The sequence below is a fragment of the Eleutherodactylus coqui genome, chromosome 2 (assembly GCF_035609145.1).
Source record: "Eleutherodactylus coqui strain aEleCoq1 chromosome 2, aEleCoq1.hap1, whole genome shotgun sequence".
Classification (NCBI taxonomy): Eukaryota; Metazoa; Chordata; class Amphibia; order Anura; family Eleutherodactylidae; genus Eleutherodactylus; species Eleutherodactylus coqui.
Genome location: NC_089838.1, coordinates 134,870,111 through 134,942,199, shown reverse-complemented (window position 1 = coordinate 134,942,199; position 72,089 = coordinate 134,870,111). Strand labels below are relative to the sequence as shown.

The 72,089-nt window shown below is 44.4% G+C and overlaps 1 protein-coding gene across 1 annotated transcript; it reads left to right on the top strand.

Annotated features, from left to right (window-relative positions):
• Positions 1–49,178: 49,178 nt before the first annotated feature.
• IFNG (interferon gamma) lies at positions 49,179–54,152 on the top strand. The gene is made up of 4 exons (XM_066589870.1): positions 49,179–49,341; positions 51,104–51,172; positions 52,176–52,364; positions 53,877–54,152. Exons 1-4 carry the CDS (start codon positions 49,219–49,221, stop codon positions 54,009–54,011), a joined length of 516 nt encoding a protein of 171 aa, XP_066445967.1. The 5' UTR covers positions 49,179–49,218; the 3' UTR covers positions 54,012–54,152.
• Positions 54,153–72,089: the final 17,937 nt, after the last annotated feature.

The window sequence follows — 72,089 nt, the reverse complement described above, 5'->3', positions numbered from 1 at the left end:
AAGCGGCACATTTAATTACAGCGTTCTGTTTCTGCTCTACTCGTAATACACCATGCTGAGGGGCCTAGAGGACGTGGACGGGGGCGAGGACGCGGAGGCCCAAGTCAGGGTGTGGGCACAGGCCGAGCTCCTGGTCGAGCTGTATCGCAGCCGACTGCTGCGGGATTAGGAGAGGGGCAAGTTTCTGGGGTCCCCAGATTCATCTCACAATTAATGGGTCCACGCGGTAGACCTTTATTAGAAACTGAGCAGTGTGAGCAGGTCCTGTCGTGGATGGCAGAAAGTGCATCCAGCAATCCATCGACCACACAGTCTTCTACGCCGTCCACAGCTGCAACTCTGAATCCTCTGGCTGCTGCTCCTCCTTCCTCTCAGCCTCCTCACTCCATAAAAATGACACATTCTGAGGAGCAGGCAGACTCCCAGGAACTATTCTCGGGCCCCTGCCGAGATTGGGCAGCAATGGTTCCTCTCCCACCGGAGGAGTTTGTCATGACTGATGCCCAACCTTTGGAAAGTTCCCGGGGTCCGGGGGATGAGGCTGGGGACTTTCGGCAACTGTCTCAAGAGCTTTCAGTGGGTGAGGAGGACGATGACGATGAGACACAGTTGTCTATCAGTGAGGTAGTAGTAATTTCAGTAAGTCCGAGGGAGGAGCGCACAGAGGATTTGGAGGAAGAGCAGCTGGACAATGAGGTGACTGACCCCACCTGGTTTGCTAAGCCTACTGAGGACAGGTCTTCAGAGGGGGAGGCAAGTGCAGCATCAGGGCAGGTTGGAAGAGGCAGTGCGGTGGCCAGGGGTAGAGGCTGGGCCAGACCGAATAATCCACCAACTGTTTCCCAAAGCGCCCCCTCGCGCCATGCCACCCTGCAGAGGCCGCGGTGCTCAAAGGTGTGGCAGTTTTTCACTGAGAGTGCAGACGACCGACGAACTGTGGTGTGCAAGGTTTGTCGCACCAAGATCAGCCGGGGAGCCACCACCACCAGCCTCACCACCACCAGCATGCGCAGACATATGATGGCCAAGCACCCCAGAAGGTGGGACGAAGGCTGTTCACCGCCTCCGGTTTGCACCATTGCCTCTCCCCCTGTGCCCCAACCTGCCACTGAGATCCAACCCCCCTCTGAGGACACAGGCACAACCGTCTCCCGGCCTGCACCCACACCCTCACCTCCGCTGTCCTCGGTCCCAACCAGCAATGTCTCTCAGCGCAGCGTCCAGCCGTCGCTAGCGCAACTGTTTGAGGGCAAGCGCAAGTACGCCGCCACGCACCCGCACACTCAAGTGTTAAACGTGCACATAACCAAATTGATCACCCTGGAGATGCTGCCGTATAGGCATGTGGAAACGGAGGCTTTCAAAAACATGATGGCGGCGGCCCCGCGCTACTCGGTTCCCAGTTGCCACTACTTTTCCTGATGTGCCGTCCCAGCCCTGCACGACCACGTCTCCCGCAACATTGTACGCGCACTCACCAACGCGGTTACTGCCAAGGTCCACTTAACAACGGACACGTGGACAAGCACAGGCGGGCAGGGCCACTATATCTCCCTGACGGCACATTGGGTGAATTTAGTGGAGGCTGGGACCGAGTCAGAGCCTGAGACCGCTCACGTCCTACCCACCCCCAGAATTGCGGGCCCCAGCTCGGTGCTGGTATCTGCGGCGGTGTATGCTTCCTCCACTAAACCACCCTCCTCCTCCTACGCAACCTCTGTCTCGCAATCAAGATGTGTCCGCAGCAGCACGTCGCCAGCAGTCGGTGTCGCGCGGCGTGGCAGCACAGCGGTGGGCAAGCGTCAGCAGGCCGTGCTGAAACTACTCAGCTTAGGAGAGAAGAGGCACACGGCCCACGAACTGCTGCAGGGTCTGACAGAGCAGACCGACCACTGGCTTTCGCCGCTGAGCCTCCAACCGGGCATGGTCGTGTGTGACAACGGCCGTAACCTGGTGGCGGCTCTGCAGCTTGGCAGCCTCACGCACGTGCCATGCCTGGCCCACGTCTTTAATTTGGTGGTTCAGCGCTTTCTGAAAAGCTACCCACGCTTGTCAGACCTGCTCGGAAAGGTGCGCCGGCTCAGCGCACATTTCTGCAAGTCCAAGACGGACGCTGCCACCCTGCGGACCCTGCAACATCGGTTTAATCTGCCAGTGCACCGACTGCTGTGCGACCTGCCCACACGGTGGAACTCTACGCTCCACATGTTGGCCAGGCTCTATGAGCAGCGTAGAGCTATAGTGGAATACCAACTCCAACATGGGTGGCGTAGTGGGAGTCAGCCTCCTCAATTCTTTACAGAAGAGTAGGCCTGGTTGGCAGACATCTGCCAGGTCCGTGGAAACTTTGAGGAGTCTACCCAGATGGTGAGCGGCGATGCTGCAATCATTAGCGTCACCATTCCTCTGCTATGCCTCTTGAGAAGTTCCCTGCAAAGCATAGAGGCAGACGCTTTGCGCTCGGAAACGGAGGCGGGGGAAGACAGTATGTCGCTGGATAGTCAGAGCACCCTCATGTCTATATCTCAGCGCGTTGAGGAGGAGGAGGAGGAGGGGGAGGAGCATGAGGAGGAGGGGGAAGAGACAGCTTGGCCCACTGCTAAGGGTACCCATGCTGCTTGCCTGTCATCCTTTCAGCGTGTATGGCCTGAGGAGGAGGAGGAGGAGAAGGAGGATCCTGAAAATGATCTTCCTAGTGAGGACAGCCATGTGTTGCGTACAGGTACCCTGGCACACATGGCTGACTTCATGTTAGGATGTCTTTCTCGTGACCCTCGCGTTACACGCATTCTGGCCACTACGGATTACTGGGTGTACACACTGCTCGACCCACGGTATAAGGAGAACCTTTCCACTCTCATATCCGAAGACGAAAGGGGTTCGAGAGTTATGCTATACCACTGGACCCTGGCGGACAAACTGATGGTAAAATTCCCATCCGACAGCGCTAGTGGCAGAAGGCGCAGTTCCGAGGGCCAGGTAGCAGGGGAGGTGCGGAGATCAGGCAGCATGTACAGCGCAGGCAGGGGAACACTCTCCAAGGCCTTTGACAGCTTTATGGCTCCCCAGCCAGATTGTGTCACCGCTCCCCAGTCAAGGCTGAGTCAGCGGGAGCACTGTAAAAGGATGGTGAGGGAGTACGCCTCTGCTCCCTACAACTACTGGGTGTCGAAGCTGGACACGTGGCCTGAACTCGCGCTGTATGCCCTGGAGGTGCTTGCTTGTCCTGCGGCTAGCGTCTTGTCAGAGAGGGTGTTTAGTGCGGCTGGGGGAATCATCACGGATAAGCATACCCGCCTGTCAACTGACAGTGCCGACAGGCTTACACTCATAAAGATGAACAAAGCCTGGATTTCCCCAGACTTCTCTTCTCCACCAGTGGACAGCAGCGGTACCTAAACAATACGTAGGCTGCACCCGCGGATGGAAGCATCGTTCTCTATCACCATAAAAAACGGGGACCTTTTAGCTTCATCAATCTGTGTATTATATTCATCCTCCTCCTCCTGCTCCTCCTACTGAAACCTCACGTAATCACGCCGAACGGGCAATTTTTCTTAGGCCCACAAGGCTCAGTCATATTATTTTTGTAAACAATGTTTATACGTTTCAATTCTCATTAAAGCGTTGAAACTTGCACCTGAACCAATTTTTATTTTAACTGGGCTGCCTCCAGGCCTAGTTACAAATTAAGCCACAGTAACCAAAGCGATTAATGGGTTTCACCTGCCCTCTTGGTTGGGCATGGGCAATTTTTCTGAGGTACATTAGTACTGTTGGTACACCAATTTTTTTGGGCCCTCACCTACAGTGTAATCCTAGTAATTTTTATGGGCTGCACTCATGCTAGAGCAAGGTGTATGGGGTTGGCCTACACTTTTGCTACATAAATGTAACTGGGGCCTTGTCTATACTGCAACTACTGAAATGTGAAAGAGACTGTTATCTCCCTAAACTGCTGCAACGGGAATGTTACTGTGGCCTGTCTTGACTGCTACTACTACTGAAATGGAACTAAGACTGTGCTCCCCCTATACTGCTGCTAGTGATATGTTACTGGGGCCTGTCCCTAATGCTACCGCTGAAATGTTACTAATTCTGGGCTCTGACTATACCGCTGCTAATGCTATGTCACTGTGGTGTGGAAACGGAGGCTTCCCAAAGACATGATGGTGGCGAGGCCATTTCCCACCAACGCGGTTACTGTTAACGTACATATTACCAGTCTGACTGGGGCATGCACTGTGGGCCGAAGGGCTCTGCAATGGGATACATTTATGTACCGCCGATGGGTTCCAGGGAGCCACCCATGCTGTGGGTCCACAGGGACTTTACATTAGGGATTTGTACCTGCCAGTGTCTATGTATTAAAAACCCCGGTCAGACTGGGGCATGCAGTGTGGGCCGAAGCCCACCTGCATTTAATCTGACGTTACCTCAGCTGTGCTGGGCAATGCAATGGGATTTATTTATGTACCGCCGGTGGCTTCCTGGGACCCACCTATGCTGTCGGTCCACACGGAGTTGTAACTGCATGTGTCTACTTATAAAGAACCCCAGTCTGACTGGGGCATGCAGTGTGGGCCGAAGCCCACCTGCATTTAATCTGATGTTACCTCAGCTGTGCTGGGCACTGCAATGGGATTTGTTTATGTACCGCCGGTGGGTGCCAGGGAGCCACCCATGCTGTGGGTGCACACGGAATTCCCATTGCGGATTTGTACCTGCCTGTGACTATTTATAAAAAACCCCGGTCTGACTGGGGCATGCAGTGTGGGCCGAAGCCCACCTGTATTTAATCTGACGTTAGCTCTACTATCCGGGGCACTGCATTGGGACAAACTACAGGAGCAATACAGCGCTAATGAGGCGTGCACAGCTACGCTAGCATTGGAGTCCGCTGTAGGCCCGCGATTGCTGAGGGTTTGTGCAGAGGCCTATGTCCTGGGTGCAGTGAAAGTCCGCTTCCTGCCTAGGATTGCTGAAGCTGTGGGCCGAGGCCTATGTCGTGGGCGCGGTGCAAGTCTGCCATGTTTGGCCAGTCAGATCAATTTTTGGTTCATGTCTTGGGTTTCCTAGGACCCACCTATGCTGTTGGCGCAAACTTAGCTCCCATCGCGGTGTTTGACCTGTCTGGCACAAAGACACTGACTGACTTGGGTAGGGGGCAGAGCGCAGACGGCTTTCCCCTTGCAGTGTGGATTGAGCTATGCGACTGCTTGACAGAATGAATAGTGTGTGGCACATGGATTCCCCATTGCTATGCCCATGTTTGCAGCTCCTGACGGAGGTGGCACAGGATTGGAGTTCTCATTGCTTCTGTACAGCATTGTGGGCTATCGCCCCCCCCCCCTTTTAAAGAGGGTCGCTGCCTGGCCCTGCCAACCCTCTGCAGTGTGTGCCTCCAGTTCCTCCTCATGGCAGACGCACTTATAAATAGACATGAGGGTGGTGTGGTTATGAGGCCAGCGTGTGGCATGAGGGCAGCTGAAGGCTGCGCAAGGACACTTTGGTGTGCGCTGTGGACACTGGGTCGTGCGGGGGGGGGGGGGGGTTGGGCAGCATGTAACCCAGGAGAAGTGGCAGGAGGTAGTGTGGTGCTTAGCTAAGGTATGCCTTGCTAATGAGGGTTCTTCAGAAGTAAAAATTGTTGGGGGGGAGGGGGCACTCTTGCCGCTATTGTGGCTTAATAGTGGGACCTGGGAACTTGAGATGCAGCCCAACATGTAGCCCCTCGCCTGCCCTATCCGTTTCTGTGTCGTTCCCATCACTTTCTTGAATTTCCCAGATTTTCACAAATGAAAACCTTAGCGAGCATCGGCGATATACAAAAATGCTCGAGTCGCCCATTGACTTCAATGGGGTTCGTTACTCGAAACGAACCCTCGAGCATTGCGGAAAGTTTGACTCGAGTAACGAGCACCCGAGCATTTTGGTGCTCGCTCATCTCTAGTGCTGACATAGGGAGCACTGTCAGGCATCACCCATCTGACACACAAGACATAAGGCGTCTGGGGGCTGAACATGTCCAAGGATAGGGAGAAACATATGGGCCATCTGCACCTGTGTGGTCACCGTAACACACACTACACAATGCACACTCACACCCAGCCAGCTCAATTAACCCCTACCTGTGAGGGTGTGCACAAGGAAACCTGTAGGACCACAGGTACCAGATGCACAACCTTAACCTATATCGAAGGAAAGCTTTAGAAAATTGAATCAAAGCATTAAATAAAAGTTCAAACTTCAAATCTTAGTGAAAACGAGTGAGAGATGTGAAAGCCAATAATGGCCAACAAAACTTAAATATTTAGTGTACCTATCAAACTGGGAGAATGTGAATAGGAGGAGAACAAAAAAAAGGTGAGCAGAACTAACAAAATAAAGTGAAATTAAGTTTAAAAAAAACAGCCTCTCCTCATCAGAAATAAGAGGTAGGCATATTGGATCCATGGAAGGCATATATCTCCAATTTGGTATTAGAGTCAAGTAAGATTTTAGTTTACATTAAAATTTACTAGTCAAGATTTAACTTTATGGAAGGAAACGACTCTTCTTTCAGGAGTGTGCACTTCTCTGTTTGATGGCTAAAACACATACGTGAGTAATTTAAATTGCATGTAGGTAAGAGATGGGGGCTTAATGTTTAACAGAGACACTTTAAAGTTTGTATGCATAATAAAGCCAAAAAGGAGACTGAACACATGGCTACAGAACCTGGTCAACTTAAGGTACGACCTCTGAATATGCAGGACATACCAAACAACAGGCAACCTTGAAAGCATGTGGCAGGATTATTTGGTATTGTTTTTGCTATGTTATGGGGACTATAGCTGTGGCCAAAAGTTTTCAAACTGACACTAATGTTGGTTTTCACAAAGTTTGCAGCTTTAGATCTTTTAGGTCTCCTGTCCACGGGCGATATTTCATTGCGTTATCCGCAGCAATAATTCGCGCACGGGTAACGCAGTAAACGCTTTCCACAGGATAACTATGGAAAGTGCAGCCCGATGCACATGAGCTAAAAATCACTTGCGATTTTCCGCTCATGCCTAAGAATTGCGGCATGCAGCGATTTGCAATGATGAATCTATTATTAAAGATAGTTGGTTCATCATGGAAAAAATTGCGATGGCATAGTGCTCCCCGCCTGCGGCTCTCGCAGCGGTATATCACAGCACCTATTGACAGGCGGCCTTAGTGAGATGTTGTTTACTGAAGTTCTATTATAAGCATTTCACAACTTTTAAAACTTTTAATGACAAATACATCATGTTGCAATGATGACACTTTTTATTTCAAGAGTTCTGCAATTCCCTTGGCATGCTGGATATCAGCTTTTGGGCGAAATTCTGATTGATAGCAACCCACTCTTGCTTAATCAGTGCTTGGAGTTTATTACACTTCCTGTGTTTTGTTTGTCCATGCACTTTTTGAGGACTGACCACAGGTTCTCAATGGGATTGAGATCTGTGGAGTTCCCTGGATATGAACCCAAAATTTCCATCTTTTGTTCTCCGAGCCACTTAGCTATCACTTTTGTCTTGCGACATGGTGCTTCATGCTGGAAAAAAACATTGTTCATCACCAAATTGAGCAATTCAGCATTTAGCTTTGAACTTGGAGTTGCAGGTCCTCTCAAAGGTGGAGAATGCTCTAGGATCGAACCTAGTATGATCTTATTGTGATTTCTAATGCAGCATTCATGTACTAGTAACAATTTGGTATAATTGTATTAGCTTTTTAATATATTTATTAACAACATCCTGGAGGGATTGTATGGTTTGTTGTTGTTTATTCGTTCAGTCGCTTCTGAATCTTTGTGACCTCGTGGACCAGCCCACGCCAGAGCTTCCTGTCGGCTGTCGCCACCCCCAACTCCACCAAGGTCCATCCCGTCGCCTGGAGGATATCATTCATCCATCTTGCCCTTGGTCGGCCCCTCTTCTTTTTGCCTTCCACTTTCCCCATCAGCATCTTCTCCAAGGAACTTCTCATTACATGGCCAAAGTACTTCAGTTTTGCCTTTAATATCAGTCCCTCCAGTGAGCAGTCTGGCTTTATTTCCTGCAGTATGGACTGATTTGATCTTCTTGCGGTCCAAGGCACTCTCAGAATTTTCCTCCAGCACCACAGTTCAAAAGCATCTATTTTCCTTCGCTCAGCCTTCCTTATGGTCCAGCTCTCACATCCATAGGTTACTATGGGGAATACCATTGCTTTACCTATGCAGGCCTTCGTTGTCAATGCAATGTCTCTGCTCTTAACTATTTTATTGAGATTGGTCATTGCTTTCCTTCCAGGAAGTAAACGTCTTCTGATTTCCTGGCTGCAGTAATCGTTGCGTCTAGAAATTTGAAGTCTGTCACTGCCTCCATGTTTTCTCCCTCTACTTGCCAGTTGTCAATCAATCTGGTTGCCATAATCTTGTTTTTTTTTAATGCTTAACTGCAACCCAGCTTTTTCACTTACTTCTTTCACCTTGGTAATAAGGCTCCTCAGCTCCTCCTCGCTTTCAGCCATCAAAGTTGTATCATCTGCATATCTATGATTGTTAATGATTCTTCCAGTGATTTCAACTCCAGCCTTGGATTCATCAAGCCCCGCTCATTGCATGATGTGTTCTGCATACAAGTTGAATTCCATACTCCTTTCCCAATCTTAAACCAATCTGTTGTTCCATGGTCTGTTTTTACCGTTGCTACTTGGCCATTATACAGATTCCTCAGGAGGCATACAAGGTGACTTGGTATCCCCATACCACTAAGAACTTGCCACAATGTATTATGATCCACACAGTCAAAGGCTTTAGAATAATCAATAAAACAGAAATAGATGATTTTCTGAAATTGTACAGTAACATATCAATATTTACAGATGATACAAAACTGTGTAAAGTAATTGACACAAGAGAAGATGGTACAGAGTTGCAAATGGATCTGGATAAGTTGGGGGCTTAAGGCACATTTACACGGAGTGATGATCGCTCAAAAATCGCTGAAAAGTGATCATTTGAGCGATAATCGTTGCGTCTAAACGTGCGGTCATCATGCACTTTTCATGCACTGCTAGCTGATAGTTAAATTCAGTCCAACCTAAAAATTGTCCTTCAGCCTTATCAGCAGTTCTCCACAGAGAGTGCTGATAGCATTGTTTCCCGAGAACAAAGGATCTGAACGTAGATAAGAGCCCTGGAGCTATTAACTGATTTCCGCTAAAGGCTTGATTTGCACACTTCATTGCTCTTAAGTAGCTGAGTAACTAATTAATAGTTTATGCAAAATGATTGCTCAAAGCTGTAACTCAAACTGTCATTTGAGCGATCTTCGAGCGATCATCGTTCCGTGTAAATGGGCCTTTAGGCAGAAAAGTGGCAGGTGAGATTTAACACTCATAAATGTGACGTTATGCACATGGGCAGGGAAATACATGTCACCATTACACACTAAATGGGAAACCACTGGGTAACGCTGACATGGAAAAGGACTTGGGGATTTTAGTTAACTGTAAGCCTAACTGGAGCAACCAGTGTCAGACAGCTACTGCCAAGGCAAATAGAGTGCATCAAAAGAGGTCTAGGAGCACATGACGAGAGCATTGTTCGTCCTCTTTACAAGTCACTGGTCAGACAACACATGGAATATTGTGTACTCAAGAAGGACATTTCAGAGCTTAAGTGGATACAAAGGAGGGCAACTAAAGTAATAAATGGAATACCCAGAGAGGTGATCAAAATATTTTTTTTTAGTTTAGAAAAAAAAGACAACAAAAGGGCAACCTAATAACTATGTATAAATATATGATGCCTCAAGAGTGTGAAAACACCCATATAAAACGAATACAATGTAGCAGACAGTGAACCAATATTGTATACAAGTTGCAGGGGGAAGGAGGAAACCAATAAGATGATATAATCAACATGATGGCCAATGATGCAGGAAGGGGGTGACAGAGGGGTGACAAAAAAAATTTCTGCATCGGGTACCACCTGACCTTGCTACGTCACTGGTCACAGGTGACCTGCACCACACTTGCCACAAAAAAGGCGCTGCTCAATTTTAGCACTCTTGACTATTGTGGTGACTTGTAGAATGAGAGATGTACAGCCCACCCCTGGTGTTACTGGGGGCTCCCGTGCTGATGGGGAACTTTCCTCACCCTTTTGGTCACACTTATGCAGATTCTGCTGGAGGCTCCTCAGCAGGAAGTAGAGAGAAAACCTCCCGAAAGAAGAGAGAAGTTACCTTACAGCGAGTGGTGGCGACATAATGTCCTCTCCTCCTGGAGCTCCAGGTCACCTCACAAACAGCTCCTTACTACACTGGCGGCTATAGGGGACCCTCCACCACCCGAGCAGGACAGTTAGGGTGAGTGAGCCCCTCCACTGACCTGTTCATGAAGCTCACTGCACCCTGAGGAGACTGCTGCTCCACTGGGTGTCACATTAGCACAGATCATTAGCCCCAGTGCTGTGTGGAGAGCCACAGCTGTGATGGTTGCAGAGTACAGCTAGCTGCTGCTCTGTGTAGTCCCCTATAGAAATAGATCCATCCATGATATTATTTAGTGTGTTTGCACAGGTAATGCCAAATATATCCATATATGTGTAGGAGTCAATGTCGGTATGTTATGGCATAGCGCTGCAGCTATGATGACCTGTATACAGGATATATGTTGTAAGGACACATATTGTGGACACAATGTGAACAAAGCCTTAAACCAGCTTAACATGACCGTATTTGTGCATGTTTTTGAGGAATGAATGTTGCGTATTTGCGTGTGCATTTTACTGTATTTTGTGCGCATGCACAAAAAAAAACCAAGGCTCTCAGCCATTGTCATGGCCAAATTCTTTAATAAGTGCCAGATGTGTTTTTTTCCTGTGCAAATGTATGGGAAAATGGAGCATGCTGCATTTTTATTATTGCACACGCAAAATACGCGCTTGTGAGGGAACCCATTGAAATCATTGGGTTCTGTTTTCTACATATTGCGCAGACCAAAGTGTCATGCGCAGATGTGGACTCAAATATGACCGTGTGAATGTGGCCTTAGGTTGCTCCTACATGGCCATAAGCGTAAGATTGTATATAGCTGTGGAGCTTCCTATGATGCTGTGTACAGCCATGTATGGTAGTGAAATGGTACTGCGCATGACTGTGTACTCACGTTGTTGTCATGTTCAGTACACCTGCTTTTTTTGTTTGTTTACATTTACCGCACTGTTGCTTAGCGATGACACGTGTACCTGCCGCCCATATGCAATGTAATTACGTGGTAGACATATGGTCATGTGAGCCCATTTGTAGCGTAATTACCGTACTATAGTTCCTAGTAAAGTTGGACACATATTAGTATTCTTCACTATACATGGGTTTCATTTCCTGTTTTTGGATTTCCAGTTTGTCAGTGAAAATATTTAGTTCTGTGTGATTTTTGACAAAGTCTTCCAGAAATAGTGCACAGCTGCCGGTGATCCTGCTGCCCTCTTTGTGTTTTTGTGTCGAAGCAGAGGCAGCTGTATTTTGGATTGGCACAACTGGTTTGTAGGATGGCCGTGTACATGAGCCCTTATTAAAAAGGCATTGTATGGCCTGTAGATACCATTAAAAGTGGTTTGGCGGAAAAATCTACTGGTGATAGGTCATCAACAGCTAATCACTGGGGACCGTCTGTCCGGAGCTGAAGCCAGCTATTACGACTCGTACACTTCAGTACTTCCACCACCAAGTTGGATGCAGAAATGTAATAGCTGCTTCAGATTGATTTGATGCTTAATTATTGATGACCTATCCTGAAGAAAATCCCTTTAATTTAAAGCATATAATCTGCATTGGAAGCATATTCTCATCTCAACTCTCAGAGAATGACCCGGTCCCACATTGCCATGTCCCATTGGGGGTGACACATCAAGGGTTCAAGAGGAGACCAGGATTACAGCAACAGTCAAGCACTCTATGATACAGTGTTTCTGTAGTTACCCTAGAAGTGAATGAGAGTTGTGTAAACTGTGTAGCACAGTGATCTGCGCTATTTCAGTAACTTGTGCGGTTGGGCATGTGTTTAACAAATGCGTCATAAGCTTTTCATAAGGGAACCATTAAAATGATACTCTTATAACCCATGGGTAACAAATGTTTCTCTTTAGGGCCCTTTACACTGGCTGATAAATCATTTGTATACTGTCCCATATATGGATGCACCACACATTGACATGAATTTGTCTGTCTGACAATTCCGGTATTTTCATTGTTTGGCTCCTATAATGTATAGAGAGTTATATAGACCTGCATATTTACTGTGAGGGTGTGCGGCAGGTGCGCGCCTTCCCGGGTGCTATCACTGAAGGGGGTGACTAAAAAATTTTTGAAACTGGGTACCGCCTGACCTTACTACGCCACTGATGATGGCCATGTTAAATGCCACAATCTTAGGTTCAACTCAAATGTTTCCAATGAGAAGGTAAATGTGTAATATATCAAACTGGCAGAGAATCGGGAACACCCAAAGATAGAACATGTTGTGTTTTTTTCCTCTCAGCAGTAAGAATATCACTCATGTGAATAAGCTCTTACTCTTCTGAATTGTCCATCTGCGACAGTCTCAGGGATCTTTCACACTGGATAGAATAGGCTGCACTACGCACTGCAAGCCTGCGGATTTTGCTGCAGAATTGAAAGTGGCTTAAAATCTGCCTACAATTCTGCATCAAAATCTGTAGATAGACCTGTGGAATTCCGCAGCTTTGGATTTGGCTGTATCCTGTGGCACGTGTGAAAGGTCCCTTAGACACATCCTTTTCCTCAATAAACCACTCCTTCTCATCGAGCAAGGTGCTGAAAATGCCTAAAACACATAATAAATGTAATACAAGGCATTTAGTCCCTCTTGTGAAAATTAAGCCAAAATTCTATTGCATTCAGCTTAGTAAATCCTCCCCAATGTGTTCAAGGTTTACACCTTATTAAAAAAAAAAACAGTTGCAAAAGTGTTAATGACACATACTTCATATGCAAGGAAACTACTCAAGAAATGAAACCACATTGTTATAGCATGCAGTGGAAAGTGGAAAGATGCATCACCTCAGCCGAAGCATCACAGGAAATACAAGTATTTCATTTATCAATTGTCCACCATGTTCTCAGCCAGAGGCCAACTAGAAATGTAGGAAGAAATGCAACACTGAAGCAAAATACACGTTATGAATGGTAACGGTAAAAACGGATGTGGTTTCATAGACATAAAAAGCATAAATAAGAGTAATTTTATAAGGGCTACGATTTATTGGATTTAGAATAGAAATAATTATGCAGACAACATAACCTACTGAACATCTAAAGACATTAGTGACTAAACTTTAGCTCAGTGTTTCCATAGAGCAAGGATTCCTGACTTTTTTCGTCCTGACTTTTCTTACGTTTCTTCATTTCTGAGCTGCAATGGTTAAACATTGTATGATAAAACGTTATTGTGTCCAATGTTTTTTTAAACCCTTATCTATTCCTCATGATTTTCAAGATTCCGCCTCAGTTTTGGGGATTCTGACTGCACTGATACCTCGGAAATTCTACAAATGTGACATGGCGCCCAAAAACCTTTATCAGCAAAGCTGTACTCCAAAAGCATTAAAGGGTTATTCCCGAATACATAAAGTCCTGAAGTCTGAAACAGGCTGCATCCTTAAGGGGTCCTGTTTTTCAGGACTATAATTTTGATTGCCTATCCTCCGAACTTTGTTGGTAATGCTGCTCACCACGGCTCGGTCCCATTTTGAGCTGCAACCCAAGGAAAAGCCACTACCAAAAATATGGAGTTGTGCCTGACAAACAAACAACGGAAGGTGGTGCTTGTTTCAGCATAGCGGCCCCTGCAGTCAGCTGAGGTGGAGTAAGATCCTCACCAATCTGATATTGATGAATATTCTAGGTTCAGAACCCCTTTTTTGGCTGGGGTTTCACAGTTTCTGGTACTTGTAATTCTTGCCCCCCCCCCCTTTTTTTTTTGCAGCAAAAATGCCACATCTATATATTAGCTGTAGGTCAATAGTAAAATATAAACAGCCTTGCATTCTTTTTATAGTGTTGTTTTACCTTACTTCTGCTGTGGGTTTTTTTTTTTGGAAAATGGTTTCTCAAAATTACTGCATGCTCTTTGTATGGTGTTTTTTTCTGGCATTTTCTCATAAGGCTCACTATAAAGCCTCATGTCCACGGCACGCGCGGATTCCGTGCAGGGAATCCCGCATGGAATCCAGCACTGCCAGCAGCCAGTAAGCCCTGCTTACCTGCACTCCATTTCCAGGTTCGCTGTACTGCGCATGGTCCTCATAGCTCGCCATCAGACATGCGCAGTGTAGGGGTTTTTTTTAATCTCCTGCTTTCCCGCTGATCGTACGGCTTCCACTGACTTTAGTGGAAGTAGTCAGTGTGGTAACCACGCAAAAATGGAGCATGCTGCGATTTTTTTTCCTGGCCCAAAAGGTCCCCAAATCAAATCCACATGTTTTAATTTATTTGCAGGTCCAAAAAGAAGCAGGGTCAGGCAGCAGGTTAGGTGCTTAAATATTTTAATGCATAAGCATCAGTTATAAACACCTCATAGCCATAAAATAGCTGCAGACACCCATGCATCTCTATGGGCAGCTTGATTGAGAAACCAGGTTGAGCAGCCGAACACAGATTTGCCCTATTAACTCTAAGGCTCATCCTTGCAGTTCATCCCTAGCTAACATTCATGTCAGTAAAATCCATTGCTGCTCTGAGGCCTCAGTCAGACGGGCGTTTTTTCGCCCGATTTGCGCATGCGCATGTGTCGGCAATTTTTAAAAACCATTGCTTTGCAATGGTATCGGACACATAAGCGCTTTTTATGCGCTTGTCCAATAAATTATAGAACAGAAATCGCAGATCGCACCTATCTGCGATCTGCGATTCCTGTTCTCTTCTCTATATGCGCTCAATGGGGCCGGCGGCAGCAGCGCCGACCCCATTGAGAACATATAGAAGACAAATCATTCTTCTCTGCCACAGCTGTTACAGCTGTGGCAGAGAAGAACGATGTTTGCCTATTGAATTCAATGGAGCCGGCAATACAGCCGGCTCCATTGAAAGCAATGGGCTGCCGGCATGCGTGGGATGAATTGTCGGGAAGGGCTTAAATATATAAGCCCTTCCCTGCAATTCATCCAGAAATGTGTTAAAATAAAAAAAATATATATATACTCACCTTGTCCCGGCAGCTGGAGTTCAGCACGGCCGGCCTGCAGTGGGGGTGTGAAGGGGGTGTGAGTCAGACCTGCCCCCTGATTGGCTCAGCGCTGAGCCAATCAGAGGCAGGTCTCACTCACACCCAGCCAATCAGAGGCAGGTCTCACTCACACCCATTCATGAATGGGTGTGAGTGAGACCTGCCTCTGATTGGCTCAGCACTGAGCCAATCAGGGGGCAGGTCTGACTCACACCCCCTTCACACCCACTGCAGGCCGGCCACGCTGAACTCCGGCTGCCAGGACAAGGTGAGTATATATATATTTTTTTTATTTTAACACATTTCTAGATGAATTGCAGGGAAGGGCTTATATATTTAAGCCCTTCCCGACAATCCATCCCACACTCGCCCGCAGCGCATTGCTTTCAATGGAGCCGGCTGTATTGCCGGCTCCATTGAATGCAATGCGCTGGACAGCTCCGGCCCGTTTCTAATGAAACACGGCTAGGAGCAGATTTTCGGGCAATTTTCGGGCACTAGTCACGCGATTTGCGGATGCGCATCCGTCACGACTAAGGCCTGACAGATATAAACTCATAAACCAGTGTTCCCCAACTCCAGTCCTCAAGGGAGCCCAACAGGTCATGTCTTCAGGATTTCCTTAGTGTTGCACAGATGATGTAATTATTGTCCATGTCGCAGACATTGCCACAGGTGGCCTTACTATAGGATATACTGAAAACATGCATAAGTCCTTGTGAGCATGCCTTTATACTTCTTCTTCTTGCTGGATTCACTTCTGCCTTTTGCTTAAAAAAACTGCATTGAAAGCTACAGTGGCATTTTTGTTTTACAGAAAAGCTATGTATATATAAGGGGGTAGCAGCTTTCTTACTCTGTGTTGTCTAAATCCACTAAGCAGTATTAGTAGAGTAAGTCTGCCACCTAGTGGCTAATGTTATTTGTGTTAGCAACTCTTTGTTCAAAGTATGTGCCTACTTATTGGTGGGATGGAGTCATGTGTAGTCATGCTTTGTACACTCCTGCTACAGGAGAGAACAGTTCAGAAAGTCCTGGTGGTGAGGTATATTGCAGAAGCATTGCTTGAAGAAGTTCCTTCTGAAGGCCCTAAGGGTAGATGAAGAATAGAGCTGCAAGAAAAAGGAGTATGCATCATATTTCCTATCTGCTGAGGAAGTGAGCCACCAATACAGTTATTGCAGCTGCAAAGACCTGCACCATCACACGACTTCAGCCCAGCATTACCAGAACGGAACACTAAGCCTGTATATTGTGTTTGTAAAGGGGTTACAGTTTATTACTTTTTAATGATAATATGATGTTGTTTTCTGTGTAATAGAACTGTGGCTTCAAAAGGGCGTAGGAACTAAGGATGAGCGAGTATACTCGCTAAGGCACTACTCGTTCGAGTAATGTGCCTTAGACGAGTATCTCCCTGCTCGTCCATAAAGATTCGGGGACTGCTGCGGCTGACAGGTGAGTCGCGGCGGGGAGCAGGGGAGAGCGGGTGGGAGAGAGGGAGAGAGAGAGATCTCCCCTCCGTTCCTCCCCACTCTCCCCCGCAGCTCCCCGCCCCGCGGCGGCCCCCGAATCTTTAACGACGAGCAGGGAGATACTCGTCTAAGGCACATTACTCGAACGAGTAGTGCCTTAGCGAGTATACTCGCTCATCCTTAGTAGGAACATAGGAACTGAGCTGAGCAGAAATAAGAGACAGGAAGTAACTGAGAGGGGTGCTTGCTACAGGATGGAGGTTGAAGCAGGAGTCTTTCCTGGTGTACTGCAGTGGTGCACATACAGTCCTAAAGACGGTTCTCTCCATGAGAAAGAGATACAGCCATAGAGAAGCTTGCAAGTAGTGCAGAAAGCTGTGGACCGAGTATGAGAGAAGTCTCTCCTGGTTTGTGCTACAGGACTGTAGCAATTGTCCTACGGGCAGTTTCCCTCAGGTTAACTGGGAAAGAAGTACTGAACTGGGGCGTTATTTGGTTGTAAGATATCAGAGGCACAAGTCGCAAAGCATATATTCTCTCTCCCCTTCCCCCGCAAAAAAAATTATATATAGAAAAATACCACTTTCTATAACATATGGCATTGGATTTAGGCACATGGAAGTGTACGCTGAGAGCATTCCACCGGCTTAAAGGGTATTCGTTTCTTAGACATGTATAACAGTTCTACAGCATATGCCATAAATGATACATAGGAATCTCACCTTTGGGACACATGTCTACCTCTAAAACGGGGGTGTCAGGACTATGTCTTGCACCTCACAAGTTACCAAAACAGAATAGCACCTTGACTTCAGCTGTTGAACCCAGCCGCCTCTTGTAGCCCGGATGGGTGAAGGCCAGCAATTGTCTAGCCAGGTGGCACAGGTGTGGGGGACTACCGTTCTAGAGATAAGTGTGGGTTCCAGAGGTTGAACCCACATCTATCACACATTCATGGCATATCCTTTGTACCCAGGATATGCCATGAATGTTTGAGATAAGTCTACCACTTTAAGTCAGAGTTATACATTGGAAATATATCAGAGATGTGCCTAAGAAATGAAGTGTAAATAATATAAAACTTGTTGTAGCGTATCACGACTGTCTGATGGAATGCTTCTGGGATGTGTACTGGCAGATCATGCATTGTGGGTGGTAAGGGGGGCTTGTAGGCTATCATTAACACTCTACCTGAGAAAAAAAATGAAAAGGTGTAAGATCTCGGGAACACGTAGACCAAGGAAGAAGTTAATTATTATTATGGCCTACATGACCATTCCATCTGTTTGATAGTTGCTTATTGAGCTCACTTCTAACTTTATTGTGAAAATGGGTAGGGGAAAAGGGTGCCCTTTCATGTTGGAAGGCAAAACCTGGGATTTCCTGTTCCAGCTGTAGCAGAAGCCATATCTGTAGTGTGTCCAGGTACCAAGTCCCTGTGATTGTTTCTTCATGGAAAAAGAAGGGGCCATACACTTTCCTACAGGTTATAGAGCAAAACACATTCACCTTGGGTGAGTCATGCATACGCGCCACGTAGACCGGTGGGTTTCCCCTCCCACAGATTCTGACTGACATTTGTCAACTGTGCTTGAAAGCTGGAAGGTGGCTTCATCACTAAATACTAAAGATTCCATGAAACCATCTGTTTCCATTAGAGTTTGCATACTCTCACAGAAAGAATGTCATCTCGCTTTGTTGTCCGGTTTCAGGGCCTGTAACAACTGCAGTCGGTTTGCGTCTGGCATCCATAGCTGCACATAAAATGTTTTTCTGGACAACAAAGGGAGGCATCCGGCATCAAAACTGATGTGCTGGATGCCATGAACTATCTTATAGAAACTTATGAGATCAGTTTATCTTTAGCATTTCACTAGATCACCAGAAAAAAAACATACGGATGGCTGAAAATATAAGAATTTGTCTTTACGTTACCTTTTGTCTAAGGAGTGTTTGGGCCGGTTCATATCTACATTGAACCTCCAGTTGAAGGTTTTGTCACAGATCCAGTAAATGCCAGGCAGCTGAGTGGAAACCAAACAAACCATATTATAGTCAATGGGCTTAGTTCGGTGCTGTTCGCTTCCATCATAAAATGGATCAATTCAGTCAGTCAGGGGATTCCCTTTTCCTGCTCCCTGAACAGAGCAAATGTGAAACCACCCTTTTCCTTCTACATTTACAATAAATACTACACTTTATGCTGTTCTCTATAAAGAATATGAATTGCTAAAGTAAACCACATGTAGACAAATCACACATTTTGTTCACGAAAATAAAGTGTGCATTCTAGAAATCTCACTTAAATTTCTCATGAAATATTTAAGAAGTGCAATTGAGCAGCTTTCGTGTTTGAGCACTATAAAGTATCTACTGGCCAGTGTACAGCAAAGAAGATGCCGCAGCTAGCCAATCCATAAATCCTGCCTTCACAACGTGATGGCTGTTGATTAGTTCTTCAAGCGCCATGGCTCAGCCAATCAATGCAACGCTGGACGAACCAATGTGATGGCTATGATTGGTTCATCAAGCACTGCATTGATTGGCTGACCACGGTGATCGAGAACCAATCACAGCTATTACTTCCTGGAGGCAGGATTTATGTATCCCGTCACCAGGAAGGGATAATGTACAGGCGCCTAGGACTGAAGAACAGTGTGGACCTCTGGAGAGCGGCATGATGGACGTGGACCTAGCCTGCTAGGTAAGAAAAATAAAACCTTCCCTAGTGCATTTTTTGGGGGGCAAAAATGAATATAAGACAGGGTATTATTTTCGGCAGTGTGCGTGTGTGTGTGTGTGTGTGTGTGTGTGTGTGTGTGTGTGTGTGTGTGTAAAAAGCACAGGTGTGGAGGCTTAGTTGTTAGCACTACTGCTTTGCAGTGCTGGCGTTGTAGGTTCACACCTGGCTACGGGGAACGTTTGGATGAGTTTTTTATGTTATATGTTTATTCTTGTTCTTGTTCTTCTTGTCTTCTTAATCGCTCAACACTATTTAGAAACACTAACCCCAATATACCATCACGAGCGTCTGGTGGTTGCAGAGGCCCCCTTGGTGGACAGGGAGGCACCTTGGCCTACACTGTGGTTAGTTACTCCCTCTTCATAATGTTAACGCTAACTGGCAATGTTAGAACTGTATACTCCATTAGAGAACTAGTAATGATGATATCTAGATTAGAGATGAAAAGAAAACTATTTTGTGAGGCTTTCACTTTATTTCTGTTGTCATTTTACTGTAATAAAATGAAAGTGGAGAAGAAAATATTAAATTAAACCAATACATGTTGCTCTTAAAACTGGTTTAATTTTTGTCCATATTTGGTAAATAGCTGAATAATAAGTACAGTTGAACAAGCCCTTAGACACTACAATTTAAGGCTAAGTCCTAGGGTAAATTAACAATGATTACACAGCAAAATCCACATGTTACATACGAATATTGCCATAGATTGTGCTGTGTACTCACTTTGGATTTTCTCCACCACGTCAGATAAGTTGACTGAAGAGGATTGGGTGCTGCGAAGAGCATCGCATCCCGTTCATTGTTTTCAGGCACAGTGCCATACATTCTGTAGTAGCTGCAGCTCATTTCCTTTCATATGAATGAGACTTGAACTGCAATATCAGGCGCAGCTGCTACAAAATAAATGGAACTGTGCCTGATAAACAATAAGGATGTGTTTCCTATAGTTAGCTGGTGAGTGAGGATTCCATGAGTTGGACCTCCACCAATCTGATATTGCTTGCCTATCCCAAGGATATGCTAGCGCTACCACAGGTGTATGTATGCAAGGCACCAATTTCAGATTAAATCAAGCATGAACCCCTTGAAGGTTACTATATTTATTTTGCACAATGCATGCAATAAATAGAAAATAGAGATGAGCAAGTATACTCGCTAAGGCTAACTACTCGAGCAAGTAGTGCCTCAGCCGAGTATCTTCCCGCTCGTCTCTAAAGATTTGGCTGCCGGCGCAGGTGACAGGTGAGTTGCGGCGGTGAGCAGGGGGGAACAGGGGGGAGAGAGGGAGAGAGGGAGAGAGAGATCTCCCCTCCGTTCCTCCCCGCTCTCCCCCGCCGCTTCCTGCCCGCCACCAGCCCCCGAATCTTTAGGGTCGAGCGGGCGGATACTCAACTAAGGCACTGCTCGCTCGAGTAGTTAGCCTTAGCGAGTATACTCGCTCATCTCTAATTGAAAACAATCACAAAGTACTTACTAATCAGATACATGTGCTGAGTACAGTCCAAGAATAGTCCAGTGTACATCTTGGGCCATGTATGCAGACCTTGAACAGCCATTGGAGGATGCATATAGCTGTACAAGATGTGTGCTTGTTGCATGTTTGAAAGCCCAGATCCTAGATCTGAATGAGTAACTTGCAACACAGATCTTTTGACAATATTGAAAGGAGTTTGCTGCTCACGGAACAGACAAATAAATAATACATACAGACATAGGTGCTACAAATCTCCCCAAAATGTACAGTGATAAAACTGACAACTTACATATGTACGGGATGGAGGGTGGGGAGTTAGGCAACCATCATGCCTCACTCTCTATTTGTCACAAGTCGCCTTCCAATAAAGATGTGAAATTTTGCAAATCTCCGAGTAACGGCATTTATTGTAGAGTAACAGTGTGGCACTCAATGTATTTCAGAAGTATTTAAAAAAACGCAACCTCAGGAGTAAAATTGCAAGCATAGCACAACCATATACATAGCAAGTACCTTCAATCATATGTCCTACTGCACCAGCCCCCAGGCGCCATCTCCAGTAAAAACTAAACCAGAAGTGGGTCTTCACTCCACCCTGGAACGCATTTACAGTCAGGCCCGCTTCCCCCACAGTAGATGTCAGACATTGATGTATCACACCATTATCGCGCCAGCTGGAAGGGGTCCTGCCGGAGAAAAGATGTCACATGCATTCCACAGTGGAAAGCAAGACAACATACAGGCATTTCTGGAAGCGATCAGGCGTTCCACGCCAGAATGTAACTGATAATACATAAAAAAGAGCTCTAACCCTTAACATACAGTACAGCATTGTTGCATACATATAAACAGAGGAAAACATATACAGATAATATAGCACTATACTATAAAATACAAGAATACAAATATAAAAATATATCTGCATGAATAAATATAACAAGGAAAGGCCTTTAATCCTTCACAGACAACAATGTTATATGTATGACGAAAAACAAATAAGGGGCTTAACATAAATATTATACTATGCTATAAAGTAGAGAAACGTTTTTACAGAAATATGTATGACACTTAGGCACCAAAAGGTAGCATTATATCCAATTACAATAAAATCATTATATTATTCAGATTCGTATATACATGCATCCATACACCTAAACAATTTAATAAAATTATATATACCGTATATACTCGAGTATTAGCCGATCCGAATATAAGCCGAGGCAATAAGTTCCACCACAAAAAACTGGGAAAACTTATTGACTCGAGTATAAGCCGAGCTATACTCGAGTATATACTAGGTAAAAAAAAACCCTCCATACTCACCTCCCAGCCGGTGTCTGTGTCTGTTCAACAAGTTGCTCAAATTCTCCCTGCTGTCATCCCCCACCGTCCTCTCTGCTCGGCTCTGTCAGTGCTGTGTAAGTAAGTGCTGTCATTGGATTAAGCGCCAGCCAACCACAGCTGGCGCTCGATCCAATCACAGCGCTTACTTACACAGCACTGACTGCAGGGCATTTGAAAGCCGAGCAGGGAGATGACAGCGGGAAGAATTCTAAAGCAGCTCGATTGGCTGTGAATGATCGAGCACCGGCTGTGATTGGCTGATGCTCGATCCAATCGCAGCTCTTACTTACACAGCGCTGACGGCGGGGAATGACAGAGCCGAGCAAAGAGGACGGCGGGGGATGACAGCGGAGAGAATTCAAGCAGCCTGCCTCACTGCCCCCGGAGACACAGACGCCGGCTGGGAGGTGAGTATGGAGGGTTTTTTTTAAAGCCTTCCCTGACTCGAGTATAAGCCGAGGGGGGCTTTTTCAGCACAAAAAAATGTGCTGAAAAACTAGGCTTATACTCGAGTATATACAGTATATTGATGTGAAAAACTTACCAGTATAAAAAACTATAGATGTCATCCCAATCATAGAACTCTTCATAAAAAGGTAGGAAATTCATCCTAAAATTCATCTATCTCACAATTACATCATAGAATTTATACCTCATTTTCCATAAACATAACTGCACCAACAGAAAGAAAGGAAAGGAGAGAAAGAGGGGAGAAAATTGGGGCGAGAGAGGAGGAGGAGAAAAAAAAGATAAAAATAATAATTGAAAAATAAATAAATTATATATATATATATATATATATACATACATATAAATATATAAAATCAATAATGTACATAGTCAACACTCTCGTCAAGAACAAATGGTACTACTGAATTAAAATGAAAGTTCCAGAACATCTCCCTTTGACATAGAAATTTATAATTATTATTCCTAATTCTCCCTAAAGGGATTACTCTAAGCCCCCCTGGATCTTCACCATGCATCATAGAAAAATGTTGCAATACACTGTTTTGCATAAACTTCTTATAGATGTTGGATCCATGTTTGTTCAGTCTTTCCCATAGGGTATGAACCGGCCAAAATATTGTAACCCACATGGGCATTCCAACAGCTAAAAAACGAATTTTGATCTACAATTCATAAAATGGGTCAGAAGAATATGCTCTCCATTGTCATGAACTAAAACTTCCTTCACACCATTTCCAATCTGGTCACAGCACTATTGTACTATTGGAATTATATTTATATGAATCTATAATTTCATTCTGTCTTCCTCATCACTGCCCACCTCACATATTGCCAATACTCTATTTTTATTTTTAGGTTGAGAGGGGGCAGGTTTATTCTTCAGGGATAAGGAAGCTGAAGATAAAGGAAGCTGTAAGCTGTGCTTGGCCAGTTAACTTACAGGGTAACAGTTTGTACATAAAGGTTCTTTAAAAAAGGGGGAGGGGTTTGTGTTTATATAAAGTCCTATTTAGAACCCACACTACAGGGAGTTATATGTGAGGGAAATGAACACTTGTAGTCTCTATGGGTAGAAATGAATAGAGGGAAAAACAATAATATCCTTATAGGGGTTTGCTATAGGCCATCAAATATAACAGAATCCACTGAAAATGTATTACAAAGGGAAATAGATGAAGCGGCCAATCACAATAAAGTGGTTATTATGGGGAACTTTAACTCTCCGGATATAAACTAGAAAAATGACACATATGGATCTCATAAAAATAACAAGTTTCTATCAATAACTAAAGATAATTTCCTTTGTCAACTTGTGCAGGACCTAACTGGAGGGATGGCCATAAAGGGGTGTTCTGAGACATTTTAATCTTTTGCTATTGATTACAGGTCATCAATACATGGTCAGTGGGGACCCACCACTTGCATCCCTGCCAACACAGCTGATTCCTAGTGCCTCTATTACTATGGTCAGCGGAGGAAGCAAAAAACACTGACCATAGTGCAGTGGCCAAAATTGGTATTGCAGACGTAGCTCCTGTTGAATTCAATGGAATCCAGCCTAAGAAAATTCAAGGGAAAAATTGTACAGGGTGATGAAGGAAAAGCAAATTTGTTAAAATAGTTTTTCTCCAGTGTATCCACAAAGAAAGAATGAAATGTCAGATGAAATGCAGAGTAATAAAGTCAACTCTTCATTAAATGTCACCACTCTAATCAAGGAAGAAGTTCAAAGCTGCCCTAAAAAATGTAAAATAGACAAACTGCTGGGTCCCAATGGCATACACTGGGCTCTAAGAGAATTAAGTAATGTAATAGGTAAATCTAGACTTCTTATATTTAAGGAATCTAGTGATGGAAACTCTTCTACATAATTGGCGTATAGCAAATGTGGTGTAAGTATTCAAAAAGGGATCAAAAAGTGAACCTGTAAACTACAGACTGGTAAAGCTAACTTCTATTTGGGTAAAATATTCGAAGGGCTTCTAAGAAATGCTATCCTGGAGTACCTCGATAAAAATGGCTGCATAACTCAATTTCAGCATGGGTTTATGATGGGTCGCACCTGTCAATCCAATCTGATCAGTTTCTATTAGGAGGTAAATTCCAGACTGAACCAAGGAGACTCACTGATGTCATATATCTAAATTGTTACATTCATGTGGGCAAACAAACATCGGGCCCACATGAACGTGACCTAGAAGGGGTTAGAGACCCCCGGGAACAGTGTCAGGAAACAGACTCAGACTCAACATACTGGCAGAAGACACAAACAGGAACCGACTGATTACACACACTCACCATGCATACCTGTACACATAAGCAGATGTAATAGCTATAAAAGTACAAGGTATTGGGTCATATATTGGTCAAAATACTTAAGCCTGCAAGCTACGATCAAAGCTTTTCGTTGTCTTGCCGGTCCCTACACTACTAGCAAGAAAACATGTACCAGAGGACCCTAGGGGCCACTCTAGCCAAGAAATGGCAAATCACTCAGCAGGATAAAGCAGAGACAAACTGACATAACACTAGCAGAAAATAAACGTAACAACGGACATGAATCAACAAGACACCAAACACACATCAAGCTACAATGGACAAAGATACATGACTGCTCACTCTGGACACCAAACACACAGCACACTGCAACTGACAAGGATACATGTCTGCTCACCAAACAGACACTGACAGGAGCTGGGTATATATGTGAGCAAAGACCCGCAGGATTGGCTAGCAGGAGATCACCACACCCAGCCAGCTCAATCATTCCACACCTGTGGGGCTGTGCTGCTAGAAACCATAGTACTACAGGTCCCAGCAGCACAACCTAACATAAATATTTCCAAAGCATTTGATATTGTACCTCATAAAAGGCTGGTCTATTCAATGAGACTGTTTTGTCTGTGCAAAAATGTGTGTAAGTGGGTAACTGGCTCAGTGATAGAAAAATAGGGTGGTTATTAATTCTACATGCTTGATTGGGTCACCGTTACTAGTGGTGTACTATAGGGGTCAGTATAGGGTCCTATGGGCCCTATTCTTTATAATATATTTATTAACAATCTTGTAGAAGGGTTGCACAGTAATATAGCAATATTTACAAATTATACAAAACTATGTAAAGTAATTAACACAAGAGAGGACACAAGACTTTTGCAAGAGGATCTGCATAAATTGGAAGCTTGGGCAGAAAAGTGGCAAATGAGGTTTAACACTGATAAATGTAAGGTTATGCACATGGGCAGGGAAATACATGTCACCATTACACACTAAGGCCTTAGTCACACGGGCGTTTTTTCCCGCGATTTGCTGTATTGCCGGCTCCATTGAATTCAATGGGCAAACATCATTCTTCTCTGCCACAGCTGTGACAGCTGTGGTAGAGGAGAATGATTTGTCTACTATAGGTTCTCAATGGGGTCGGCGCTGCTGCCGCCGGCCCCATTGAGCGCATATAGAGAAGAGAACAGGAATCGCAGATCGCAGATAGGTGCGATCTGCGATTTCTGTTCTATAATTTATCGGACGAACGCATAAAAAGTGCTCATGTGTCCGATACCATTGCAAAGCAATGGTTTTATAAAATCGCCGGACGCATGTGCATGCGCAAATCGCGCAAAAAAACGCCCGTCTGACTGAGCCCTCAATGGGAGAACACTGGGTAAAACTGACTTTGGAATTTTAATTAACTGTAAACTTAGCAAAAGCAACCAGTGTCAGGCAGCTGCAGTCAAGGCAAATAGGATCATGGTGTGCATCAAAAGAGGTCTGGGGGCACATGACGAGAACATTGTTCTTCCTCTTTACAAATCATTTGTCAGACCACACATGGCCTATTGTGTACAGTTTTGGGGACTGGTACTCAAAAAGTACATATCAGAGCCTGAGCAGGTTCAAAGGTGAGCAACTAAACTAATAAATGGAATGGGTGGACTACAATACCAAAATTGGGGTCATTTAGTTCAGAAAAGACGGCTGAGGGGTGACCTAATAACTATGTATAAATATATACAGGGTCAATGCAGGGATCTCTCACATGATCTACTTTTACCCAGAACTGAGACTGTAACAAGAGGGTATCCTCTACGTCTAGAGGAAAGAAGGGTTTTACACCAACACAGAAAGGGGTTCTTTACTGTAAGAGCAGTGAGACTATGGAACTCTCTACCTGAGGATGTGGTGATGGCAAACTCACTAAAAGGTTTTAAGAGTGGCCTGGATGCCTTTCTTCAGTAAAATAATATTACATGTTATAGCCACTGATTATGTCAGAAGGGTTGTAAATTCTTTTAAGATCCAAAGTTCTACAGTCAGACAAGGACATAATATTACCACATTATTTGTGTAGTCTCATGGGGAACATACAGTTCAATTCTGGGCACCAGTTCATAGAAAGAATGCATTGGGGGTAGAAAACACACAAAGAAGAGCAAGTAAACTGATAAGGGGCATGGACAATCTTAAGCTACATGGGGTTTGGTCTGAAATGCTAGAACCCTGGATGGCTGCATAGGCTGTCATTACTGAAATGAAGACCAAGACTACAATATTTGCCAGACACAAATGGAAACCTGTTGAAATGGGGACCAAAACTTTCTGATTTAGGGCTGGTTGCACCAACAATACTGTTGATCCCGGTTTAGTTAAACTGCGATCAGCTGTTGAACTTGGTTTAAGGAAAAAAAAGTGTGGCACCAACATCTTTTGATCTAAGCTTTCCAAAACTAAAAACATTTGATCTGCGATCAAAAGTTCAACCTAGAAGAACTATATTGCATTTAGTGATTGGTGACTGTAGTCAGGGGCTCTTCCCAGCACTCATAGTGATAGTGAAAACATGGCCACTACTAGCAGCAAACGTGAGAGTAATTTCACTATCCAAGAAAAGCTTATCAGGCTATTAGCCTACTCCACCCATTTGGATGCCTCCAGTTTTGATCTGCCCAAAAGCGGGGCTAGAAAATGCAGTGAGTTGAGTCATGATCATGTACTAAACCGTTTTGGTGCAAAGCTTTTCTACTTGATCTTAGATCAAAACTTTGGATCAATGGGCCAGTAGTGTTATCTTGTATAAGTATACAAATGATCCATACAAAAAAGCTCCGATCTCCTGAAGCAACAAGACTTCCATACCATAAGAGCTGTGAACCTAAAGAATAGCTTAGCTCAGGAGCTAGTCCCAGCAGTAGCAGTTAGGGAATTCAAAAAAGGCTTAGGCCGCTTTCAGATAAACATAACTTCGTATTTGGTCCGTGTTGTGGGGTCTGTAATATAGAGTTAATGTAAACCTATGTATCTATTCACATGACTGTATTTTTCTTTTTTTTAAACGCATGACCTATTTTTTGCATTTTTGCCTCCGTATTGATATTTTTTCTATTGGGCAAAAAAGGATTAGTACTTGCCCAAAAGAAAATACAATTTACAAAGGCAAATACTGATGAAATACTGCTGCCATACAGTTGTAATGTTATCCGTAACACGTTCATAATACGGGACTTATGGGACTTCTTTTTAACTTCCTCTGGATCAATAGGTGCACACAAAGATCTAATGTTTACCCATACACCTTCCTTTGTCCATGTCCTCTCACATCCCTGGATTGAACCTGATGGACGAGTCTTTTTTCCATTATATTAACTATATAATCAAATTTTATTTTTGTCATTGAGATACAGATTTATATGTAGCAGATTTAGTAAATAAATTTATAAAGCTTTTGGTGAAGAGGTTTTGCAGTTTTTATATCTTCATAAGGCATGATGAGGGCATAATCTATTTCTTGCTCAGTTTGGTTAACTTGTTTTACCCAACCCTATAGCTTCCTGCAAGAAATTGCTGTAAGCATCATAAATATTGGTCAGTCTTACTGATTTACAGTTTACACATTCAGATAGAAAACACAAACTAAAAAGATACAGCCTTTAAGATTTTGTCACTTTTGCCACATTTTCCTGTTTCTGAATTGTGCACTGCATGTTAAGTGAATCAGCTAGAATGAGTTTACCGTCAGCGCAACAAAGTCAATTGTGGTACACGTATCTGGAAAGTCCAAGACACCCAACTTAAGTTGCTAGTATTTTCCTTGAAACTCCTGCTTGTTCCATGCTATCATCTGTCAAGATGATACTCTATGCGCTCTATTCACACCTACTTAATGTTCACTCTTACTTAATACAAATTGACCGCATCCTGAAATAAATCCTTCTGTAGGGTGACTATGTCTTGCATGGCATTACCCAACTTCATCATATTCTCCACCACAACATTAAAAAGACAAACATCTTAAGTTAGCCATTCACATACAATAAATGGCAGCCAGCATTTTATGCGATTGTTTGCGATGACCAACAGCAGACTTTCGAAAATATGTGGATGATAGTACTCCTTTTATGTTGTAAGAGTATGGACTGTCATGAACGTCAGACACTGCAGAACGTATAGGTTGGACGGCACACACTTGATGGAATAAACCAAATTCTTGAAGATTTATTAGGAAACTCCAAACACACAAAGATTGAATAGGCAATGCTTCAGGCTCAGGACCCTTTATGAAGCTAATGGAATGGTAAACCAGTACCAAAAGTCACCACAGAAGACCCTAAATCTACAAGAATTTTGCATGTTACATCAAGCGTGTGTTGTCCAATCTCTATGTTTTACAATGGCAGACTTTTGTCTGCGACAAATGTGATCTGTCATGTTGGAAATTGTTGGCTCTTGTTGGTTGAAACTAGACATGTATGGCATGATCGGCTAATTATGATTACTAGCCACTTTGTGCAAGGGCATCGCCCAGTTCTGTTTTGTAAATTATGCGCTTAAATTTCCAGTTTAGTCTGAAGTGTTGCTGGTAAGACCATTCATATAACAGATATGATCAAGAGCTAATGAGCCGCATACATAAAGTGAACAACTGGTTCCCTTGACCTGGTACAACGGAGTCGTCCGCTATGGCCCTGACTTAACTATAATAACCACGGACAACTTCAGCTTTGGATTAATTTTGGCCGCAGCAGCCAATTTATTATAAAATAACAATTAAAACATCAATTCACTTTTTAAAACCTTTTTTACTCTACCCTATTTAGAGAGATCCTTGGAGCCCCAAAAGAAAACTATCTGTCGCCTCAACAACCCGGGATCAAATAGGTGTAACTGTCTCCCGTCTCCTGAGGGCCCGACTCGGGAGACCCTATTTTTCCACAACCATGCCTCCCGTCTCTAAATACCTGACTTGGGAGACTCGCCACTTCACCTCGGGTCGCCTACCTCCCGACCCTGGGCTATCTAGCCAAACCGGCTAGCCACATTAACCAACTTTGCAGGGAACCCCCCTGTCAAAACAAGAGGCGACAGACCCCCTACAACTTGAACTGAACCAATGGGGGGGGGGGGAAAGGGGGGAAGTACTATCCCGCCCCTGCTTACCCTCCCCCCACCACCCCTTTCCGTTGACTCCAAGGACCCCTCTCTACCCGCTGCTATGACGATGCAACCCTCCCACTTCCCCTCTTTTCGGGCGGGCAGGTGGGACTCTTCAGCGCGCTTCTCTCGGTCCGTCTTCTTCCTCTTCAACTCCCGGACTGGCTCCTCCCCCTGTCTTCGCACTCTTTTTCCCCAGCCACTCACACCCCACCCCCCCTCCCATCATGCCTGTGTTTTCTTTTGAAAATACTTAACCCCTTCCCTCCCCGTTAACCCTGTCATGTCCCCCTTCACCTATCGGCCTGCGGGCTTCGGTTTTGGCCTCCCTTGACCTGGTACAATGGAGTCGTCCGCTATGGCCCTGACTTAACTATAATAACCACTGACAACTTCAGCTTTTGATTAATTTTGGCCACAGCAGCCAATTTATTATAAAATAACAATTAAAACATAAATTCACTTTTTAAAACCTTTTTTACTCTACCCTATTTAGAGAGATCCTTGGAGCTCCAAAAGAAAACTGTGGCCTCAACAACCCAGGATCAAATAGGTGTAACTGTCTCCCGTCTCCTAAGGCCCGACTCGGGAGACCCTATTTTTCTACAACCATGCCTCCCGTCTCTAAATACCTGACTCGGGAGACTCGCCACTTCACCTCGGGTCGCCTACCTCCCGACCCTGGGCTATCTAGCCACACCGGCTAGCCACATTAACCAACTTTTCAGGGAACCCCCCTGTCAAAACAAGAGGCGACAGACCCCCTACAACTTGAACTGAACCAATGGGGGGGGAAAGGGGGGGGGAGTACTATCCCGCCCCTGCTTCCCCTCCCCACACCACCCCTTTCCGTTGACTCCAAGGACCCCTCTCTACCCGCCACAGCCAGCACGGCTTGACACCTCAAGCCTGCGCCGCCCTACACAAAACTAAGGCGCGCTCTATACCTTCCTGCACCGCTTCCAACCATAAATCAAGGCCAATATCATTCAAGTGAACACCATCTTCCCTCCAGTAATTTCCCGTGCAAGCCTCTAGATCCACATGTCGCACCACCACACCCCCATTTCTCATAACAAAGCGCAAGACCTCTTTATTGAGCTTTATTCTCGCCTTATCTAGCCCCTTCGCTGACCGCACAAACTTCCAAATTTTTCTCGGAACTATCTCTGACCAGACAACAATCATTCTACGGTGTGACGCTAACAATCTTAAGATAGCATATCTGATATCTCGGGATAGGTCCCTAAAAGGCTTCTTGCCCAAATCATTTCCCCCGGCATGAACAACAAAAATATCCGGGACCCTGTCCAAAACTACCATCCTCTCAAATTCTTGTAGAATCTGGCACCACGACAACCCCCTTACCCCCATCCATCGTAAAATCGCCTCAGCCCTTGAAAATCTCAACTGTCTCCCATCCCGCCTGATATTAGCCCTTTCCGCACCCCAATACACATAAGAGTGCCCCATGATCCAAACCAGCGCCGATTGTTGACCTGCAGTAAAATAACAATAATGAACAACTCCTTTCTACAACTGTAATATAACTTCTAAAGTAACTGAGGGCGCACGTACAGTTTGTACCGCCCCGACTGCCACCTACTTATTCTTCTAACAGCCTCACCTGTCACCCCTCGAACCGACGCTTCAGTAGCAGCCCCCACTCTAAAAGAGTGCGTGCCAAATTGGGAGTAGTCTAATCCCAACCTTAACAGCGTCTTCTTAAGGACCGCTGCAAACTGAAAACGTGACAAGAACTGCCCGTTCTCAAGCTGAAGTAGTGGGCCTGTTCTCCCCCTTGCCACTCTGCTATTAGTTTCCCACGCAGAGACCGGGCACATTACTGCCCCTCTCACCCGACCCAACTTAACCATCTGTCCTCGGCCTGCCTGATCCGTTTTTGAACAGCGAATGATCACCTCTAACTGTCCGCTAACCAACCTAACATCTTCTACCCATAGACCTCCCCCAACTTCCTTACTAGGCGAAACTACCTCACCCATTCATAACGCCCCAAAAAAGGCTAGCGAAAAAGCCACCTTAAATAATAACATCTCGAATTCACTCCCACAAATTTGTTCAAGCACGCTCCCTATTTCTTCTAATAACTCAAACAATATTGGTCCATGAGAATCTGCCTTCCCCCTTCCTCTCTTGAATCCCTTAAATGCCTGCTTAACTAAAAAAATTTTTGTTACATCCACCAACCCCCGTAATTTGCAACCAAATGCTATACCTGCCATAAACCGGTTAAGACGCCGACATCCCTTCTTGTTCAGCCTTCCCCACCCAACTAAGCAGTGCCCCTACCCTGTCCTCCTCTGATTCCCCTGCCCTAAGCTGTCCCATCCAATCGACCCACTCCTGCCATGCCGTCCCATAGGCGGCCCTCGTACCCTGAGCCAGTGACCTCTCAATCAGGTGCCCCACTGCTCTCTTACCACATTCCAGAGTCGAGGCGGGCACGTCTTCCCCCGTTCTTTGGCTTCCGGGGCCAATGTCCTGAATAACTCCCACTGAAACCGAGAGAGAGCATCCGCGATTGAATTATTTACTCCCGGCACATGCACCGCCACTATCCAAATGTTTAACCGTAAACCTTCCAATACCAAGTGTCGTAGTAAATTAACAACTGGGGGTGACGATGCCGTCAAAGAATTAATGACCTGCACCACCCCCATATTGTCGCAATGGAATCTCACCTTCTTGTTTTGAAGGCGAGATCCCCATAGCGTAATGGCCACCACAATTGGAAATAGTTCTAAAAGAACCAAATTTTTTGTCAGACCCTCCGTCTTCCAGCTCTCTGGCCACACCCCCACACACCATTGCCCTTGGCAATATGCGCCAAAACCCACACTCCCCGACGCATCTGTGAAAAGATCATAGTCAACGTTTTCACATACCTGATCCAAAATAATGGACCTCCCATTATATTTTTCCAAAAATGCCGACCAAACTGCTAGGTCCCCTTTGATGCTTTTCCCCAGCCTTATGAAGTGATGCGGGGCCCGCACCCCCGCTGTACTGGATGCCATTCTACGACAAAAAATTCGCCCCATAGGCATGATCCTGCAAGCAAAGTTCAGCTTGCCCATTAAGGACTGTAACCCCTTTAAGGTTATTTTTCGCAAACCCCTTACTGGTTTGGATATGCGCCAAAACCCACACTCCCCGCCGCATCTGTGAAAAGATCATAGTCAACGTTTTCACATACCTGATCCAAAATAATGGACCTCCCATTATATTTTTCCAAAAATGCCAACCAAACTGCTAGGTCCCCTTTGATGCTTTTCCCCAGCCTTATGAAGTGATGCGGGGCCCGCACCCCCGCTGTACTGGATACCATTCTACGACAAAAAATTCGCCCCATAGGCATGATCCTGCAAGCAAAGTTCAGCTTGCCCATTAAGGACTGTAACCCCTTCAAGGTTATTTTTCGCAAACCCCTTATTCTCTGAACCTCGTTCTTTAAATCCTGCAACTTCTCTTCTGGCAACTGACATACCATTGCCTCAGTCTCAACGGTGATGCCCAAAAATTGAAGATGAGTCGTGGGTCCCTCTGTCTTATCGGGGGCCAATGGCACCCCGAAATGATGTGCAACCCACTGTAACATTCCCAACAAAGTCGCGCATATTGGAGACTCCCCTGGCCCAATACACAGGAAATCATCAAGGTAGTGAATGACTGACTACACGCCTGCAGTGTCCCTAACTACCCATTCCAAAAACGTGCTGAAGGCTTCAAAATATGTACAAGAGATGGAGCATCCCATTGGCAAACACCTATCAGCAAAATACTTCCCCTCCCAAAAACAACCCAATAGTCGAATGCTATTGGGCGCCACTGGCAATAGCCAAAATGCCGACTCAATGTCAGCCTTTGCTAGCAACGCCCCTTTTCCGTACTTCCTAGCCCAACGAACCACCCCGTCGAACAAGGTGTAGACTACCGAGCAAAGTTCGGGGTCTATTCCATCGTTTATAAACGACCCTTTTGGATAGGAAAGGTGGTGAATTAACCGAAACTTGTTCGGTTCCTTTTTTGGGACTACCCCCAAAGGAGACACCACAAAGTCTGGTAAAGGAGACTCCTGAAAAGGGCCTGCCATTCTTCCTAGACTAATTTCTTTTTCCAACTTTTCCGATACCACTGTTGGATTTCTCATTGCTGACAGCAAATTCTTCGTCGAGAAAGGAACCCTATGCAACGGAGGCGGAATGTGAAATCCGTCCTGAAAACCCTCCAATAAGAGCTTGGCCTTTTCCCTGTCCTGATACCTATTTAGGTACGGGACCATCCCTGCTAGACTCACCGGTGTCATCCCTTTTTCCAAACCCCCCTTGGGCCTTTCCCTTTCCTTTTTTGAAGCATTTTGATGCTTTGTGGGGGCCTGCACTGCAATGGGAGCAGATGCGCTTGAACCTGCATCCCATTCTGAATTTGCATTGGCCCTCATTGAACTGCCAACACAAACCCAACTTATTACTCCCTGTCTGTCCACTTTGACTTCCTCCGTGACTGGTAGAGGCCGGGCCCGCTGGCCCGGCTCCCCCATGTAAGGACTGCCCAAAACGCACTGGTGCCATAACCCTTAACCATAAGCCTATCTCCTTCTGATCCCATCGCATCGAAGGCCTTACCGCTTTCTGCTGCCTAAATTGCTGATCTTACCGGAGCCAGGTTTGGCCCCCGTATACCCGGTACGCCTCACCTATGGAGTCTAAATAACAAAACAGGCCAGAACAGTTTTCCGGGACCTTCTCCCCAATTACACTCGCTAAAATGGCGAATGCCTGTAACCAATTGGTAAACGTCTAAGTAATCAGACGCCACCTACGCTTTTCCTCCTCCTCTTTCTTAAACTCCGATCTCTTGCCTTTGTCTAAGTTAAACTTTTCCAAAGGCAGAAGGGAGAATATCTCGACGTACTCATCCCTCCATATTTTTTCCCTAACTTCCTTTTTTAAGTGGAAAGCAGACGTATACTTCGCCTTTCACCCTATCGTCTAACCTTACCGCATCCCCTTCTTTTTCAGTTACTGTCACCCCCGATGCCGACTCCTCTAACCCTGCCAAGCTTCCTTCCAGAGTACTAACCCTGCTGTATGAAGCTGGCACTGAACTAGTCCACGCCGCTACCGGCGACGGCCCTAGGCCAACACCCGCCAACCTAGCCTGTTCTCCCCCAGTCCCTCCGGCGGAGCCTCTTGACCCTGAGTCCTCACGGCCGGACGACTCACTCGCCGGCGTATTATGCGCCGACACAGGCAACGAAGCAGGACCCATTTCCTGTCTCCGCAAAAACTCCCACATATAGCTTTTGCCCACTTGCATCCCCCCCCCATACCTCCGCTAAAATCTCTTCCCCCAAGATTTTCCCCGGCGGGCACAGACCGGCTAACAACATTAAAAACATTTGGTGTAAATGGTGACTCACCGGGCTGCATAGGTGCTGTGGGCCCATCAGCCGCCGATCCGTCTTCCGGTCGTCCCGTCGCTGCATCCGTCCATGCTCCTCTTGTTCCCGCCAGTTCCTCCACGGACTGCCGCCTCTCTGCTGCGCGCACAGCCGCTCCGCTGGAACTCAAGAAAATTGTGTTAGTGACCCTTTCTGGACCAGCCTCTCGCTGTCCCCCCCTATACTCCTCCTGTCGCTCCTCATCCTCCTCTCCTCTGTCCTGCCCACACTGCTCACCTCCTGCAGCTCTGGGCCTGCGGCTTCCGACCGCCAATGCTCCCCTGGTCCTACTGGTGCAGGGGCGCTCCTCCCGGCTCACTACTGTGCTGGAGCAGCCCCCCCCTCTCCACTCCTGCTGCCGTCGGTGCTGCCGAAGGCCCCGCCCCCCTCTCAGCACGGGGCCTAGAGCTACACGCAGCGCTGCGCCGCCGAGCAGGATTCCTCCCAGACCGCCCCCCCCCCCCGCTTGTAGTCGCGGGAGGAAGCCCAGCCAGAGGTGCCATTACTGGGCTCCCAGTGCGGCGCCTGCGCACCGGCGCGTGCTCAGGGCTAAGCCTCTCCGGTGCATGCGCCCAAAGTGGCCTCCGCTCTCTCACCGGACTAACCGCAGGTCCTTCACCAGTCCGCGCCAAGTCCTCCAGCCACCCGATGCCTCGCTCTTCTGCCGCCGCCCTGATCCTCTCCATAAGCGCCTCCATCTTCCACAGGTAATGTCCTCTTCGGGCTCTTCCTCTCAGTCACCCTGGTCTTCTCCTTCTTCTGCTCACCCGATCCTCTTCCTCCTCCGGTCTTCTTCCCCTGGTCTTCTCCCTCAGGTCTTCACACTCTGTTCTTCACCTTCTGCTCTTCTCCCCTCACTTTTCTTCTGCTTTCTTTTTTCTTCACTCTTCAGCGCGCTTCTCTCGGTCCATCTTCTTCCTCTTCAACTCCCTGGCTCCTCCCCCTGTTTTCGCTTTTTTTATCCCCAGCCACTCACACTCCACCCCCCCTCCCATCATGCCTGTGTTTTCTTTTGAAAATACTTAACTCCTTCCCCCCTCGTTAACCCTGTCATGTCCGCCTTCACCTATCGCCCTGCGGGCTTCGATTTCGGCCTCAACAGGTATCCCTTTATGTTTCAAAGGAGTGATATGCATACAATCAAGGAGATAAAAGAAAAACAACATAACATTGGTATGTATGAGGTACAGTATGGGGGCAGATGTCCAAAATACAGATTAGGTAACCTATTTCTCATATAAAATTGTCTTATTTATGCAAGAAATTATCGGGTCATTGAAACAGCAGCAGGCACCACTGCTGTGTGAGGTGTATACATGTGGCTATGATCAAATATTGAAGGACTTTGAAGGATACATTAATAATTTTAGAGAGCTTGTCTCTTAAAAGCAAAATGGAAGGGGTCAACCAGATAGAATGTCCAATAATGGGGGCAATGAGATCAGACACCTTTCTCCAAAATGCTTGAGCAGTGGAACAGGCGCAACAGATATAGAGGTGAGTGCCCATATCCTCACAGACTTTAAAACACACGTCTGAGACTTCAGAGTATATAGATTGCAGTCTAACAGGTACTATATAAGTACAATGAAACACTTTCATTGAAATCTCAGGCAATAAGACTTGCCAGCTGTTTTTACTTATAGACTTTCAGCAGTGATGCCATCTTTCCAAAGATAATGTGATATCCATATCTCTCCCCCATTTAAGCATATAAGGAAGTTGAGAATTCACAAATGTACCGTCCAATATAGTATATATGTGGGATAAGGTAACAGGGAAAGTTGGATGCAATTTACAAATTAATTTTGAGAGACTTCGGGTTACTTTACACGGGACGACTATCAGGTTCATAAACACCCAAAACACCCAGTCATTCCAAATCTTATTGCTCCAGTGTGTTCACACGGGGGCTACAGTTGTTCAGTAAATGGAGGCAGAGCGTGCTGGACATCAGTTTCGGACATGGGGATTGTCCAGCAACATGTATCATGTGTCCACTGGATAGGTAATTAATAAATGTATGATCACTGCAGATCCAACCATTGGTACCCCCACCAATGGTTGATATTTTCTCTGTTCATCTACTGCACATACAATAACTATTTTCTTTTTTCTGATGTCAGACAAATGAGCTAACACCTTACCTCTATCTTTTCATTAGTCCTTACTTTGCTTATGAAATGACAAGTTAATTGTCATTATTATTATTATTATCATTAATCAGTCTGTAACCCATTAACAGACTTCATGGCAACACTGGGAAATTTGATTTTACTATAGCTTCACTGCCTTAGCCGTCAATCAAATCTGCTAGGAAAAGCATATCAAAGAAATGCACAAAAGTTGCATATTTGTGAAGCCACTTGTGATTTTAAACCTCAGTTAACATCCCAGTAGCCGCAGAATGGTGATATGCTGCCAAAAATCCTAAAATTAATACCTGCTGTAAAAAAGAACACAATTAACTAAAGAGATATCTTTCTGATTACAGGTTAAGGGTGGCTTAACTATTATCATCCGAATAATCGCTTCAAAGAGAGAATGTAAATGACAGTAGTTCTATGTAAACAACCACAAACAGAAAATTTGCTCACTAGTTGCCAGTCATTTCAGATCAGCTCACCTAAAAAATTGTTGCTGATGGAGCAAATGTTGCCTGGTATAAAGTCACAGTCATTTGTCTTTGAACGACTTGCAAAAGAATTTGCATGGCGATATCCCTCACAAATTATATGTCTTTACAAAGGTAATGAACAATAAGTGCTCAGTGTGAAAGTTTTTAAATGCCGGTCATTCGTACATTCCAGTAACTTTTCTGAGTAAATATCTGAATGATAGTTTCTCAGTGTATTCAAACATTTTGATGTAATTTTAAGTTCAAGAAACTTCAAAAGAGGAACTTTACTATGAAAATACCAAAAGGCATTCACTTTTGCTAACCTCCCAAGCTTATCCTCTTTTACTTTTACAAGTGAACCCTTTGGACTTCTGCCTGTATGAAATGTGGTTTGATTGTTTTCTAACTCACAATTATAAGCAAACACAATTTAATTAAATTAATAACACACAAATAGTTGTACCATGCATGTGCTTTATTGAACATATTGCATAAACATCCACAGTGCAGGAAATAAAAGTACGTGAACCCATGAATTTAGTAACCTGTAGTTCCCCTTAGCAGTAATTACCTTCACCAATCATTTGCTCTAGCTGCAAAAAAAGATTTGCACAATGTTTGGGAGGAATTTTAGACCATTTCTCCTGGCAAATTTTTCAGTTAATTAATATTTCTCAGATGCCTTGTGTAAAAAAAAAAGCATCTTTCGTTTATGCTAGATTGAGTTTGTCTACAATTGTACAATTGTAACTCTGATAACAATCAAATTATACTTTAATCAATGGAGAAATCCAGGTAATTCCAAGGGGTTCACTTACTTTTTCTTGCAGGTGTAAATCAGTCAGTTTATGTAGTGTTTATGTAATGCCTTTTCACGTTTCCATATAAATCCAGGATGGATGCATTCAGTAATCTGCATAAAGATGAGGGGCCCCTATAGCAAAAATTTATTGCACCCCCCTTGTGCTGCTGGTTAACACTACCACACCTTTAACAATGTGGGACAGGAGAACTTGACATTTGTTTGCTTTCTATCTCTTTCTCACGAGGGGTAATTATGTATAGTTGTGAAGTAGCTCTATTGCTTGTACTCTATTATGTGTTACAGATCTCCGCATCTTCCAGTTCTGGCCAAAAACAGAGGACCATTTCACCTCTCATGCTCTTTAACACTACTTAAGACAATATGATGAATAATTCTAATTTTGTCAATACATTACAAGTCTTTAATATGTGATTCTAAGATTACCTTTTCACTTGCAGAAATAACTAAAGATTTAAACGTTAATAACGAGGCATTTTAGTGCCAAAACCTTTCAATATCAAGGAAATTGAAGATGGATTTTGAGGAAAGACACATTGAAATGCAGAGACTTGGGATTGTTAATTACAGTGTATTCCATTACATGATTATAGTAAATCAGCCTATTGGAGTACTTTATATACCATTTTTGGGAATAGAGGTATAACAAATGAACATTGTACTATCAGGTTGACTATACTATTTGTCAAGTCAAGAAATGATGCTCTCCTTCATTAGTTCCTCAAGATTTTTACAATCAGCATGGGTAAATTAGATCTAGCTAAGAAAATACAGATTTTTTATATTGAAAAATAAGCAAATAAGCAGAAAAACATTTTTGTCAATCTCCCATTTTAAATTCAATGTTCAATAGGAACAGTACTTGCAATACTCATCCGAACCATTTCAAAGTGTACGGTGTTCTCTGCTTCAGCTCCATACAGACACTGACAGCGGTCTAGAAAATAGCCGATTGTCAGGGATCCTAAGTGGCGAACCCCAGGCAATCAAAGGATAGGTCATCAATAGTTCAAAGCCGGACAACTCCTTTAGGTCTCTTTCACACGACCGTATGTATTTTAACACTTGGTCGATCAAGGCTAAAAACCGCATGAAAGGAGAAGTTTTTTTTCTTAGCTGGAGCACTGGAGTACCATTGGAGCAAATTTTGACTGGAAATCAGCCGCAGACCCGCAACTGATTTCATACTATGCGGTGCTCCATTTCACCACGTAGACTTCCTGCTGTCAGTGCTCCCAAGCTTCTGGTTTCCCAGCGGCCTGTAGTGGCCTCACTTGACCAGCGGCACTGCACTTGATCAGGCTGCTGGGAACCGTAAGCCATGGAGTGCTGAAAGTGGGAAGCTTTTGGAGGAGGTGAGGGGGAGCGCTGCATAGTATGAAATCCGTTGCGGATACGTGGCTGATTTCCAGTCAAAATCCACACCAATGGTGGGGATTTTGACTGTGTTTTGAAAGCTAAAATACTGTGTAATTTTCCATTCTGCAGCATTTCCACCATGTGTAAGCATACCCTAAATCAGCTTGAGGAATGCTTTAACGTGTAGTAGTAATAGTGATGCCTATATTGGCCTCAGTGGTAATACTATTACGACTGGTGATGATATAGGGGATCTTATTACTAATGGTGTACCCTACATGTTATCCCACAGTGGTCTCAGTAGCAATAGTACCCCCCCCCTAAACCCATATACCTACCTCCTCCTTGTAGTCTAAGCGCTGCTGCTCCTCTTCTTAATGCTGCTGCAGGCAGAAGTGTGTGTGCCTAGATGCCTCCTTCCTTCTCCTCTCCTCCTTCGGAACCAAAGAGGAGATATCAGGGGAAGAGGATCCTGGGTGCACACATTGCCGTCAGTATGTGCACCCATAACAGCACCGTTGAGTGACTACCAGCTGAGGAGCTGTGGCACCCTGGCTGGTAATCACATTAATGGTGACCAACCATTGGCGCGCATGCCCACAAAGAGGGCTCTGAGTGCCCCCTCTGGCATGTTTGACATAGGTTCGCCACCACAGGGCAAGGGGATAATTAGCTGATATCAGAAATAAGAGCAAGGAAGTGAACAGCAGAATATAAGACTACCCTAACATGGATAATATGCTAAAAAAAATTTACAGGCAGGCAAAGGATGTGAAAGTGGGGGTACAAGATGAGTGATATCAGAGGGCATCCAGAGGGGACATCCTTTATTTCACTCCATTGAGCTCAGTAATTTGTGATTTTATAATACAAAGTTCCAAGTCCTTCATGTGCCCTTGTGTGCTTTCTCCATATGTCATCATATTATATATAATATTTTCTAAATGGAATCCAAAAGAAAAAAAAACACCTAAGTGTGAAATTAGAAGTATATGGAATTATATTAGTGCCTAATACACTTCTATAGGCACTATACAAATTGGATGGTTGACAGAGCCATAGTACAGCAGTTTGCATGGGGCCCTCGAGGTTACTCTTTGTTTCAGACTTTTGAATATTTGATTAATTCCCTCTCTAGTAAATTGACTATAGGTCATCACCTAACTTCTTTGTGGTTTCATAGTTTCTGACGTGTCATTGAGTTTTATACAGAATTTCCTTTATTCTGACTAATGTGCAAGGTCTTTATCTAGGTGTGAATTACTTCAGAAAGTGCCAAACTCATCAGTGCATTCGTTTTTCCATATTGCGTTTCTCCTTTAAAAATAGAAAAATGATACTTTCTCTTTCAAATTTAAGTCAGTACTTTGTCATTACATAAAATATCTTGGAATTGTGTATGTAAATGTTAATGGAGAAAATTAAGAGTCACAATGTCAGTTACATTGTCAAGCTATTAAAAAAATGGAAATTTCTTTATTATCAAATATCTTAGGTGATATATAATTCAAAGTACCACTATTTACTAATAACAGCAAGGTAGAAGGAAATTATTTTACTTATTATTCCAGTCAATGGAGAAAAGATTAGACCACTGATGCAAAATAATGCATCAATTGTGCAATCCTATAAGCGCCCCAAGACGTATGATTAAGAAAATGATGTGGTGAATTCACTCTAACACTGGTTGGCCATAAATGCAATAATGAAAATTAATGATCCAACTATTAACATTTGCTATGATTCTTATGGAACTAAGAGAATCGATTCAGGTGTTGTAAAATGTTCCCAGTAAGCTGTAATTATATATTGTAGCAATAGTAGCACTAAAACATATATCCTATGAGAAAATGCATTTGTATATAATTGATATTTGTAATAGCTGTACTGATTTTCCATGAGTTGCACTGTGGTATTGAGTTAGAGCAGAGGTTCCCAAAGTGGTCTATATAAGCGGACTCCATATCGGCAGGTCATCATCAACATTTAGGCGTTCTGTAAATGACATAATACACCTTTCACAAATTGTGTACATAATACTTATTATAGACATAGAAATTACTTACCCCTGATATTTCATAAAATTGTTTATGCATAGTTCACGCAAAACTTCCTGGGCTCTGGCGATAGATAAACAGACCTGCGCAGTAGCTAATTTACCTATAAGGTTTCTACTGCGCATCGTTTCCATGAGATCCGCCAGAGCTCTAGAAGTTTTGAACTATATCTATCTGCATTGTGGTGTTCTATGTTCATGTGCAGGTTTTTACAAGTTTTCATACCGGCAGCAATGCAGCACGCGTGTACCTGTTGCTTATCCTGCATTACAGACTACCGCGATAGCTTTTCCATCGTCACACCTCGTGGAGAGGGGTTATAGCGCGGTCGCCAATTTTCTTACGAAAAAAAGAAATCAATTGCAAATCACTGGATGTGGAGATTTGAGACCATACCTCACTGATTTGAAGCCAAATATTGAACAATTGCTATCTGAACATCAGGCTCCTCCCTCCCATTTGCAGCATTATTTGTGTATTAATTTTATGCAAGAATTTTACTAGGTTATATTTTTTTTCATCCCAAATCCAAATATTTACTTTGTCTTTTCAATAAAGATGTGAATAAAAATTGTACATGTTTTTCTTTTTTTTATAATTGCCCACTCTACAAAAGCCCTATCTAAGTGAGCAGCGCTGTGTCAGCTGGGAAAAACCCATTTGACTTTAATAAGTTAAGGCAGGGGGTCTACGGAAAGCAAAAAAATCGGTAAGTGGTCTATGGGACAAAAAAGTTTAGGAATCTCTGAGTTAGAGTCACTCTGATAACAATATTTTATTGTTTAGAGTTCCCTAACTACTTTTGTCTCTGTTTAGAATATCACTAATATGTTTCATTAGGATTTTCAGAATTTTTGATGGCAAAAAAGTAGTCTGGAGCACTAGCCTATATTTAAAAATATTGGAACACTAATAAAAACTTAAAGGAGATGTCCCGAGGCAGCAAGTGGGTCTATACACTTCTGTATGGCCATAATAATGCACTTTGTAATGTACATTGTGCATTAATTATGAGCCATACAGAAGTTATAAAAAGTTTTATACTTACCTGCTCCGTTGCTGGCGTCCTCGTCTCCATGGAGCCGACTAATTTTTGGCCTCCGATGGCCAAATTAGCCGCGCTTGCGCAGTCCGGGTCTTCAGCTTTCTTCTATGGAGCCGCTCGTGCCAGAGAGGGGCTCCGTGTAGCTCCGCCCCGTCACGTGCCGATTCCAGCCAATCAGGAGGCTGGAATCGGCAGTGGACCGCACAGAAGAGCTGCGGTCCACGAAGGTAGAAGATCCCGGCGGCCATCTTCAGCGGTAAGTATTGAAGTCACCGGACCGCCGGGATTCAGGTAAGCGCTGTGCGGGTGGTTTTTTTAACCCCTGCATCGGGGTTGTCTCGCGCCGAACGGGGGGGGGGGGGTTAAAAAAAAAAAAACCCGTTTCGGCGCGGGACATCTCCTTTAACATACTCAATTGATGCTGCTTCCTAATAAGTTATGAAACGTAGTTTCACAGTAGAAAGTTACTTTAATCGTAAGTGTTGTTTTCACTATGCATACAAGTAAAAGGGCCTTGTGTGGCACAAAGTGTTAAGGCAGCAGAACTGCAGTCCTAAGTTCTCACTTACGACCTGAAGGTTGCAGGTTCAATGGTTGCCTTCCATCCTTCCGAAGTCGGTAAAATGAGTACCCAGCTTGCTGAGGGGGAAAAGATGATTGGGGAAGGCAATGGCAAAAACATGCTGCCAAGAAAACGCCACAATGTGACATTACCCTAGGAGTCAGTCATATCTTGGTGCTTGCACCAGGGGACTTTACCTATACAAGTAAAAATCCAATAATTTATTCTAGCATTAAGATTATCTTTATGTATTTATTTCTTCCCTAAGGCCCCTTTTACAGACAAGGGAACGATGACAGAGTTTAACACAGGCAGATAAATTGTCCTTCACCTTCTTTTTACTAGCTCCAAACAGCTCTGGCCCATTGAAGGCATGTATTCCACAAGACCTCTGAAGGTGTCCAGAAGTATTGGCACCAACACGTTAGCAGCAGATACTTTAAGTTCTGTAAGTGATGAGCTGAAGCCTCCGCAGACAGGACTTGGGAAAGTGTCCTAGAACTGGGGCCTTAAGCCACTTTACAAAAGTATATGGACGTTATAGAGGGGGTCCCCCACAAAATCTTAATATTAGTTGGCCTCTCTAACAAAAAAGGACATTAGAGGGCAATTGTCAGTCTGCAATAAACTTATTGAAACAAACAGATATGTACGCGTCATTTCTCAGCTAACACAATGAGGAGCAATTCTGAAACACAGATGACTGCTAGTGAAATATACTACTGAAATAGGGTGTAGACTAAAAAAACAATGGCCATAAATGAGCACTTTAAGAAAAAAAAATACCCAAGTGACAGTGTAAGAAAGTGCAAAGCTTTAAACCCATTTAGTATAGTTTTATAGACCTATTAATTTTCCCCATAGGTTTTTACACGTTTTATGGACATTTGGAGATGTCTCTTTCACTTTGTTGGCAGTATTGTTTATGGGGACACTCTGCTGGCACTGATAGTTGTATCAGTAGTGACGTGCGTGATGTCATTATGAGTGGATTCTATTTGTATACTCTATAAGGGCATTTTGTATTTGTACAGTATGACAGCATTATTGATGTACTGGTGGCATAATGTATGGGCACTGTATGATGACATTATGTAATTACAATGTCGCTGACTATGTCTATAATATCTGTATTTCATTTATATATGTGAACCCGCCACATAAGTACAGCCATACTTGAGAATAATCCTTGGATAAGATCTTCTGTACATCCCTTTTTGCTACTGACAGAGATATTCAAAGTTAAAATTGGTCTATTGTAACGCATAAACTGAAACCATTGCATCCTTTTTAATTGTCTTAGCTACCTGAGTTCCACACATAGTAAGACAATATCTATTTATGTACTTCCTTCTCCAGTATAAGACAAGTTATGTAATAAATGCCACAGATACAGAGAATGAAAAGACTGTTTTGCTCTGGGAATCCCACAGGAAGTCCAATTACATCTGGAATTAGTTAATAGTTATAAGTTTCAGTCTTTCCTGAACGAAACATGTTTCTGAGAGGTACACAAGAATATGCTAAAATGATCCTACTCTCTGTTATATTTGACAAGTATCACGTTCCTTGGTTCCCATTTCTGTTCCCTGTGAATCTGACCTTCAAACCAATTTGCTGAATCTACATTCCCTACAGTAAATATATCTACTGTATATAAGTAGCCTATGCAGCTACAGTTGCCTTGGGAAGGCATGTATTTGTAATAAAAGTGATAAATGGTGAATGGCTTAAATGGTAAAATAAATTAATAATAGAATGTAATTATGAGATTCACCTTAGCATTGGGATTGTTCTGATAATAATAATGCGGGTACCCTCAGCCCATGCGCAATGACATCAATTGAGGCCATCCGCGCGGATTCTATGGCAGGATAGAGCTTCCTGCAATTTTTCTTTTGCTGTGGAATAAGCAATTTGTATCCGTGACTGTGAACGAAAAATTGAAAATGCATGGCTTTCAATGCCCGCGTTTTACTGCGGATTGTCCGTTGAATCCGCAATACAAATCCGCTCTTGTGAGCCCGGCCTAAGAGTATGCTTAACTGTAATGTGAGTGGGGTATAGTAACAATCTTTTATTAATCACGCAGATCAGAAACACACTCCAACTGTAGAACAAGTAGTAGTATCACGTAATGTTTCAACCAGGCAACGGCAGTCGCCCATACACAGTGCGAAAGTAACATGAGTGTTGTCTATTAAGTTGTCCACAACTGGCAGATGAATATGTGTTCCTCTGGTGTTGGCTCGAGCTTGCGTGCATTTAAGTCACTACCTGTGCACAAAACTGGCCTTTTCCAGGGGGTATAATGTAGGTAATGTGTCTTTGGACGTCTATTGGGGATACCCCCGGGCTCCCATAGTGGAAGTTACACTTCCACTTTCACTTTTTAATACACAGCGCTCATTGAGCGCTGTGTACTCGGGGAAGGAGAAGGCAGAAAGGGTTAAAAAACTACTAACTACTAACAGCTGACAACCCGTCCTGCTTCTGATTGATTACAGAAGCAGGAAGCTTTAATCTCCACCGTAATTTTACATACGGCTGGGCTTAAAGCCCGGACTAAGCACCGTATATTTATAGTGCTTGGTCCTTAATGGGTTGAACTTCATTAACTTTTGGTTGACATTTTGGAGTCTTTGAAACCAATTACTACTTTCCCATACAGTTGTCGTTTCAATAATAAGCATAATATTTTCCCATTAAAATCAATGAGAACTGTGCCTGCAAATTAACAACACTAATGCTGCTTTGACTGATTACTACTGTTCACAAGGGCAGCACTGATTAATCAAAGTAGGTGTAGTCTCAGGCTAATCATGCATACTAAAGGCCCATTTACATTGGACGAATGTTGGACAAACGATGCCCGACACTCGTCCCTTTGTGTTCTCACTCCCGTGCTGCTGCAGAGGAGCGGGCATTGCTGACTCGCTCACAGAGTGGCCAGCAGGGGCCCGGGATTTCACTCCTCACTCTCCCCTGCTTCTTGCCATTCACTTTAGCAGCGGACATTCATTACTTAACGGCTGCTGTTTACACTGAACAATCATCGTTCAGGATTTTTTTTTAAACTCTTTTTTATTGGCATTTCAAGAAAAATATACATGAGTAGGCTGTACTTGTTAAACAAAATTTTGACCACATAGCACACATTTCTATTACAGAGGCGTTTACGCCCATAGCAATCAACGTTAGTTATCCACCTTAATACTTTCTGTGTGTAGAACAATGTCAAACTCATATATACATCTTCCATTTTTTATTTATTCCCTTTACACCCCCTACCCCCCTCACCTAAACATCCCAAATCTTAATACCCTGTTATAAAAACTGAAATATAATTTGTCCTCCCATGTCTTGTATCAATTTTTGGGCCCCAACCCATTTTTTAATCTTAGGACAATGCCAGATACCATGTAGGAAATCAGAGTTGGATCGGCAGCATCTGGGACAAGCCTGTAATCTGGGTGGTCCGTTGGGATTCTGAGGTTTGTCAAAACCATATATTGCCCTGTGAATTAGCTTAAAGTATGTTTCTCGCCAACGTTCATGTGATACTGCTTGCCTCACCGAGTTCCAACTTTTAATTATTCCCACAGGTAGATCCGGATCCTGAAGATCTCGCCCCCATTTTTTGAATAACCTGTAGCTATTTTCTTGCATCCACCCCTCTCTAAGTCTGGTATACCGGTGTGAGATGGAGTGTTTACATGAAAGATTTTTAACCAAACTATCAATAGGGTTAAGTGCTGATTCTCTGGATATGTTAGTTAGTCTTTCCTGTAGAAAATTCCATACTTGGGCGAATGGTAGGAAATGGGATGTGGAATGGTCATATTTCTCACACAGTTCTCTAAAAGTCTTGTATCTAGGGGTCTATCGTTCAGTATTTTAAGTTGCATAAAATCCTGAACGATGATCATTCAGTGTAAACAGCAGCCGTTCAGTACTGAACGGCCGCTGCTAAAGTGAATGGAAAGGAGCGGAGGAGAGCAGGGAGTTAAATCTTCTCCAGCCACCCTGGCCCCCTGCTTGCCACTCTGTGTGCGAGCCAGTAATACTCACTTCTTTGCAACAACACGGAAGCGAGTCCACACAGGGACAAGTGTCAGGCATCGTTTGCCCAACATTCGTCCAGTGTAAATGAGCCTAAATACAAAGTCAGCCTCAGGTGGTCAAAGAAACTGGTGTGGCCATCTTTATTTGTCCAGGCCCAGAGGGTCACCTTAAAGGGTCTGTCCAGAGCTAGAAAAACAGGACTGCTTTCTTCCGAACACAGCACCACCCTTGTCAATAGGGTTGTGTGTGGTATTGCAGCTTAACTCCATTGAAGTGAATGGCAGCTGAGTTGCAATGCTATACACAACTCACAGACAAGGATGGTGCCGTGTTTGGAAGAAAGCAGCCATGTTTTTCTAAAGCTAGACAACGCCTTCAAGTTTGCTTTTCCAAGCTGCCATAGGAGGATGGAAGGAGAATTAGTGTTTTTTTCAGCCTTTAGTTATCAATTTCCTTGAAACAAGCAAAATTTTAGTAACAGCTAATCTTATCCATCTGTCGATATTTCTGCATTGCGTAAAACACAAACTTTCACTACTAACTACAAATCTATTTTAAAAATGATTAAAACTATTTCTAATATGTTTGCCCAATATCTACTATACTATAGCATATTATACTATGCTACTTCTATTTCTTCTAAAATAAATGCATATTATATCATTTCAATGAAACATTTATATTTATTGTATATTAAACCATTAAGCTTTCTAAGGATTTCTTGATTTCTCAAAGGTCTTTGCTCATAAGATGGACATAACTCCTGTGTAATAGAGAGGAAACTCAATGTTCACAGCTCAAAAACCCCAGAAACCAACTACTAATAGAAAAAAGAAACAAGAAGCGCCACCACAACGCCTATCTAACAGCATCTCCTGTGAATTCTGTGAAACATGACTAATGACGTGTTACAAAAGATTTTGTGGGGTATATATACCTGTTGTCTTCTACTTGAAAGACATTCGATTTTTTTCAAGAAGGTTCACCTAGACCTTATAGAAATACACTAATTTCACCGGCTTCATCCTGAGAGATCATGAAATATTTCAAGATAGTCCTGCTTCATTGTGCTGTCCTTTGCTACATTGGACAAATCAATGGATACAATATTGACCTTAAGATTGCACGCAATGACATTGAAAACCTGAAAAAATATTTGGTAAGTACAACCAGAATAGAGATTCGTAAAAGCCATTCAGACTATAAGATTGATCAATGTTAACGACTGATTGTTTTTTTCTGTACAATTGCAGACTCATATTTAGGATTGTATGGATGTATTCATTATTATTTATCATATTTAGCTAGCTGTGTACTTATTTTATTAGGATCTAGTTACTTAGGAGATATTTATCCCATCGATTTTCAGGCCGGAGGTATTTTTACTCCTTGATGTTAATAATAGTGTTTAAAGTATCATTGCTGCACTGGAACATATTAATTTGTAAATATGGACGAACATTTACAAGCAGCAGCATTGTGCAGGATGCAGTGGCAGTTTGTAACAACACTTCAACAATAGTAGAGCATGCCCTCTAATGTATAATTATGCGGTACATTTATCCCTTTTCTCCTTAATAAGGCTAGTTTCACACAAGCTTCTTATAGGCGCATTCATCATACAGACGAGCGTCTCCTGATCCAACTGTGGGTCTATTGACCCGAACTCAGAACATCACAGGTTCATATAAAGCTCTGAGCTTGGGTCAGTATACCTCCTCTAGGATCAGGACACTCGTCTGTATTAACAGAAATGCAGCGGCAATACAATCATGTGAAACTAGCTGAAAAGCACTTTTAAGGCCGCTTTTACATAGCAGTATTTTGATTAGTATTTTTCAGTGATATTTGTAAACAAAAATCAGGAGTGCCACATAGACAGAAAACATACAGGCGTAAAGTAGCTAAATGTACACAATTGTGTTGCAAACCAATGGGAACAGAAAATACTTATACAATGTAGAATTGTATGCATTTAGAATTGTATGGAGTATACAAAGTATGCTGTTTTAGGTGTTATGTTATGGCACAATATAACATAGTTGTAAATGCATTTGCACCAGTTTTATGGCATAGGTACGCTGAAAGTAATGTCAGTACGAACACCATCGTTGTCAAAGTTCACGCCTACACTTTTTTTGACACTTAGGAAGCCACAGAAAAAGTGGGTATGGCTCGTAGGTTGCTTACTATTTCCATTTTCTGCTCAGAAAAGGGCTGGTGAGATATGTCTGGTGCGTGGTAATGCTTATAGAGGGGGTGAAAGAAATTCGGAAAAGTTTTGTACAAATTTAGAATTAGTAAGGGCCCATTAAGACAGACAGTATTATTGCTGTCCATTGCATTATGGCCAATTAGGCCATCCATAGGAGCATTTTTTCATTCAGACCACTAGTCTACATTAAAATAATTAATGGAACATAATTGGATATGCAGTGTCCACTATCCGCGTACATGTGTCAGTGTTGTGCTTAAGGGTGCATTCACACAAGCGTGTGTGCATGCGTACAATCGTGCGCACATAACCCCGCATCTAATAAAACCATTGGTTCCCTATGGTGTATTCACATGCAAACGCACATACCTGCAAAACATAGGACATGCATGCATTATAGGTCCGTGGTGCTTGTCAATATTCCCCATGGGGAGTCCCCTTGTCACTGAACAGTGTGCGCAGGTTTTGTGCGCACCTATGTATGCACATGCTCGTGTGAATGCACCCTAAGAATCTTGAACGCAACTGACACTCAGCTGTATGCATATGGCCTTAAGGTTACTATTTCTGTCTTAGATGTTAGACCAGCAAAATTATGGATACTTTCTTCCTTTTTTTATACAACGCCCACTTCCTGCACTAATGTTAATGCTATAATTATATCATTTGCTGCTGACAATAACAATTCTTCTGATTTTCACAACAGAAATCAAAAGACACAAATGACACTGAGGACAATGACATTTTTTCAAAGATACTGGATGACTGGAAAGAGGTATGCACATAAGACCATTTTTGTAAGCCCACCGATATCTGTATTACATCTGATACATTTATAAATGTATTCTATTTAGTTTATGTATTGTACTATGATGCTGAAATCATTACGTGATAGCTAACTCTGTGTGCATTCTGCAATATTTTACTCCAATAGTAGGGTTACATTCTGGTCAAATACCATGCAAGCTCAAAACTAATAATTGTAAAACGCTTGAATATAAAGCAAATTTGATAGTATATAAAAATGCTGGGTATAAGCTATGCCAGTTCTGGCATGATGTAATTTAATCCTACTGTGTTTACAGATGTCAAAATATAAAACTGTACCCTATGATCAGGCTTATATATATATATATATATATATATATATATATATGAACTGCATTTATAGACCTTGTATGAAACACAATGAAGACTAGAGGCTCATTTCACACCTTGATCTTTCAAACCACCAATTAACACATTATGTGCATTGAAAAATCATAGCCAAGAGTCTGATTGACACTTCCATCCAAGAGAGGAACACCAGAGTTGCAACAGTATTGCCGAGAGGTGGGGACAGCAATGATTGGGGTAAATGCCTCTACTAGAGACATTTAAATGAAACCATTTGTGCTGCCAACAACAGTGATTTTTAGGATAGCACAATTGCTGAAGGTCGACAATAATTGCTGGATGACCTCATTCTTTATTTACGCTGGCTAATTATCATTATGAATGCTTAAAAAGAAACGAATCGTGATGATAGTTGGCTAATATATACAGGTCGTAGGGTTCAATAGCTGAATATGGCATAGTAGGCAAAAATATTTATTGACCCATTTGAGGTTGTGTTGGATGTTTATTGTGTAGAACACTTTTCTTAGTAATGATAGTTTTGCCAGCTAGAGCCAACAAACTATTTCCCTAGTGGGTGTTTGACTATACTGCATAGCTTTCTTTATTATTGTTACTTCAGATATTGAAGTTTATTGATTTCATTTATTTCAACCTTTCAGGAAGGTGAAAAGAAACTGTTATTGAGCCAGATTGTTCCTATGTACCTTAAGATGCTTGAATCCATGAAAGGAGCAGAAGTAAAAGACAGTATTACTAATCTGACACAGATGCTTCACACATCACATACGGACTATTTGGAGAAAACTGAGCAAAAAGTAAAAAGTCTGAATGAACTGAAAAAAATGCAGGTAAGATAAATAGTGAATATGAGAAAGTGTAATTGTTTAATTTTTCCTAGCCATCAATTCAATCATACCTCCAATAATTTAGTCAATCCCAATATATAAGCTTTAGGAATTAGCCACGTTAAGAATTAAAGGTGAACTGCCAGAACTAGTATATGGAAGGCTCTTTAATGTATGTGAAGAACATGACTGTTTTAGGGTGGCTTCATACATAGCCTAAATGTTGCAGAATTTCCGCAGTGGATTTTGCTACGGAAATCCCAAAGCATTTACAGCATAAGGGCACGGTCACACGAGCGTAGGCGTATTTACGTTCGCACGTGCGCAGCGTTTAATCGCCGGAAAGAACGTTTTTTGGCGATCATGACCAGAGCTAGAAAGCGTATTATCGTTTGTTCCTACTTTGCAAACTATCTTTTTGGCCATCGAATATGCCATCGAATATGCGTTGGCACGTATTTCGGTCGCATATGTTCCGTTTTTTTTCGGGTTGCCGTTTTTACGCGCCGTAAAATCGCTCGTGCGAACGAATACATTGGAAACCAACGCCGCAGATGGTCACGTTTATACGATTGGGCGCAAAAACGCGCCGTTTATGCAATCGTGTGACCGCGCCCTAAGGCATACAAGCCATTTGTGGAAAATTTCTGCAACAAATCCACAATGTTCTAGAAAAATGTTGTGGATTCTAAATCCACGGCATTCCTATTTATTCTAAAGTCGTTCATGTCCACAACTTTGTTTTCAACACATATCACATGTGCATTCCTTCTATGTCTTGCATTCTGACGTTATTCGGTTCGTTTTTTATTAATTATACTCTGAATTCTTTCTGTACCATGGCTAAGACCTTGTTGACTTCAGCATCAGAGGCTCCATTTGGAGCCACTGTTACTGATTTCTGTGCATATAGTGCTATTTTATTCATTAAATTCCAGTATGCATAATACCGCCAAACCCATTATAGCCAATGCTTCCATTTAGCACAATTCAGGTCCAGCACTTTTTGCCACTGTTCAGCATTTAGGACAGAGCCAAACAATGAAGAAAGACAGCACTAGTCAGCGCTGGTGTGAACGAGCCCTAAGAAAAATAGTTTTGCAGTCGTTTAATAGCACACCAACCTAAATTCTTGAAACAGATGACACTTATAGTTTATAAGGATTACAAGAAGCATAAAAAATGTAACAGAAAGACAGGAAATAGCACAAATGCAAGGTACAACATCTAAGTAACAATGATGCTAGAAGATCTTTTCCTTTCTGACCATAATATTGAGTTAGAGAGACCTACCATACAATATATCTAAAAGCAGCAGATTCCGCATATTCGTATTAAAATATGTTGTGTTTACATAAAGCAAGAGTATAGTTTGTATATAGATATTATTGTGTAGGATAGTCTGTGATATCACGAATGGTGGAAAACATTTACATTATGTGAAAAACTTTAACATAAATATGGCCTACTCTTCATGGTACAAATTTTTACAACTATTTTTTCTCCTTAAAATAGATATCAGACATAAAAATTCAGCGTGCCGCCATCAAAGAATTACTGCGCGTTCTCCGAGATGTTTCTACTCTTCAAGCTCCACAAAAATCAAACAAATGCAAAAGAGAAAATGTACGAAGAAGAAGAGGATGTTAATCAACGGGTCTCTAACAAATAGTACTACCATAATGAATGCTAGCTACAGGAAATAGAATATAGTCATATTTATAATATTTATCTATTTTAAAATATAATGTATTTTTTATTCAAAGGAAATCTAATTTATTTTAACTTATTTGCTGCTATCAGAAAATAAAAATTCTATTGTTTACAACACAAGTCTCTTATGTCTTGAATACATTTACTTATAGCATGAGCATCAGTCTGCTTACATTTATGACAGATTTATCTATGTAGCAACGTTAGCATAAATGAATGAAGTAAAATGGCATCTGGATCAAACCCTATTTTAATGGAACCATTGCAGCACACAATGCATACTGATATGTCAATGCGCTATATCATTGTGTTGAACAGCAGAACATGGCAATACTTATTAGTCGGTGCTCGGATAGGATCCCCCTCCTTCAATACTGTATAAATAAAAATCTAGCACTCAAAAAGATTAATCTTTTGGTTCATTGGTAATCCATATAAGGATGGCTGCACATGACCGGATTTGCATTGCAGAATCCATAGCGGGTGCCTGCCTCCAGGTTCCGAAGCAAATACCTCTCATAGCATGCTATGGAAAAGCACTTTTTCCTGCACGCGAGCGTAAACCATATTGTGTTTTCCACTCATGGAGGAAAAATTGCAGCATGCTCTATTTTTGCGTGGATTCCACGCGGACGGCTTCTATTGAGGTCAATGGAAGCCGTCCGACCCACGGACCATCTGCAGTACAGAAGAGAAGATACAATGACAGGTACGTGCGGACTCAGGCAGCATGAAACTTATGATAGATTGCCTTGGGTCTGTTTCATATAAGCGAATTGGTAAACGTCTGCAATATGGATACACAAAATTCTTACATGTTGCAAATAGAATTTAGATTTCAAGGGCTCAGCTATCAACAGCGGTCCCTGGGGTGAATGCAGTGAAGGTGCACATGCGTGTCTTTCTATGCCCCAAGCTTTGGGACGCTCAGGGGCTGCTTTGACTTAGGGCTTATTCAGACTGCCGCAGGCACAACTAAACTCACCGGCATGGAGCGTAGTGGCGCTTGAACGAGGAAAATTCCTTCCCCTTCACTGGCAGATCAAACTCTGTGCCAGAGTGCAGGAATTTGAAAATAATCATGGAAAGACAGGGGCTACTTGATCTTGCCCACACATGATATTCACTATGTGCGGGGAAGATAGGCCAGGTCCTATCACTTCCCGGCTGTACAAATCACGGCCGGGAAAAGAAGTGGTGAAAATGAAACCACTGAAATCCCATAGAGATCAGTGGTTTCGTTTTGTCCCGTTTTACTGCCATATTTATTACGGTCGCATAAGGGGACAAAGCCACGCTTTTCTGAATCCTCCCTGAGGGTATTCTAACACAAAGCTTTTATTGTTTAAAACAAAAACAAAACAAACCATACATATTTGATGGAGGATTATGAGCACAATCCAAAAGTGTGTTTAAAAGGAATATAAAGGAAGGACGTAGGCCTTAGTCACACGGGCATTTTTTCACGCGATTTGCGGATCGCATGATGGATGCGCATCCGCAAATCGCGTGACCGGGGCCCAAAAATCGCCCGAAAATCTGCTCCTAGCCGCGTTTCATTAGAAACGGGCCGGAGCTGTCCAGCGCATTGCATTCAATGGAGCCGGCAATACAGCCGGCTCCATTGAAAGCAATGCGCTGCGGGCGTGCGGGGGATGAATTGTTGGGAAGGGCTTAAATATATAAGCCCTTCCCTGCAATTCATCCAGAAATGAATTCATGAATGGGTGTGAGTGAGACCTGCCTCTGATTGGCTCAGCGCTGAGCCAATCAGGGGCAGCTTTGAGTCACACCCCCTTCACACCCACTGCAGGCCGGCCGCGCTGAACTCCGGCTGCCGGGACAAGGTGAGTATATATATTTTTTTTATTTTAACACATTTCTGGATGAATTGCAGGGAAGGGCTTATATATTTAAGCCCTTCCCGACAATTCATCCAGCGCTGTCCGGCAGCCCATTGCTTTCAATGGAGCCGGCTGCATTGCCGGCTCCATTGAATTCAATGGGCAAACATCGTTCTTCTCTGCCACAGCTGTTACAGCTGTGGCAGAGAAGAATGATTTGTCTTCTATATGTTCTCAATGGGGTCGGCGCTGCTGCCGCCGGCCCCATTGAGCGCATATAGAGAAGAGAACAGGAATTGCAGATCTCAGATAGGTGCGATCTGCGATTTCTGTTCTATAATTTATCGGACGAGCACATAAAAAGCGCTCATGTGTCCAATACCATTGCAAAGCAATGGTTTTAAAAAAATCGCCGGACGCATGCGCATGCGCAAATCATGCAAAAAATCGCCCGTCTGACTGAGGCCTTAGACTACTTCCTGCTGGATCCACTTCTGTCCTGGCTCAAAAAACTGCCTGAAAAATTGAGACAAAAATGGCATCTTTTCTTCGTTGCAAAGCCATGTGTGAAATCACCTTTGAAGGGGTTGTGCCATGAAATTATGTTATTTGCTATTCAAAGGATGAAGGATAAGTAGCTGATTAATGGGGGGGTGGGGGTGGGGGGGGTTCAACCTCTGGCCTTTGAAGCATCCCACAATTAAAGCTGTAGCAGTCATACATGCACCTCAATAGGACTGCTGGAGATAGCCAAGACCATATCTCCGGCAGCCCCTTTGAAATTAATGGCAGGGCAGTGCGCATATACTACCACCACTGCATTCTATTCAAGATATTTCAGATCCCTGTTCTTAGGATCATGGGGATCCCAGCGATAAAATCTCCACAACCCAGCTACTTATTTTCTATCCTGTGCATAGGGGATAAATTAATTTCAGAGGTCAACCAATTTAATCCCTTGCCACCCCATTATGTACGATTATGTCATGGAAACTATACTCTTCCAATAGTTTAACATAATAGTATTTCATGGTGATTGTGCTTGCCAAGCAGCTGTGCCTGCACAATCACTGCATTACCATGGCTTTAACTGACAGCTGGGGGTCAACTGCAATGGCTGGGATCAGAGATATTCCTGGGCATTAACCCTTTAGATGCTACGATTAGTATGGGCTCCAGAATAGACGCTACTAACAGATGGAAGTGGTTCCCTATATTAATGCATTGGCCTTCAGCGATACAATCATGGAGGGTCAATGGGTTACGATTGTAACCTGAGGCCTAAGGCGAAATATACACCAAGCAACTATTGTTACAGATAATGGCTCAGAAAAGTCATTGAAGCATATAAATAACAGTCGTTCGTTTGCTTTTACACAGAGCAATGCTTGTTCATTAGTGGTTTGGTGGGATATTGTTCATAGAGGGGATGCCTATGCAAATTTGCTCACAAGTCGTTCAAATACAAATAATTGTTACTTTACACCAGACAACTTTAGATCTGCAGCTATTATTTTTCTGGCAAGCTGAAATGAAACATCTAGTGGTTTATTGCTCATCATTCAGGTGGTGTCTATGTTTACATTGAAGGGATATCGTTTGGATTCGCTCCATTGAATGATTATAGTAGCCTCTGGGGCTGATCTGTCTGGTATTACCAGACACAATGTATTATTTGAGCGATAAGATTAGATGTTCAAATCCACTACATAGGAAAAAACTTACCAGAACAACTTTTTAAGTGCACTGTTTTCCTTTTTTCTTGTGAAAAAATTCCTTTTTCAGGCAAGTATTGAGATTTACATAGTTTCTGTTCCTTATCATAGTTTTTGCTTGCAAGAGTTGCCGTGTGATGAGAAGAATGAAATGTTAGATTGTGAAATCAGGCTTCCTCAGATGTACAGTGCTTATATGAAACTAATCAAGTTCTGTTTTATATTTTTAGTAAAACTAAGACAGATTTTTAATTAAGCATGAGTGATCAGTGCAGAAGACAACGAGAATGAGAAGTAGTAGCTGGATAAGTGGAGAAAGTAGCATATTTCTCTAATCAGTTCTCAAGTTTTCAGTTTTCCTGCTCCCAACAGATCCATCTAATGACAGAATTGAGCGGTGCTGAATGGACCTCATTGGCAATAATGGGGTCTTTTTGGTGACTGGCTGGGTTTTCTGCTGTCACGTTGTGCACCTGGGACCTTTAGTTCTATGGGTTTCCAGGAGCAAACTTCCACAGGTGTGGGATGATTGAGCTGGCTTAATGTGTATTGCACCACCCAGCCAATCACCACTAGTCCGCTGCACATGAATACCAACCCGTCTTACTAGCGGGTGCTGGTCATTTATTCATTATCTCATTTCCCCTCAGAACTTTGGTTCTTGGTACCATGCATGTTCTGCTTTGGTGTAGTGTGCATACATGAGGTTCTGGGTGGGATATCCGTGTCTGTCTGTTGGTATAAATAGTGACACGTTCAGTGTCTTTTTGTAGGTGTTCAGACATTAGGTGTGAACTGCCCTGTTCAGTGCATGTGTTATTTTTTCCTTGTCTTGTGCTCCTGCCTGTTACCATCTAGGGCGAGCCAGGCCCCTAGGTTCCAGCATGGGGACATCCCTATTAGAATGGTCACCCCACTTGTAGGCAGGACTCCATTTTGGGGTTTTAGTTGTCTTGTTAGAGTAAGGACTCACAAGACAACGAGGACCCTTGACGTGAACTTGTGAGTTTACGCATTCTTGCCAAAATACAACCAATACCTCGTATGTACTAACTTATTAGATAATTCCATCTGTCTGGGTGTTGTGGAACTAGGGTAGTGATGGAAACTGTGAACCTAGGGGCTGCCCGTGACTCTTAAGTGCTGCATCTCTCCTGATCTTTCTAGCAAGGAACTTCTGCCCTTTTTTGTGTTAGCTTCTTCAGCACTGTGGTTTTCCCACTACACGCATTCAAGGCATGTCAATTAAATCTGTCATAATGTTTGATCAGTGGAGTTCAACCTTCCCAGATCCTGAAAACAGGGGTAGTGTTGACCTTTTGCAGTAGAGAGGTAGCTGCACCTTTGAATTAAATGTATAGGACTGAAATAGAGTCAAGGGCTACACCTGACAGCCTTATAATGTAGTAGGTCAAATATAAATACCTTAGGATGTCTAAATAACCAGAGCTAAATGTCTTACAATAAGATGTCTAAATAACAGGATCAGCCCTTTAAATTCAATAAACCATTTCAGCACCCAATATTTTAGATATGGTATATAAAGTATGCACAAAAATCCAATTACGGTACATTTTGCAAATAAACATAAAAAAGATCTGGTACGGTGTTAGCCAGTAGAGCAAAATGTGATTGTTCCCAGCAAGAGAAACCAAGTAATCTTGTAGATATGATACCTTTTAGTGGCTAACAAAAATACATGATGTAATAGCGGAGTTTTCCAACCTTGCAGGATTCTTCCTCAGGCATAATGAAACAGATCTGTACAAATGTACACATATAAAGACACAAACATAGCAAGACTAATTTGCACTTAAAACAATACCAGACATGATGAGCAGAGAAGTAAATACCTAATTAGTCCCCTAGTAAGAAATGTGACAGTTTTATGATCTCTAAATGGTGTTAGGGGGTCACAGGCCTGTGTGTTATTTCTCCTTCAGACCTGCAAATAAGGAAGATGGAACAATACCTCTGCAGTGCCAACTATTGGATGGCAGCATTCCTTCAAATCAATGTATGACTTTTTACCAAGTTTGTAAAAAAATGATTGGGAATAGCACCCCTTCTGGGTGTTCTCCTTGGGGACAGATGATGCTATCCTCCGTCCCACTCACCACCCAGGTGTCTCCACACATTCCCTGGGTGCTCTTCTTAAAGGGGTTGTCTCGAGGCAAGAGTGGAATTTTTTTATTGCCCAGTCCCCCTTTTTAAGCATACATAACTATGCACACATGTAAATGGGTTTTAAAGCTGGATTCTACTCACAGTTCTTGTCTTTCAGCAACTTATATCACGTTTCCCAAAGATGGCCACCGGTTCTTTTCCCAAGGTGCACCGCGGGTTTCTCCCATGGTGCACCGCGCTTGCTGTAGCCCGACGTGCGCGCTTCCGAGACGCTACCAGCTGTGTTTCCCTGACAACCAGATGCCCCGCAGCCGCCGACCGGACCCCGGGATTGAACGCGGCTGACCACGGCACACAGTCACCCACCGCCAGGCAGCAGGTAACCGGCGCTAGGCCCTGGCTCCCCCGCGCTAGGCCCCGGCTCCCCCGCGCTAGGCCCCTGACAACAGATGAAGGCTCTGGGGCCCAGCGGCAGTCCCCTCGGCCCAGCGGCAGTCCCCTCGGTCCAGCGGCAGTCCCCTCAAGACAGGTGAAGGTCCCGGGCCACAGCGGTAGGCCCCGGAGCCCAGCGGTAGGCCCCAGAGCCCAGTGCTAGGCCCCGGAGCCCAGCGCTAGGCCCCGGAGCCCAGCGCTAGGCCCCGGAGCCCAGCGCTAGGCCCCGGAGCCCAGCGCTAGGCCCCGGAGCCCAGCGGTAGGACACCCGGAGGGGCCTACGCCTGTTAGTGACACATCACCCCCGACCCATCACTTACCTGGGCGGCAGGGCGGCGGGACAGCTGGGCGGCTTCTCGGGACAGCTGGGCGGCTCAAGTTTCTGCACCCCTCTCTAAGAGAGGATGGTACAGAATGGCCGCTCCAGCGCGCTCCCGAGAAGTGACAGCTCGTCTGCGCATGCGCAGAAGAGCTGTAGCGGCTAGCAGGCTGAAGCGGCTCGTGCTGAGAGCAGAAGACCGGACTGCGCAAGCGCATCTAAAAAAGCAAGCCGCCAGCGAAATTAGACGGAACCATGGAGACGAGGACGCTAGCAACGGAGCAGGTAAGTGAATAACTTCTGTATGGCTCATATTTAATGCACGATGTATATTACAAAGTGCATTAATATGGCCATACAGAAGTGTATAACCCCACTTGATTTCGCGAGACAACCCCTTTAAGGACACCCCTCTTGAGCTCCTTTAGACCTTTCATATTCTCCACCGAGGTTTATTCAATTCTTGAGGGTATAAAAAATGGCCAGAAATTTATACTCTTATTCTTCTGTGACACTGCGACTTGAAGTTGCCTTTCAATATGATAACTCTCATCTGTTCCATGTTGTGTCCGTGACTTGAAAAATGTTTTGCCACAGGTAAAATTATCCCTGTTGTGTAAGGAGCTGCAAGACCTGCTCACATGTACGGACCGCGGACAGGATACAAATCCCCAACACACAGCAGGACTATAAGATCCCGGGGACATTCACATGTTCCACATCCAATGTTGTGTACCTGATCCTGTGCAGTAAATGTCCTGTTGGGGGGCTTTATATCGGGGAAACGGGACAAAAACTGAGAGCTAGGATGAGATCTCATCGCCACAAAATTAGAGAGGGAAAGATGGAATTACCTGTGGCAAAACATTTTTTGAGTATTTATATGCAACAGATCTGTAGTGATTGGCTGATTGGAGAACTCCATACCCAGCCAACACAAACATGCCACACGTGTGGAAGTGTGATCCTGGAAACTCATAGAACTACAGGTCCCAGCAGTACAACCTGACAGTATCCCAACACTCTGCATCAGTTCATAGCTAGTGGTGCTCATTGGGATCAGCCAAGCTGTAAATATCGCTCAGTAGATTCTGAGCACAGAGAAGCAGTTTTGTCTAGGGGCAGTCACATGCCTCCTTCAGGCCTCTCTTCTGGCACTGACGACCAGGCTTCAGATCCAGAAGCTGGAAACGGAGAGCAGAAGTTGAGCTGCCACCATCACCACTATCTTAACCAACATTTACATCTACCCCATATTCCAGTGTGTCTGAGGCCAGCAGCCAGCCCTCCGTCCCCCAGCTATAGGAACCTTGTAGAGGGCAAATTACTGAACCTGATTTTTACTCCTATTGACTTTAATGGCAGTCGATATTGTACGTCCTGTCCTGATTTACAATGATTTTGGTGAAAATGGTCCAATCCACACCCAAAGTAGAAAAAAAAGGAGCAAAACACACTAGGGTGGACACACTAGAGTAGAATGGACTAGAACGAGGTACTATGAACTAGAACAAGAAATATATGTAATCACAGCTGTAAACCACACTGCACTGCTGAAACCAAAAGTATTTAAGGAGAGAGTAAGCAATAAGGCATTCCTATTTGTTACAAGGCTGAGCAGTGTGGTCAGATGATCCTCGCAAATGCCACAACTACAAATTAGAAAGCAGGCAATAGCAATGCGGCAAGATTTCATCTGTTGACCATAAGACCCTTTAACCTTTCCACGATGAGTTGCTCCATTGGATACCAGGGAAAGGTGGTTCAATTTTAACTTTCCAGTACACCGTGTGGGTTGAAATTTTGGAGGCTTTTGAAGACATTTTTAAATTTCTATAGAGCTGTTGTCTCCAGTTAGAATGTTTTGAATTTACAATGACTGTTGCAGAACAAATGAATGCTATCGAACTGTGCAATGCAATATTTCAGAATAGGTTTCATTCATGTCATCTACATTTCTGCCATATACACCCTGTTTCCCTGAAAATAAGACCTACCCCTAAAATAAGACTTAGCACAATTTTTGAGGCTGAAGAATGATTTTTTTCAGGATTTTTGAGGATGTTTGAACTATAAGCCCTGCTCCAAAATTAAGCCCTAGTTACAGTTAATAAAAAAGTCAATTTAAATAGTGTCCAGGCAGCTATACATGTAAAAATAAAATCTTTTGGAGCAAAATTAATATAAGACACTGCCTTATTTTTGGGGAAACAGGGAATTACAGGTTGTTCTTAACTCAGATAACTTTATGTGACTCTGTGAGATACATTCCTTATTAAATGACCATATGTTTTTATACACATATTTTTTTCTAAAACCAGCCAATAACTCCAGAAAAATCTGTAATTTTTTCAATAACTCTGCCTACAACCCATATGACCAATACACAGATATATATGAGTATACAGAAAGTGGGCACCTGTAGGCTTTTAAAATTAGTTTCCCCATTATAAGTTATCAGTTTGTGTCGGTGGTTGTTTATTGGCTATCATGAACATGGACCTTGCCAGATATACTAAAATTGTTTCCAAGAAAGTCTTTCGACTTTCAATGTCCTTGATCAGGCTGTAAAAAATAAAATAAATAAATGATTAGAAGGGTTTATCTAAAATGATTTCTTTCATAATAGTTCTGTAGTATTTAACGTGTTGAGCTGACATGTAATGTATGTCAGCATTTAACCTGTTTTTATTGACTCATTTAGCATAATTCTGTCCCAATGTTACAGCTAGAGTTAAGCGAACATACTCTGCCAAGCTTGATGCTCGTTCGAGTATTAGCGTACTCGATGATGCTTGTTACTCGAACGAGCATCAAGCCGTGTTCAACCCCGCCCCAGTTTTTGGCCCCTCCCCGCTGCGACATGCCTGTTTTGGCCCCTCCCCGCCGTGACACAGCGCGCGTCATTGGCAAATTTTTTGTCTGGTAGGGGAGAGAGAGAGAGAGAGAGAGAACACGAACCAAGAAAAAAAAAAAAAGATCGGGACCCAGCGTCCCACATACAAAAATGCTCGAGTCTCCCATTGTAGTCAATGGGGTTCGTTACTCAAGTAGAGCTCTCGAATTTTCTGAAAAGCTCGACTCGAGGAAAAGGATGCTTTTTTAAATATTATATTGTCATACCAAGTGACATTCAAGCATCCGTATTTTCCTCTTGCCAAAATTAAATGTAATTATCAACCGTTCATTCTTTAAGTAGACATTTGCATCACCAAGTATCATCGGCAGTAGAGAGGCTCAGTCAAGGCTGCAAGTAGGAATAGTGAAGTTGATCTTCTGGCGCATCTTGGAATCAAAGATTTGTCTCATAATAATTTAGTTTATGAACAAAAAGAATTCCAACATTTTAGCCAGGACCTTTGTAAGATAACAGGTTCAGCTACATTTTAGAGATTCTACTGGTCTGTTATGAGATGAACAAGGCATTTTATATCTCAGAATTTAATGCGTGGCTACGACAGTGGTGTAAAACTGAAGGTTTTGGATATGTTAATCATGCTGTTGATAGGTGGTTTAAGAAGAAGTTGTGCAAAAAGGATGGTTTGCATCCTTCATAGAGATGAGCGAACGTACTCGTCCGAGCTTGATACTCGTTCGAGTATTAGCGTGTTCGAGATGCTCGTTACTCGTGACGAGTACCACGCGATGTTCGAGTTACTTTCACTTTCATCTCTGAAACGTTAGCGCGCTTTTCTGGCCAATAGAAAGACAGGGAAGGCATTACAACTTCCCCCTGCGACGTTCAAGCCCTATACCACCCCCCTGCAGTGAGTGGCTGGCGAGATCAGGTGTCACCCGAGTATAAAAATCGGCCCCTCCCGCGGCTCGCCACAGATGCGTTCTGACATAGAGGAGGGAAAGTGCTGTCTTGGTGGAGCTGCTATAGGGAGAGCGTTAGGAGTATTTTAGGCTTCAAGAACCCCAACGGTCCTTCTTAGGGCCACATCTAACCGTGTGCAGTACTGTGGAGGCTGCTTTTTGCAGTGTTGCACTTTTTTTTTTTTGGGTATATCGGCCGTGCAGAGCATTGCGCCCGGCAGTAATACTCCAGGGCCAAAAGTGGTGGTTAGGCAGGGACAGAAGACATATATTGTGAGGCAGGGACAGAAGACATATTGATTGAATATAGGCAGTGGGCCTTTGCAAAAACATTTGGGGAAAAAAATCTATTTGGGCTGCCTGTGACTGTCCTCAGTGTTCTGGGTCTCTGCTGGGTGTAGTAGTCCTCCTAATTCATACGCAGCCAGCTAAGTGTTACAGCAGGCTTGCGCAAAATTATTTCCTGGCTCTGTGTTGGCTGTTAAATCACCGCTGTATTGCAGTACACAGTGCAACACTCTGCAGTTATTTGACATACTCCAGGGCCAGTAGCGGTGACGCAGAGAGAGAAGAGATATATTGATTGAATATAGGCAGTGGGCCTTTGCAAAAACATTTGGGGAAAAAAATCTATTTGGGCTGCCTGTGACTGTCCTCAGTGTTCTGGGTCTCTGCTGGGTGTAGTAGTCCTCCTAATTCATACGCAGCCAGCTAAGTGTTACAGCAGGCTTGCGCAAAATTATTTCCTGGCGTTCCGTAAGCGAAGTCAGCCTCCAACCACAGGCCAATAAGCGGCACATTTAATTACAGCGTTCTGTTTCTGCACTACTGGTAATACACCATGCTGAGGGGTAGGGGTAGGCCTATAGGACGTGGACGCGGGCGAGGACGCGGAGGCCCAAGTCAGGGTGTGGGCACAGGCCGAGCCAGTGCGGTGGCCAGGGGTAGAGGCAGGGCCAGACCGAATAATCCACCAACTGTTTCCCAAAGCGCCCCCTCGCGCCATGCCACCCTGCAGAGGTGAAGGTGCTCAACGGTGTGGCAGTTTTTCACAGAGACGCCTGACGACCGACGAACAGTGGTGTGCAACCTTTGTCGCGCCAAGATCAGCTGGGGAGCCACCACCACCAGCATGCGCAGGCATATGATGGCCAAGCACCCCACAAGGTGGGACGAAGGCCATTCACCGCCTCCGGTTTGCACCACTGCCTCTCCCCCTGTGCCCCAACCTGCCACTAAGATCCAACCCCCCTCTGAGGACACAGGCACTACCGTCTCCTGGCCTGCACCCACACCCTCACCTCCGCTGTCCTCGGCCCCATCCAGCAATGTCTCTCAGCGCAGCGTCCAGACGTCGCTAGCGCCACTGTTTGAGCGCGAGCGCAAGTACGCCGCCACGCACCCGCACGCTCAAGCGTTAAACGTGCACATTGCCAAATTGATCAGCCTGGAGATGCTGCCGTATAGGCTTGTGGAAACGGAGGCGTTCAAAAGCATGATGGCGGCGGCGGCCTCGCGCTACTCGGTTCCCAGTCGCCACTACTTTTCCCGATGTGCCGTCCCAGCCCTGCACGACCACGTCTCCCGCAACATTGTACGCGCCCTCACCAACGCGTTTACTGCCAAGGTCCACTTAACAACAGACACGTGGACAAGCACAGGCGGGCAGGGCCACTATATCTCCCTGACGGCACATTGGGTGAACTTAGTGGAGGCTGGGACAGAGTCAGAGCCTGGGACCGCTCACGTCCCACCCACCCCCCGAATTGCGTGCCCCAGCTCGGTGGTGGTATCTGCGGCGGTGTATGCTTCCTCCACTAAACCACCCTCCTCCTCCTCCTATGCAACCTCTGTCTCGCAATCAAGATGTGTCAGCAGCAGCACGTCGCCAGCAGTCGGTGTCGCGCGGCATGGCAGCACAGCGGTGGGCAAGCGTCAGCAGGCCGTGCTGAAACTACTCAGCTTAGGAGAGAAGAGGCACACGGCCCACGAACTGCTGCAGGGTCTGACAGAGCAGACCGACCGCTGGCTTGCGCCGCTGAGCCTCCAACCGGGCATGGTCGTGTGTGACAACGGCCGTAACCTGGTGGCGGCTCTGCAGCTCGGCAGCCTCACGCACGTGCCATGCCTGGCCCATGTCTTTAATTTGGTGGTTCAGCGCTTTCTGAAAAGCTACCCACACTTGTCATACCTGCTCGGAAAGGTGCGCCGGGTCAGCGCACATTTCCGCAACTCCAAGACGGACGCTGCCACCCTGCGGACCCTGCAACATCGGTTTCATCTGCCAGTGCACCGATTGCTGTGCGACGTGCCCACACAGTGGAACTCTACGCTCCACATGTTGGCCAGGCTCTATGAGCAGCGTAGAGCTATTGCGGAATACCAACTCCAACATGGGCGGCGTAGTGGGAGTCAGCCTCCTCAATTATTTACAGTAGAGTGGGCCTGGTTGGCAGCCATCTGCCAGGCCCTTGGAAACTTTGAGGAGTCTACCCAGATGCTGAGCGGGGATGCTGCAATCATTAGCGTCACCATTCCTCTGCTATGCCTCTTGAGAAGTTCCCTGCAAAGCATAAAGGCAGACGCTTTGCACTCGGAAACGGATGCGGGGGAAGACAGTATGTCGCTGGATAGTCAGAGCACCCTCATGTCTATATCTCAGCGTGTTGAGGAGGAGGAGGAGGGGGAGGAGCATGAGGAGGAGGGGGAAGAGACAGCTTGGCCCACTGCTGAGGGTACACATGCTGCTTGCCTGTCTTCCTTTCAGCGTGTATGGCCAGAGGAGGAGGAGGAGGGGGAGGAGCATGAGGAGGAGGGGGAAGAGACAGCTTGGCCCACTGCTGAGGGTACACATGCTGCTTGCCTGTCCTCCTTTCAGCGTGTATGGCCAGAGGAGGAGGAGGAGGATCCTGAAAGTGATCTTCCTAGTGAGGACAGCCATGTGTTGCATACAGGTACCCTGGCACACATGGCTGACTTCATGTTAGGATGCCTTTCTCGTGACCCTCGCGTTACACGCATACTGGCCACTACGGATTACTGGGTGTACACACTGCTCGACCCACGGTATAAGGAGAACCTTTCCACTCTCATTCCCGAAGAGGAAAGGGGTTCGAGAATGATGCTATACCACAGGGCGCTGGTGGACAAACTGATGGTAAATTTCCCATCCGACAGCGCTAGTGGCCGAAGGCGCAGTTCCGAGGGCCAGGTAGCAGGGGAGGCGCAGAGATCAGGCAGCATGTACAGTGCAGGCAGGGGACCATTCTCCAAGGCCTTTGCCAGCTTTCTGGCTCCCCAGCAAGACTTTGTCACCGGTCCCCAGTCAAGGCTGAGTTGGCGGGAGCACTGTAAAAGGATGGTGAGGGAGTACGTAGCCAATCACACGACCGTCCTCGGTGACGCCTCTGCCCCCTACAACTACTGGGTGTTGAAGCTGGACACGTGGCCTGAACTCGCGCTGTATGCCCTGGAGGTGCTTGCTTGTCCTGCGGCTAGCATCTTGTCAGAGAGTGTGTTTAGTGTGGCTGGGGGAATCATCACGGATAAGCGTACCCACCTGTCAACCGACAGTGCCGACAGGCTTACACTCATCAAGATGAACAAAGCCTGGATTTCCCCAGACTTCTCTTCTCCACCAGCGGACAGCAGCGATACATAAACAATACGTAGGCTGCACCCGCGGATGGAAGCATCGTTCTCCATCCAAAACGGGGACCTTTTTGCTTCATCAATCTGTGTATAATATTCCTCCTCCTGCTCCTCCTCCTGAAACCTCACATAATCACGCCGAACGGGCAATTTTTCTTAGGCCCACAAGGCTCAGTCATATAATTTTTCTAAACAATTTTTATACGTTTCAATGCTCATTAAAGCGTTGAAACTTTCACCTCAACCAATTTTTATTTTAACTGGGCTGCCTCCAGGCCTAGTTACCAATTAAGCCACATTAACCAAAACGATTAATGGGTTTCACCTGCCCTCTTGGTTGGGCATGGCCAATTTTTCTGAGGTACATTAGTACTGTTGGTACACCAATTTTTGGGGGGCCTCGCCTACAGTGTAATCAAATTAATTTTTAGCCCACCTGCATTACAGCTGACGTTACATCAGCTGTGTTGGGCACTGCAATGGGATATATTTATGTACCGCCGGTGGCTTCCTGGCACCCACCCATGCTGTCGGTCCACACGGAGTTGTAACTGCATGTGTCCACTTCTAAAGAACCCCAGTCTGACTGGGGCATGCAGTGTGGGCCGAAGCCCACCTGCATTAAGCACGACATTACCTCAGCTAAATGTGATTGTTCTCAGCAAGAGAAACGACGTAATCTTGTAGATATGATACCTTTTAATGGCTAACAAAAATACATGATGTAATAATAGCGAGCTTCCGAACCAACGCAGGGTTCTTCTTCAGGCTTATGGATTGGATCTGTATAAATGTACATGTTACATGTAAATGTTACATGTTCCTCGTCCAATGTTGTGTACATTTACATGTTCCTCGTCCAATGTTGTGTACCTGATCCTGTGCAGTAAATGTCCTGTTGGGGGTCTTTATGTTGGAGAAACAGGACAGAAACAGAAAGCCAGGATGAGATCTCATCGCCACACGATTGAACACAGAAAAAGGGAATTACCTGTGGCCGAGCACTTCTCTAACCGTGGACATGACATAGGAGATATGAGGGTTTTGATATTGAAGGGTGGTTTCAAGTCACAAAACCACAGAAGAATTTGGGAATATAAATTGATAACAACCTTTGACACGCTGAATACGGGGTTAAATTATTCCCCTGGATTTATGCGTGAATGGGAAGTGTGAGACTTGATTGCACAGATAAGACCCCAATCAACAGTAATTCAGGGACCATAAACTTTCACTCCCTTATCAGTGTTTAGCTAAAAATGTTTGTGTATCTCTTGTAGCAATTCAAGCCTGATGACCTCCCCCCCTCCAACAGTAATTTAGGGACCATAAAACTTTCACTCCGCTATCAGTGCCTAGACAAAAAAAGTTTGTTTGCTGTTGCAGAATTCCTTTTAAGTGCGAACCAATGACATCCATATCTGTGCCTTGTCATAAGTATGTATGTTATAAGTGTGTATAAATATGCATGCCTCTTCAGATCCAATCCATAAGCCTGAAGAAGAACCCTGCGTTGGTTCGGAAGCTCGCTATTATTACATCATGTATTTTTGTTAGCAATTAAAAGGTATAATATCTAAAAGATTACGTCGTTTCTCTTGCTGAGAACAATCACATTTTGCTCTACTGGCTAACACGGTACCAGATCTTTGTTTTCATATTACCTCAGCTGTGTTGGGCACTGCAATGGGATATATTTATGTACCGCCGGTGGGTTCCAGGGAGCCACCCATGCCGTGGGTCCACAGGGAGTTGTAACTGCATGTGTCCACTTCTAAAGAACCCCAGTCTGACTGGGGCATGCAGTGTGGGCCGAAGCCCACCTGCATTAAGCACGACATTACCTCAGCTGTGTTGGGCACTGCAATGGGATATATTTATGTACCGCCGGTGGGTTCCAGGGAGCCACTCATGCCGTGGGTCCACAGGGAGTTGTAACTGCATATGTCCACTTCTAAAGAACCCCAGTCTGACTGAAGCATGCAGTGTGGGCCGAAGCCCACCTGCATTAAGCACGACATTACCTGAGCTGTGTTGGGCACTGCAATGGGATATATTTATGTACCGCCGGTGGCTTCCTGGCACCCACCCATGCTGTCGGTCCACACGGAGTTGTAACTGCATGTGTCCACTTCTAAAGAACCCCAGTCTGACTGGGGCATGCAGTGTGGGCCGAAGCCCACCTGCATTAAGCACGACATTACCTCAGCTGTGATGGGCAATGCAATGGGATACATTTATGTACCGCCGGTGGGTTCCAGGGAGCCACCCATGCTGTGGGTGCACACGGAATTCCCATTGCGGAGTTGTACCTGCCTGTGACTATTTATAAAAAACCGCGGTCTGACTGGGGCATGCAGACACCTTGACAGAATGAATAGTGTGTGGCACATAGGTTCCCCATTGCTATGCCCACGTGTGCAGCTCCAGATGGAGGTGGCACAGGATTGGATTTCTCATTGCTTCTGTACAGCATTGTGGACTATCGCCCCGCCCCTTTTAAAGAGGGTCGCTGCCTAGCCGTGCCAACCCTCTGCAGTGTGTGCCTGCGGATCCTCCTCATGGCAGACGCACTTATAAATAGACATGAGGGTGGCGTGGCATGAGGGCAGCTGAAGGCTGGGCAGGGACAGTTTGGTGTGCGCTGTGGACACTGGGTCGTGCGGGGGGGGGGGGGGGGTTGGTCAGCATGTAACCCAGGAGAAGTGGCAGCAGAGTGTCATGCAGGCAGTGATTGTGCTTTGTTGGAGGTAGTGTGGTGCTTAGCTAAGGTATGCATTGCTAATGAGGGCTTTTCAGAAGTAAAAATTGTTGGGAGGGGGGGGGCCCACTCTTGCCGCTATTGTGGCTTAATAGTGGGACCTGGGAACTTGAGATGCAGCCCAACATGTAGCCCCTCGCCTGCCCTATCCGTTGCTGTGTCGTTCCCATCACTTTCTTGAATTGCCCCGATTTTCACAAATGAAAACCTTAGCGAGCATCGGCGATATACAAAAATGCTCGGGTCGCCCATTGACTTCAATGGGGTTCGTTACTCGAAACGAACCCTCGAGCATCGCGAAAATTTCATCCCGAGTAACGAGCACCCGAGCATTTTGGTGCTCGCTCATCTCTAATCCTTCACATAAAGGTAGAGAAGTGCTTGGTGAGGAATTCAGAAAAAATGTTGACAGATATTTAAACCGGATGGAGGGGACAGAAAGTTAATTTATGAGGATTATTTACGTCCCCTCCCAGTAGGGATGAAGCAGTTTGTTGGTATCTCCAAAAACATGGTGATTAATATTGGAGATGGAAATGATGTAGCTGCTTACAAGAAAACATGAAGTTTTTTTTCTCAAACAATGCATTTTAATATCCGTAGCTAAAAAAACAAGCTACATTAGCTAAAAGGTCTCTGAGTTTGCATGCAAACTAAAGAGGGCACTTATTACATTTAATGATGTTTTTAGACTTCCAGGGCAAACTAAGGATTATAATAACCCACTGGTTGTTCAAATTAGGGTTCCTTTAGACGGGACGAATGTTGAGCAAGTGATGCCCAAGACTTGTCCCTGGGACTGTCACAAGGGAGCTAGTATCGCTGGCTTGCTCACAGAGCGACCAGCAGTGGGACTGGTAGGCTGCAGGAGATTTCTCTCTTCGTGCTCCCCCGCCCCTCTCCATTGACTTTACATAGTGGTCGTTCAGTACTGAATGGCCGCTATTTACACTTAATTATTAGCGATCAGCTGATCGTTCATCATTTATGCTGCATAAAATATGGATGATGACGAGCTCATCATTCCGTGTAAATAGCAGCCGTTCAGTATTGAATGGCAGCTATGTTAAAGGGGTTGTCCCGCGAAAGCAAGTGGGGTTATACACTTCTGTATGGCCATATTAATGCACTTTGTAATATACATCGTGCATTAATTATGAGCCATACAGAAGTTATTCACTTACCTGTTCCGTTGCTAGCGTCCTCGTCTCCATGGTGCCGTCTAATTTCAGCGTCTAATCGCCCGATTAGACGCGCTTGCGCAGTCCGGTCTTCTCCCTGGTGAATGGGGCCGCTCGTGACGAAGAGCTGGTCCTCGTAGCTCCGCCCCGTCACGTGTGCCAATTC

Coding starts and splice junctions, on each gene's coding strand:
- IFNG (XM_066589870.1), top strand. CDS start 49,219: ATGAAATATTTCAAGATAGTCCTGCTTCATTGTGCTGTCCTTTGCTAC. Junction 49,342..51,103: donor AAAACCTGAAAAAATATTTG/GTAAGTACAACC, acceptor TTTTCACAACAG/AAATCAAAAGACACAAATGA. Junction 52,365..53,876: donor ATGAACTGAAAAAAATGCAG/GTAAGATAAATA, acceptor TCCTTAAAATAG/ATATCAGACATAAAAATTCA.